The following is a 72,089-nucleotide window of genomic DNA, read 5'->3' on the forward strand; positions in this document are numbered from 1 at the left end:
TCCACTAATTCTATTGCATATCTCAAAGCTGTGACCAACTGTAGTGTACAAATATTCAGGCCGGCCCCATTATCGATCAAGACTCACTTGATCCTATGCTAGTTGATAAACCCTTCAGTGTGTAGGGAAGCGTTATGAGGTTGCTGGAAGGAAGAGTTGTCACTTTCGAAAAAAGTGAGACAAGGTGATGACTTTAGACTTCCAACTATGGCTTGAAATCAATTTATATTTAGGTTTGCAGGGACTCACGCCTCTTGGAGAGCTTGATCCAAGATTGTTTTATGAGATGGAGATAGGCGCAATAGCTCTAAGATAGATATCAGTGCAGGCGTTTTGTCTAACTGTTCCACAAGATTGTACTGCTTTGGGATAGATGGGGTGCCTTGTGGAGCTGCTTTCATGGTAATCTTGCTGCGGCGTGTAACAACATTGCAAGTGGAGCGGGGATTTTTTATGGTTATAGTTGCAATTTGTTCACTGGCATCGTACAGGTGATTTACAGTATAATTATACGTAGCTTGCGTATAATCAGTGGTATCAGTGCCTCTCCTGGAAGTGGAAGGACCCCTTTGATCTGGTGATGGAAGTGGATTTTTGAACATCAGATGATCATTTTTCGTTGTTTTTGGGTCATGTCCTTCAATTTCAATTTCACCTCGGTCAATAAGATCCTGAATAAGATCTTTTAATCTGTGACAATTGCTTGTCTTGTGTCCTCTCCCTTGATGGAAATCACAATGTTCAGTATCCCTCCACCATGCAGGTTTGACTTGAGATTCATAGTTTGATGTTTTAGGTAGGGTTACCAAATTTTGAGAAACCAGTTGTCGCAACACTATTTCGATGGGTTCCCCTAAGGGAGTGTATGTTCGCTTTTGTTTTTGTTGATGCGGTCTGGGTTCATTGTGAGATGTGATGCGGCCTTGATTTGGAGGAGCAACTGTGTTAGTCTGAGGTGCGGGATTCTGTCCTGCAAATCGAACTACAGGTTGTGCACATTTGATAGTTCTTGCATCCACAACCCCGTCATTGACAACATTTTTGTTTTTGTTCCAGAAGCTTGGTTTGTCACTATTGAAGCATGGGCGAGGACCATCCTTTGGTTCATTATAGATTTTGATAAGTCCTTTCTTGATGAGAGCCCGCTCACATTTTAAACCTTTGGTGATCATGTCATTGAAAGAGTCTGTGTCTTTGACATCCAAGTGAAATTCCATTTCTTCATTTAAGTTGGAAACAAATATTTCCACTAGTTCTTGTCAGGTAACTGAAGAGAACGTCTGCTAGACATTTGACGCCATCGTTGGAGGAATACTGAGAATAGTTCACCTGATTTTTGTTTAGTGTTACATAGATCGGCCATGGTGATATCACGTTCAATGTTATGAGAGTAATGTGCCAAGAACTTCTGGATGAGTTCCTCAAATGTCCTAATGCCACCTAGTAATTGGGAAAACCATGATGTGGTTGTTCCTCCCAAGCTTTGTGGAAAAAGGTGCATTAGGTATGTATCATCGTATGCCACTTCGAGGCAAGCTGAATGGAATTCTCTGACATGATCGCGAGGATCTCCTTTTCCTCGATATTTTTCGAATTTGGGTGTTTTGAATCCCCATGGAAAAGGTGGCATATAAAGATTCCTATAAAAGGGATAGGGACAAATGTCATTGAGTGAAAATTGATTAGTCTTCACACCACTATGAAGTTGTTGGGCGAGATTTTCAACTTGTTGCCGCAACATCTCTATTTCATTTGGAGGAGGAGGTGATGGGTTACCTTGAGGAATGTTATATCTGATGGGATCTCTACGTCTTTCTTCTTCATGGCGACTTTGTCATTCTGAGGCTTGTCTTAGTTGTGCAATATCAAAGTTAAAGGGGAGTTTGGCTCCTTCTTGAGCAAGCTTTAAAAAGTGAGCATCCGCATTGCTTCTGAGTATTTTGTCAAAAAGTCTATTAAAGAGAGGGTTGTGCTGAGCCCTTTCTATTGTTGTAGGAGTAGGAGTACTTGGGTTTTCGTCATTCGCATTTCCTCCAAGTGCTTCTTGAAATTCATTGATATTTTCCTCCTCTTCTTCTTCAATTTCTATTTCTCGTTGCCTTAACTGTGATCGGGTATGAGCCATTTTGTTTACAAGTTTTTGTTGAAGTTGGGTGAAAATGATGATGAGTTGTTGATGAAACGAAAGATTGATGGTTGGTGAATTGTGCTGCATGTGGATCTCTGGCACTTTAAAGGTAGATGTGACCGAAATTCTTTCTTTGAATTGCTTGTTGTTTTTTATAAGATTTGATGTGATAAGGTTTAGAGAAATCTGAGATGTGTTACAGACTTGACTACCTAGTATAGGAGTTGAGAAATACAACCCCACAGTAGCCTGAAGATCTTCTGCAAGCCGAATAACCTGTTACAAGGAGAAGCAATGAAGCAAAATCTGAAGAACAAGAAAAAACACAGGAAAAATATTCTCCAAAAGAGAGCTCCAATTCACCAGAAATGTATTGTGAAAAGATAATACAATGAAAAGAAAAAGTAACCTCTAATAAGTCAAGAAACCCTAAAAAGGGAAAACCCTAGGTTTGCACATAATAATTAATTAAAATAATTAATTATATGCACCTAATGTTAGCTTAAGTGTAAAAAGATAGTTGGGAACATAAAGAATTAAACAAATATTGTTTAATTAATCAAGTAAAGACCCAATTACTCTAACACCTTCCTTAAGCTAGACTTAGGGAGAAGCTAAAACCTAGAACAACTACTGAAAACATGAAAGATGGGTCTCGGCAACAAGGCCTGATCAGGTACCCAAATACAATGAAATCTCTATGAAACGGAGACAAAGGAGAAAACCTAGTGGGAAAAAAACTCCTCTCCAAAAAGAGATAAAAGAACATGCTGAAAGAAGAAGAAGGAAGTAAGGCCTCATAAAGACCCCCCAAGGACAACTTCTTTCACCCCAAGCATAGAGCGCAACTAAAGATAGCGCGGCGATGCAAAAGGTTTTGTGAAGATGTCTGCAACCTGCTCAGAAGTGGGAATGTACTCCAGAATGAGAACACCATCCTGAATCAACTGACGGATGAAATGCATGTGAAGCTCATTGTGCTTCATCCGCTGATGCTCTACCAGGTTGCGGGAAATATGAATAGCACTCTGATTGTCACACCAAAGAACAGTGCGACTATCAGGAGGAAAACCAAACTCAGTCATCAACTGTCGAAGCCATAAGATCTCCTGACTAGCGAGCACAGCAGAGCGGTACTCAACCTCTGTAGATGATAATGCATGAGCAGTCTACTTCTTGCAAGACCATGTGATAGGACCAGAGCCAAGATAGAAAACAAAGCCGGAAGTAGACTTCCGATCAGTGACATCACCAGCCCAATCTGAGTCAGTGTAGCCAACAATGTGAGGTTCCCCTGATACCTCAAAATACGTTTGATAGCTTGCCAATGACTCTCATGAGGATCATGGGAGAATCGAGAGACAAGACCAACCGCAAAGGAAATATCAAGACGGGTGTGAGTCAGATACAACAAACTGCCAACCAACTGCCTGTAAAGTGTAGAATCGACTGAAGGAGTGGGACAAGCTGTGGTCAAAACAACCCCTGACTGAAATGGTGTGGGAGAAGGCTTGCAATCAAGCATGCTGAAGCACTGAAGCATGTCAAGAGCATACTTCTGCTGGTAGAGAGATCCCATCAGAAGACTAAAGCACCTGAAGACCAAGGAAATAGTGCAACAGACCGAGATCTGTCATCTCAAACTGATCCATCAAGGCACGCTGAATATGTTGAATCATAGATGATGAGCTACCCGTGATGAGAAGATCATCAACATATAGCACAAGAATCAAGATGTCACCCTCAAGAAGCTGAATGTAGATGGTGTGATCAGAATGACTGCGGGAGAACCCAGTGGAGAGCAAGAAAGAGTCCATCTTCTCATACCAAGCCCGAGGGGCCTGTTTGAGATCATACAATGAATGCCGAAGTCTGCAAACCAAAGAACTATTCTGCACAAATCCCTGAGGTTGTTCCATGTAGATTTCCTCTTGTAGATCCCCGTGCAAGAAGGCACTCTTCACATCCATCTGAAAAATAGGCCAACACTAAGAAGCTGCAAGAGATAGTACAAAGCGAATGGAATTCATCTTGGCAACAGGGGCAAATGTCTCGGAGTAATCAATACCCTCAACCTGTGAAAAACCCTTCGCAACAAGACGTGCTTTGAACTTATCAATGGAACCATCAATAGCATATTTAGTGCGATACAACCAGCAAAACCTAACCATCTTTCTGCCCTTAGGAAGAGGACAGAGATCCCATGTACGATTCCTCATCAAAGAAGAATACTCCTCCTCCATAGCACAATCCCACTCAGGGTGACCTGTCACCTCTGAAAACTTTTGAGGATCATCTGAAATAGCATGACTCAAAAGACTAGAACCCACTGTATGAGAACGAGTGCGACGAGTATGTGAATGATCACCAGCCAGAGGACCTGCCGCTGCAACAGTAAGGTGAGCCCACTTGGGCATCTGAGGTGGAGCAGGTAGAGGTGGGGGGGGTGGGGGTGGGGATGGTGGATCATCAGCACCATCATCAGAATCATCCTCAAAAAGATCCTAAAGTTGTGCAGTGGCCGGAGTAGGCAAAGGAGTAGACACTGGAGTTGGGGTATCCATTGTGGGAAGACGCTCATCAAACTGAACATCCTGTCGAAACAGGACCTCTCTGGAATCAGGATCAAACAACCTGTACGCCTTAACATCCTCACAGTAGCCAACAAAAATGAGTGGTCGGCTCTTCCGCTCCATGGCTTTCCTCTGAGCATCAGGAATAAAGGCCCATGCCTCACTGCCAAATACTCGAAAAAAGGAAACATCAGGCTTGTCATGAGACCAAGCCTCCTCAGGAATCATATGTCGAATAGCCTTGTGAGGCATCCGATTTTGAATATAGTTGGCACAATTGATTGCCTCAACCCAAAAAGAGGAATCCATGGACCTAGACTGAATCATACAATTCGCCATCTCCCGTAAAGTTCTGTTCTTGCGTTCAGCGACACCATTCTGCTGAGGGGTGTAGGGAACAGTAAATTGATGCTACAAACCATGCTCAGTGCAAAAATCTCTGAAAGCCTTGTTCACATACTCCCCCCCATTATCTGTACATATTCGCCGAATAGAACAGCCATACTACTTCGCGACAAATGTCTTGAAGATTCAAAATGAATCAAAGATATCAGACTTGTACTTAAGAAAGTACACCCATATGCATCTGGAGAAGTTATCAATAAACGTGAGTACATACTTGGCCCCTGAAAAAGAAGGAGTGGGAAATGACATGAGGTCACTGTGAATCAACTCCAAGGGTGCCAAAGCACGAGAGGCTCTCCCCTTTGGAAAGGGATCTATGTGATGCTTGCCAAGAACATAACCATGACAAACACCATTAGTGCAGGAAATCTGTGGGAGCCCAAGAACAAGTGCCTGTGTACTCATCTGCTGAAGATATCTATAATTGACATGGCCCAATCGCTCATGCCAAAGCTTACTCACTGAATCTGCATGTGCTATGAGAGATGAACCTGTACCTGAAGAGGGCTCAAATTTGTCAAATCTGTAGAGACGAGATGCAGAATCCACACTACCAAAAGCCATAACCAAATCAGGGTCATGGAGGTCCCGAATAACCACATCATGTGGTGAGAACTCAACTGTCTTACCAGAGCCAGAGTGGCAAATCTGATAAATGGACAGGAGGTTCGTCAAGATGTCAGGGACAACCAGAACATCCCGTAGAGTACCCCCATCCAAAGAGACAAAACCTGAACCCAAGACGGAAAGCTGAACCGAGTCACCCACTGTAATCTGTGAAATACCACAAGAGGCAAGAGAAGTAACCAACTGCTGAGTGTGTGTCATATGGTGAGAAGCACCAGAATCCAGAATCCAAGTGGACCCAGAGGTTGAAGCTCTAGCAGTGAGAGCATGACCTTTCCCCGTGGAAGGAGAAGATGCTTGAGGTGAGGAAATGTGATGCTGCTGCATGGCTTCCTCTAAAGCCTCTAATCATTTCCAACACTTGGAAACTGGATGTCCATCCTTTCCACAAAAACTACAAGTGTCTGATGATTTCTTCTTAGTCTTGGAGGAAGACTCACCGGACTGTGAAGATTTCCCTTGTTTGGGAGGAACTGGTTTTGAATCAGACTTAGGAGCAGGCTTGGAGGAATTCTCACTACCTGCAGAAGGATTTTTCGGCTTTAGTTTCCGGTTCTGTTTGTCCTTCTCCTTAGAGGACTGAGCAACCAATGCTTTGTTCTTGGAGCCTAAGAGCGTATCCAACTGAGAAAGATGAGACTGCTCACGAGACAAACGCTCACAAAAAACATCAAAGCTAGGCATGGTGAAATTAGTACCCAAGCCATCCATGGTGGAGTAGAAAGCAGAGGCAAAAAACTGAAAGGGACCCCGAAGTTTCGAAAGAATCAAATGAATGCACTCTGTATCAGTCTTGTTCTTTCCACATCCCTGAAGAACAGATCTGGTAGTCTTGAATTTGTTCAAAAAATCCTCAATAGTGGGAAACGAATCAAGTAGCAAAGAAGTCAACTCTGCCTCAATCTGTAATGCCCGAATCTCATTGACCCTCCCGAAGAGAGAATCAAACTTCAACCACATATCTCCAGGAGTAAGCAACTCATCAAGGTGAAACAGAAGACTGTCGGAGACATGCAAAGCGATCAAACCCATGGCCTCATCTAGCTTGTTCCGGTACATAAGAACCTCATAAGGACGGTGAAGGTCTGGCTGAACCTCATCCAAAGTAGCCCACAACCCTCGTGACCTAAGAAGCCTTGTGATGCGGGGCTTCCAGGTGTGATATTTGTGTGAAGTCAACAACTCAACTGAAGGATCTGCCATGAGAACAAAGAAAAAAAACTCTACACCTGCACCTGCTTGTTGGTTGTTTTTATTATGTGATCTTTCAGAATAGACAAAAGATGCAGAAGGGTTTGTTTGTTTTGAGAGTTTAGGTGTTCCTGATTTATGATATAAATGATAGAAAGCGAGAAAAAAACACCCCCCCACAATGGAGAAACCCAAACCCTAGTACATAGTAATGAGAAGGAAGTAGTGCATAAGCAAAAAAAAATTCAAACTGATATCTCATGTACCTGATGAAAATTCTAAGAAAAAAGATCACAAATCTAAATAGAGCATGCTAAGAGCTTTCCAACGCCTATTCGTTTTCGAAAAACGGAGTCCGTTTGCCCATTCTATGGCCCTGGAAGTGCAAAAAAGAAGCCCGACTTTAACTGGTATAAAAAAATAGTCAAACAACAGATCCAGAAAAAAATCTAACACCACGAGGTCCGGCTCGGAATCACCTTTCCAACGTCTATTCGTTCGCCAAAATCCGACTCCGAATGCACGATCTAGGCCCAAAAAACCAACCCCCTCTCAAAAAGACTAGAGAGGAGGGGTTGGTGGTGCTCCGGGCGAAGGTGGGGCTTGGGCCAGGCACAGGTGGTGCTTGGGCTGGGCGCAGGTGGTGTTGGGGCGGAGTGGAGCTTAGCCCGGAGGTGGTGGCTCGCCGGCGGGGCCGGAGCGGCGGGAATGTCGCCGGCGGGAGATGGAGCAGCGGCCGGCGAGGGGAAGCGACGGGAGCGAATCTTGGCTGGTGGCGAAGACTTCACGGGCGGGTTGGAGCAAAAGCCGGCGGGAGCCGGAGCCGGAGGCCTACGACGTCGGGTGGGGCCGGCCTGACAGGTCCGTACGACGCCGGACTGTCAAGTCCGATACCCTAAAAATTTTGGTGAAAAAAAACTTTTTTTTTTTAATGCGTTCCTTTTGACTTTTTGATTTTTTTTTTGTAAATTTTTTTGAAAAAATCAAAAACAATTCGGCCTGCATGCCGTAAAAAGGCAAAAAAAAAAAAAAAAAAATTCAAAATTTTTTTTCTCGATTTGCATGTCAGGGTCGTACGGCTTGGCTTGGAGGAAAAAAACCACCCAGATGCTCAGGGGTCAAAAATGGACAAGTTTTATATGGCTATAAGGGTTTTTGGGTCTTCTGAGCACGACGGTGAGGTCCGTTTAGGCCCAAAGTGCTCAGAAAAAAAAAAAGCCTTAACCCAAAGCACACAAAAAATGCCTGAAACCTCAGATATGCTTCAAATGCAAAATTCTCAAAAAACAGGAACAGGTAGCTGCAGATCTGAGCTCTGATACCATATAGGAGTTGAGAAATACAACCCCATAGTAGCCTGAAGATCTTCTGCAAGCCGAATAACCTGTTACAAGGAGAAACAATGAAGCAAAATCTGATGAACAAGAAAAAACACAGGAAAAATATTCTCCAAAAGAGAGCTCCAATTCACCAGAAATGTATTGTGAAAAGATAATACAATGAAAAGAAAAAGTAACCTCTAATAGGTCAAGAAACCCTAAAAAGGGAAAACCTTAGGCTTGCACATAATAATTAATTAAAATAATTAATTATATGCACCTAATGTTAGCTTAAATGTAAAAAGATAATTGGGAACTTAAAGAATTAAACAAATATTGTTTAATTAATCAAGTAAAGACCCAATTACTCTAACACCTAGTAATGAGAGGATTCACTCATAGACTAGTTTTAACCTACGTAGATATGTCTCTTAGGATGAGCTTATCCTAGATGTAGAAACAATCTAAAAGTGATGTGATGTGTTTGATTCAAGCAATATCCAAAAGAGAACTTGGGACAAGAACCTCTTAATGTTTCGAGAGTTGAAGATGAAGTGATGATGTGTGAATGAGATAATGGATGAAATGTTTTGACTTCAATAAAAACTTTGTGTCACAAATGGAACAAATTCTACCTCTTCCCTTTCGGGCATTGGTGGCATTTCTCGAGCTACGTTGTATGTGATACAAATGTTTGGGAAAAAGTTGGGATTGATCTTGCCTCCTTGATTTTTGTGATAACTCAAAGCTCTATATTGCATAAAAGCTCTGCGGTTCAATGATTCTGGATCAAATTCGTTTGATTTGCCTTGAAGGTAGAGACGCATGTGACGCAAAAAAAGCTCTATGAGAGACAAAGATTTATCAATTTAGATAGAAGAATTTCTGCCTTTTGATCAAAGCCTTTGAGCTCAATGGTCTTCTTTTCAAGTTGATGTTTTGATGAAGATTCTTCTTTCTTAAGATGTGAAGAATGGTCATATAGTTTGAAACTTTGCTTTGTTTTTTATCTTTTGGTTGTTTTGAAAAATGTTTGGTTGGATGAATACTTGTTTTGATTTTTGGATTTTATGATGTTTCTTTGACAAGAAAACAAAGCAAGCACACAAACACAAGAATGTTGCTTTAAAGGCACAAATGAGTATGGGTCTAGATCAACCCAATCCTTGGACTTTTTATGACCCTTTCCTTGAAGTGTATTTTAGGTGTTTTTTCTTTCCAAAGCCCGAAGTCGGCTCAATTTGCACTTGGTTTTTGACTAAAATGAAAACACTTCAAACACTTTGTATCCCTAAGGTCAAATGACCAGTTGTGATAAATTCAGCCCACATCTTGATATTTCTTCGACTTTGGTACTACATACCTTATGAATCCCGCCATGGCAGGTAAGGATGTGATATACTAAGTCTTGCACGAGCATAACAAATAGATGATCCCTATGATGGGGGAGTCATCACTTTCACCAAGCCACAAGTGACTTTTCAAAAAACTATGTTTATACTCAAGGAAATATGTATGGTGAGTATCTTGGAAGCAAAACCATCTATGCTCTTGCACTGAATTATATCACAAATATCCGCAATCAATAGAACGGGTGGGCTACTACTTAAAGGCCTTTAGTCATTTTCGATGTCTTTGGACACAAGTTTATTCTGTAGTGACTCACTTAAGAGCCTTGTAACTTGTGGTGGGGCCCATTTGTCCTTTCGACAAGTTACACTGTAGGAACAGCTACACCCAAAGCTACAACTTTCGCTCTCACCTGATTTCTATAGCAGCTCGAAGGATTTACCGCGCGAGGTCGTTCCCAAGAGTGATGTGTCTCTTGGCAGGCCTCTCTTAAAAAGATAAAAATTTGAGTGTTGCTAACACTTTTCTCTTACACCTAGGACCACGAAAGCCAAGGGAGAGGATAGTGTGTGTTAGAAGTAGGATCACTCGACAAACTCTTTTGCACAAGTGTGTCAAACACGAAATGCACTAGTTCCTTTTAACTTGTCATCGCAATGTGTTTTAACTATTTGGAGATGTTGCTCCAACAATCATGGTGTTCTTTTTAACTTCAAATGCAAAAGTTTGAGTAAACTAGAACTTTGAAAATCCTGGTCAACTTAATTTGAAGCACGTATGCATGAAGGAAAATCGCTTTGCAAAAATTGAAACAAGTTGATTGCGAATTTTATTTGCACCAAAATGGAAGTGTGGATTGTGAATTCTTAGTTTGATGCAAGAAAGAAATTTGTCTTATCTTGTTTTAAGCACCAAATAAAGTGAACCTAACTTGCAAGAAAACAAATTTGTTTTGTTCAATTTTAAAGCACTAAAAACAAATGATCCTAACTTGTAAGGAAATGGAAGATTGTTTTTGTCCAATTTTAAAACACCAAAAACAAATTTATCCTAACTTGCAAGAAAAGGGAAAATTGTTTTTTTTGTTCAATTTTAAAGCACCAAAAACAATTTTTATTTTTATTTTTAAGGAAGTTAGCTTTAGACCTGCACAAAAAGTGAATAGTTAGTAAAAATCGAACCTATGGTGGGCTTCTACAAGCCTAAGAAATTTTACTTTTTTGGTTACAGGGTCTTTTTTACAACGTTCTGTTACAATAGCGCTACTCTGTATTTAAAGAGAAGCGCTATTTAACACAAACGCGCTAATATAAAGACAACAACACTAAAAGTAAAATTTGATAGCAAATACAAAAGCACCAGAACAATTTCAGAAACGCTAAAACAAGTTCAAAAGTGCTAAAACAATGTCAATAGCACCAAATTTGGTACAATAACGCTACTGTAAGAACAATAGCGCTAGAATAACAAGTTGCAATAGTGCTACAACGTGATCAAAAGCGCTAAAGCACGACTTGTGTGTCAATTTCAACATTCAAACATGTTAGTTGGTTTTATTAAAAAAAAAAATTGGGTACTTGGATTCACATCGGGTTCACCAAATGATGCTCTACAAAAAGACCCAAAGGTTAGACTGGAACCTGTGGTCGTATAACACACAAAAACACACAAGAAATAGTTAGTGTTATTCAACCAAGAACTAATCTAAGCAGGCATATCAAAAGAGATACTAAGATCATGCTAACATATTTAACAAATGACACAAATGTAAGAGGGCATCTCCAAATGCCTCTTAACATGTTCTTAGCTCCTTCTCCTTTGTTCCTCTCCTCTCCAAGTTCCAAAATAGTGTAGCTTTCGACAGCTTTTTGCACTATGGATGCTTATGGAGGTTCGAGATTGTAGATGATCTCAAGCTTATGCTATGCAAGTGTAAAACAAACTAATAAAACATATTATGAAAAAGGACTAAGATTTATTTTAGTCCAAGATGACAATATATGAGTTATTTATGCGAAAATGCTCTCTAAAATTCACTATAGATTAAATGCATACAAATTTTCAGGATCTAGATTATGAAGAAATGGGCTCTATTTATAGGAAAAATGGAGCAATGGATGGTTGAGATTGAGTAATCTCAACAAGGGTCAGGATTGAAAGATATTCAATCCATGTGAGGGCTTTCAACCCAATCCCAAGATGACAAGTGTCAATGTGAGATAGGTTGAGAGGAGAGGGAATAAGCATTAAATGCTTGACATGACTTGGGAGTTAAGGTTAAGGTTAGGTTAGAGTTATCCATTGGATAAAGCTTTTACCCAAGGGGTAAACTCTTGTGCAAGGGTTAAAGGGATAACCATGGTCAAAGCAATAAATGCTTGAGGAGACACATGGGTTATATGAGGGTTAAGTTAGGGGTCAAAGTCCTTAACCATGGGTGCAAGTGGAATTAACCATTAATGGTCATGTAAGAGCCATAAGTGGTTTGGAAGACTTTAGAGGTTAATTTGTTGAACACACAAAGCATTAATTGCTTTTCAAAGACTTTGGAGTCTTTGAGAAGTGACTCCAATTTGCTTAGGAATGTGACAATGTTTAGGGGATGGATTAGGTTAATTAGGAAGGGTTTAGAGGAATCTAGAAGGGGGTTAGGTTTGCAAGTGGATTTGGTGGGCGAGGGAAAATAGGATTTTAATTAAAATAAAATTAGTTTATTTCAACTTGTGGTTGCAACTTGCATTTGTAGGAAAATGCAAGTGGGGGGGATTTATGTTTTTAAATAAATGTTTTATTTGATTTATTTAAAAGAGGAAAGGGGATTAGATTGAATAAATATGATTTATTCATTTAATTGAGTGTGAATTTGGTTTAATGAATTAATTAAAATAAATTAAATAATTTATTTAATTAATAGGAGAATGTTTGAAGATAAATTAATTAAATGTTAATTTAATTAACTGATGGCTAGTGGATTTTTAATCAAATAAATAGCAAATATTCATTGAATTAAAATGGACAGATTTATGTGACTACATATAGTATTGATGTTGTTTAATAGTTATTACTACTCTGTGAATTATTAGCCAAGTGATTTTTTCCCCCTTTTTAAAATATAATTTTGATAAATGATTCCAAATTTTTAATTTGCATAGTATTTTACAAATGTTGTCATTATACCTCTAAAAAGTATGATATTGCCTTTATCTCATTTTAATTATCATTAATTCAAATTTAACCAAAATTAAATAAAAAACATCACCTATCACTGAATTTAATTGCAGCTCATACTTTATCATTGAATATATAAATATTCCATGGGGGATGTCCCCGCAGCGCAACAGAAGATGCGAAGCCTTGTTGATAGGGTAGTCACAGTTTCGAATCTCTTGCAAGTCCTTCACAGACGGTGTTTTTGGCTCGCATGTTGGTTTGACCGAGGTTTGTCTGAGGTGGTACACATAAATCTCGAGTGGCACAAAGTCTTATTCGGGGGGGGGGGGGTCATACCTCCTCCTGTTGTTGACGAGGTGGTGGTCGTGGATAGGTGCGTGTAGCTGGCGGTGTATGGTGTGACTTGGGCAATCCTCATTGATGGTGATGCCAGGAACAAAGGATGACGACACTAAAGGAAGCAAACAATGTACAGAGTGGAGGGTGGTGGAGAAAAGGAGCAGAGGATAGTGGATAGATAAGGAGGTGTAGTAGGTTGGAGGTAGCTAGTGGAATGATTCGAGAGGAATGGAGAGATAAAGAGCGTGGAGAGATAAGGTGAGAGTGGAGCGACAAGGAGAGAAGCATGGAGAGATAAGGCAAGAGGAGTGGAGAGATAAGGAGCATGGGGAGATAAGGTGAGAGTGGAGTGATAACGAGAGAAGCATGGAGAGATAAGACAAGAGCAGAGTGATAAGGAGAACAAAGTGTTAAGGATAGACAACTGCAAGTTTCAATTAGGAGGTGCTAACACCTCATCATAATGTACTTGGGGATGGGGTCCCCCTTTGTGGCCCCACTGGTTCAAGCTCCAGTCAAAAGCAGTCACCGATTAAAATATATATATATATATATATATATATATATATATATATATATATATATATATATATATATATATATATATATATATATATATATATATATATATATATATATATATATATATATATATATATATCCGTATTTTCAAACTTGATATCTCTCGGCATACTTTACTTAGATTTTTTTAAAATATAGGTATGCTAGTTATTATATACTAATGCAAATTTTATTTCAAATTATATTAGAGTTGTACAGATTTAATATAAATTTAATGTTTTCGTCGTAATATTTAATTATAATTTATATATTTTTATTTCTAGATGTATTATAGATAGAACTATTATTATATACTAATATAAATTTATTTTAAAATTATATGAGAGTTGTAGAGAATTTATGTAAATTTAGATATAGGTAGATAGAGCCATCTTAATAATAAAAATATGATTTCAAGTGTGTTATTACCACATTTAACTATTATTTTAATGTATGGAAGGATGGAGACTTTAATTGGGATTGCCCAAACATCGCCACAAATTTTGCATTTAGTTTATTCTATTTTAATTTTTAATTGAGGTTTAAATTTTATATTTCATCATAATTATTTTTCTTTTTATGAAATTGCTAACAATAATTAAAAAATAGAATTAATTTAATTTATAATTATTTGTCTTATAAATTTTAATTATTATAGAATAATTATATTGAATTCTTTTTTATTTTAATTTATATAATAAAATAAATTTCAAACTTAAAACTTGAATCAATATTTATAAAGCAGGTGAGAGAGAGAAAAAAAATATTAGTCATTTTTTGTCAACATCTCAAGGATAGCATGTGTCCTTGGGGAGTTACATGATCAAGTCGGAAGTGCATTTAGGTCCTTGGAGGAATTAACTCTCCATGCCTCTCTCTACAAAACAAAGGGGTATTCCTTAGGATAATGTGGGATATTTATGAAGGAATGAGACATGTGGCCTAGCTACATCATGTGTGTGACAATAACCAAATATTTTTTTACTATTTGACCCCCATTCTAGCTTACCAAACTTCTAGATCCAGAATCTCAAACCAATCAATGTAACACTCAAAGGATGAAAGGTTTATCTCTAATGATATTATCTTACATGGCTCACTAAGGATATATCATATGGAACACTTAGATTTGAAAAAAAAATTGAACCTAAACTTGAGATTTAAGTAGAAATTCAACCGAGACCTCGAGGAGAAAATATGGCTAAAGATGTTTTAATTGCACTAGTGACTTAATCAATTGGGGTGAGATAACAAAATTGTATATTTAAATATATTTTAACAATTTAAGGTTGCTAGAGAATTTGCATTTTAAACTCACGTTATTTTCTCTCCATGGCTTAACAAGTGAGTTGATACTACATACTACTTTCCTCATTGTAGGAAAAATCCATTGAAAATATTTGATTAAAAGAAAATATACGACATTGAAGTCGCTTAAAAAGTTGTATAATGTCAGATATTTCTCACTATCTATCTATCTATCTCTCCCTCCTTCCCTCCTCTACCTATCCTCTTCTACCCATCTCCCTCCCCTCTCTCTCTCCAAATATATCTCTATCTCTCCATTCCACTCTCTTCCTTTCTCTATCTCCCACTATCTCTCTTTCCCTATCTACATCTCTAATTTTCTCTCTATTTCTCTTTTCCTGTCTCTATCTCTAATTTTATCTCCATTAATCAAAGGACACAATGATCTCTGCACAAGGAGGTTGGCTTCATGCAAGAAAAAAATTCAAATTTCATGTAGATAGATCACACCAAGCCTAGCCAGACCCTCGACGAAGATGGAAAAGGTCTGTTGGGAGATAAAAATAGTTCCTGACTAGTCCAGGTCTAACAAATACATTTTCTTCTTGGCCGAACAATATTCCCTTGAGATCAACCTGGATGGATTGAAACAATGAGAGGATTGGAGGTTGGAAGGATTGCAAAGATTATGGATGCTTTTCAAATGGCGGGTCAAGAACTCAGTGTTATCAACCTAGCGCTTGGCATCCTCCGCGATGGACTTGGGAGGGTGATAATAAGGAAAAACCACATTGAAGACTCGATGATGTTGATTCATTTGAAGGTCACCACCTTGTACGACAGGTGGATAGGCGAGTGTCGAAGGATTTTGGTTACTCCAGATTGTAAGCTCCTCGCGAGGGGGACTGGAAGAAGTTGGAAAAAAAGACATGGGTTCCTAAAGAAAAGACAAATAAGGGAACCACGTCCAAGGCATGCTCTCAACCGTCCCTGAATATTCCTATTTCTATTGTCATTGACCATTTAGGGTGGAATGATGTTGTCAATTGGCTTTTTGTTTTTTCTTTAAATGGGTTGGGGAATGGCCAGCCTTGGGAAGGGTGAAGCAGTGGCGTGCTAAAAAATGGAATTGCAATGTAGAGATCAAAACTTTACCTAATGTTTTTTATCTGGTGATTTGTAAAACAGAGGTTGAGAAAGCACAAATTATGCAAAATGGTCCATACATGATTAGAGGGATGGGTTTTTTCCTCAAGGATTGGGAACCCAACTTCAACCCACTTCAAGTGATGGTTGAAGAAGTCCCTATGTGGATAAGATTATATAATCTTCCCTTTGAGTTATGGGATGTGGATACTCTGCAAGCCATTGGCAACAAGTTGGGTAAATTTATTCGATCGGGTGAAGGGGTTGAGAATAAGGATTTCAATATGTATTCAAGAATATGTGTGAGTAGGAACATAACAGATCCACTTCCCAAATAGATTGAGTTGTGTACTAATATTGGGGTATGGAAATTGAAGAAGTTGAAAAAATACAACTTCAGAGATCCCAAGAGCACCCACAAGCAAAATACCCGTCATAAGAGAAGATTGGAAACAAAAACACAATAATGGCTCTTAAAAAAAAGATTATCATTCAGAGAGGGAATCAATGAAAAAGTACAATACAATCCTTATAAGAGGATAATATGCAACCCTAAAGGGATAATGTGTATTTAATAATTAGAATAATTATTAAATACTTACAATATTATTAAATGCCTAAGTTTAGCTTATGCGTAAAGTATAATAGACTAATAATTAAATAAATAATTGTTAGCTAATACATGATAACTCTAACAACCCCCCCTTAAGATGAACTTAAGGAGTAGCTAAAAAACAAAATGCATGAAAGCAAAATGCAACTACATGAAGAAGGCAAATTTGGGTCTTGGCAACAAGGCCTGATGAGGTACCCAATCACAACCAAATCTTAATGAACCAGAGAAATAGATAAAACCATGTGGGAAAAACTTTACTCCAAAAAGAGATGGAAAAAGCAAGAGAAGGACTGAAGAAGCCTCCAAACAAGAATGTTCCAAAAGATAGGAACAAAAGAAGAGCAAAAGAATCACTGAAGCATGAAGAACCTACAAACACTATCAAAGAATAATTGTCGATCTGAAGAACCTCCACTAAAATAGAAGATGATCAAGTAGAGAAGACTGCAATATGCATGAGCTCCCTCAAATAACACTACTCAAATCAGATGGCAAACAAAGGCAAACAATTGAACTCGAAGATACATAGGGCATAAAACAACAAAGCCTAAAGAGTTGATCCAACGAACCAAGGAAGAATCAGAACAATAGGAGATACCCCCCCATAATGTGGACAAGGGTGAGGGACAAGTTCACTAAAAAGGACAACCAACAAGAACTGCATGATGAAGAACCAGGAACATCGAAGGTGCAGAGAAAGTACATAGTGTCATGGAAGGAACACTCACTTGACACACATCATGAGGCTAATGTCATGGAAGGAACACTCATGTGACAGAGGTAGATGGCAAACAAAGGCAAACATCAAGCCCCCCATTGCACTTTATAATGTAGTGCATGTACAATAAGGCACAAGATTTGCAAGATCCCAAGTATACAATGCATAGTGGCACTTTATCTCACTGTGTTTGCATAAAGAAAATGCTTATAAAAAAAAGTTACAGTGATCAAAAGAGACATAAGGCTGGAAATACAGAAAGAACAACCAAAGACAAGACATCTTACTAAAAGAAAGAGATCCTAGGACCTGAAACATCCAAGATATTCACTAGAGTGCTGAAAAGAAAAAAATTGAATAAAACATACCTGGAGCAGAATCTAGAAAGAAAACTCATATGACTGGAAAGAGCAGAGAACAAACTTTCCAACGATATAAAGTTTTTGAAAAACGGAGTTCGGATGCTCAAGTTATGTCTCCCGGAGTGCAAAAACGAACCTATGGCTTTGATAGCAATAAACACCATCAAAAAAGTGAAATAAAAAATTCAAACCTCCAGATCTAGATAGAGCTCGGAAAGAGATTTTTGACGATATAAGATTTTTCAAAAATCAACTCTGTTTGCCCAAGTTATGACCAAACAACCAATAACCTGTCAAAAAACCCTTTAAAGAAAAAAAGGCCCCCCTGCTGGTGGCAGGGAGGTGGAGTTTGGGCTGAGCGGCGGTGGCTGGCAATGGCCGGGTGGAGCAGCGGTGGTGGTCGGGCTGAGAAATAGCGGCGGCCAAGCAGAGAAGCGACGGTGGCCAAGCGGAGCAGTAGCTAGCGACGACCGGGTGGGGGATTGGCCTCGGGTGGCGGGCGGGGGGCGACGAGCGGCTTGCAGGGGCAGCGAAGTCGGTTGACCGCCACGATGACAGAGAGGCGAGGGCCGGTAGCAGTCTAAGGAGACCGCTTGGTGTCGACGGGTAACTCCCAGCCTGCGGTAACCGTCAGGTTGGCCCCAGTGGGTTATAGACTTCCGACGACTTGCCCGTGACCGGATCGACCCGTAAAACTGCCTAATAATTTTTTATTATTTTTCTCGAAAAAATGTGCCCTTGAAGGGCCAAAATAAAAAAAATTCCTAGAGCCAAAGTTGTCCAAATTGGACAAATTTTATAAGAAAATGGGGGTTTTTGGGTGTTTAGAGCTCAACGGTGAGGTCTGTTTGAGATTAAAATGCCCAGAAACAAAGATGCACCCCAGATCCAAAATAAAACTCTAAAAAATATTGAAACCCTTGCCTCCAAAAAAAAATCATCTGAAAAATCAAGAACAAGCAGTAGCAGATGTAGGCTCTGATACCATGAAGCAGTTGAGAAAATACAACTGTAGAGATCCCAAGAGAACCCGCAAGCAAAATACCTATCACAAGAGAAGATTGGAGACAAAAACACAATAATGGCTCTGAAGAAAAAGATTATCGTTCAGAGAGGGAATCAACGAAGAAGTACAATACAATCCTTATAAAAGGATAATATGCAACCCTAAAGGGATAATGTGTATTTAATAAATAGAATATTTATTAAATACCTACAATATTATTAAATGCTTAAGTTTAGCTTAAGTGTAGAGTATAGTAGACTAATAATGAAATAAATAATTATTAGCTAATACATGATAACTCTAACAACATGATAACAAACCCACTTCCCAAAGAGATTGAGTTGTGTACTAATATTAGGGCATGTAAACAAATGATTGAGGTTCAAGAAATGGTTGAAAGGTGCAGCATTTGTAAGTCCTTTGGGCATACTTATCTTGAGTGTTACAAAGAAGGGAAAGGTAAACTGGGAGTCTTTGAAGCCTATCTAAACAAGATCATCAAGATGACAACTACGCATGGAGAGGAAACAAATAAAGATAGGCAAGATTTAGAAGGGGTATTGTGGGGACTCAAGAGAAGTATAAGGGACAACATCTCATAAATCATGGTGAGCGTAACCCTACGGGGGTCATCCAACTAGGTGATGAGTTACAGGGTGACCCTTAATTTTAAAATTTGGTTTCTGAACAGTGAGTGCAAAGTATACCTGGTAATGTGTAGAAGATGGTACATACTTCTAGGGATCCAGTCATTGGGAGGAAGCCAATTTATGATCTAGAGGTGACCCCTATAGATGAAACTTTGCAGATGAACTCGAATGAAAAGATACAAGAATAGACAATAAACATGGATGTTTTACTTACCCCTACAAAAATGTCTCCTTTGCTAGAAATCACAACAAATATTCCTTGTCACGACTTCTCACCGCCACAGGCAAAAGGGAAACTCTCTAAGGGAATTAGGAATCAATTTACTTTGGATTCCCCATTTATGGTGGAAGAGGAGGATGTATGCAGAACCCTTTTTCAAAAGTCTAAATCTAAAGAGAGGAGTGTTCGGGTTGCTTCCACTTTTGGGGGATGTGAACGGTCGTTTGAAATAAGGACAATTCTGGAACAGGGCAAATCTGGGGGTGAGTCTCTTCTTGAATAACAAGGTTGTGATAAGAGTGATGCAGACATTTGGGAAGAAACTTAGAAGGACCTTTCTTTTTCAGATGGGGAGGTTAGTGGAGATTTTGATGAAGAGGATATTTTGGGAAAAAGAATTGTGAGCCAAACCTACTCCAAAATTCAAATTATGTTGATCGGTGAAAAGAGAATAAGGGGGCAGGTGTCAAATAGGATTAAACTTAAAATGGTTGGTAGCGCCAAGGGATAAAGGAAGCTACGATTTGGGAAGGGCATTACCCTTCCTGGGGGGCAATGGAGATCTTTTCTTGGAATGTTAGAGGTTGCGATGCCTCTGACAAACGATGTCTGGTCAAGTAGTGTCTTGATCATGAATGCTCATATCTAATAATATTATAAGAAACAAAAATGTAGAAATTGGAATTTGAGAATTTGATCATACAATGGTTACAATTTTTTCTTGAGGTATTAACACCTCATTGATTTGTCTCCTATAGCATCACACCTATCTCCGCCTTCGCCTCCTATCTCCGCCTTACTCATGACTCCACCTCCACCCTCTCACCACTTTCTTCCTTTGTCCGCCTCCACTTGCCACCTCCTCCTACCTCCATCAGCTGTCCTCCCACCTCTTTATTCCACCCTCTCACCATTTTCTTCCCCTTCGCTTAACTCCACTTGTCGCCTCCTCCTACCTTCATCTGTTGCCTTCCACCTATTCGCTCCACCCTCTCATTCTCCTCTCAACACCTGCCACCACCTATCTCCTCCATCCTTCGTACAGATCCTTCTACCTACCAACGAGCTCCAATGAGGCTTGCACAATCACAACCATCCTTTGTTACTTTTTGATCACCAATCTCCTTCAACTCTATGCCTATGCCACCAAACTCCTTCCACCTTTTGCCTTCTCTCCATGTTTGCAGTCTCATCCACATCGGGTGGGGTATTAACACCCCCTCATCATTGACAACTTGGGTACCACCTTTGTTAATTGGTCAATGGGAACACCACTTGCACACGCCTTAGAAACAATAAGAGCTAGTTCGACGATTCAAACCAATGACCTTTGTAATAACATGAAGTTGCAACATCCATTGCACCACAAAGTCATCCAAAACCTCTTTAAACCTTAATCCTATACCTAATTGAACCTTAACACCAACACTAAACCAAATGGAAACCTAAGCCTAGTTCTATTCGAAATCAAATTCAAAATAATCTATACCAAATCGAGCCAAACCTTAAATCAAATCAAACTCAAATCTTTAGGCCATAGAGAATCCTATTGAAGAAATAAAAATAATCACCTTGAAAACCAAATCAAACATTAAACCATATTGAACTCTAACCTTAACCCCAAATCAAATTATTTATCAAACCAAATTGAACCCTATAACACTCAACCAAATTGAACCTTAACCCTAAACCTTGAATAGAAGAGCCTTATGCTAACCCTATTTTAATAACTTTTTAATTAAATGACAACCTTAATTAGTGTCTTATCAAGTGGTCTCATTTCTAATTTATGTTTCCTCATTACATATTTTTAAACTAATGGAATATAATCCAATATAAATCTAAAACCAAATTGAACCTTGACCCTAATACCAAACAAAATTGAACCCTAATACTAAACCAAATTGAAACCTAACTCTAGACCCAAACCTAAATTGCACTCTTACACATATAAAACCTTAACACAAATTAAACTCTAAGCTCGAACCTAATTGAAAATTAAATTGAACTACAATGCCAAATCTCAAAGCCATCATCATCAAGCTTATCTACTCTAAGATTTAGAGTATTTGGCTTTCCTAAATCTACTCCCATGTTCGATGAATGTTTAGAGTCATTGTCGAATTTAATTAAGTAATATTAAATAAAAAATATAATCATGTTAAAAATGAAATGATAGAATATATAGTTTTATATTTCATATGATTAAACGATGGATTAAGATTGATATCATAATCAAATATATAATACAATTAGAATACTGATTAATGAATTAAACTAAACCAAGATTATCATGTAATTATAATAAAATTATTTCAATTTTAATTAGATAATAATTTTTTAAATTAATATCAATTTAATATTAATTACAGTATCATAATATAATAATTTGTAAATGAAATAATTAACAAATATATTTTACCTATATACCTCTAAAAATATGTATCCTAATAAAATAAAATAAAATATTTATACCTCATTTTTAAAACGCAATTTAACAAACCCTAAACCCCAAAACTAAATACAACTACGGTACCTAGTCTATAAAAAGATTATCGTCTTCTTCTCTTCTATTATCGGTTAATGTTCATCCTGCCACGTGTCCGCATGTTAAATCTTGGCCGTAGATCTATGCGACGAAGCTGCAGAAACCCTAGGGTTTTACTATTAGAAACCCTAACATTCAAATTCTCATTTCTCTTTGATTCTTCAAGCGCAGCGATCGAACTCTAACGACAATATTTTATCGAGCGTCGCCTGCTCTCTCCAACCGACTTAATTTTCTGCAATTTCCGTCAGAAAAGCGCGAATTAATCTACTTCCCGCTGAATAGCAGGGGTTTTTTTAATCCACCTGAAATCTTTGCCGTAAGATTCGGCCGTCATTAACAAAATTTTGGCTCGGATTTGAAGAAAGTCAGCCGTTACAGGGCTGCTCTTTAATTACAACGTAACAAAACACTAGAATCTCTAGTATTAGCTTTTTTCACTTGAGTTTATTCTTTTATGGGTATGGAAGTCCAAGTCGCGGGAGCCGATAATCTCACGGAAAGGATGGGTTCGGCGCTGAATAAAGAGTTGCTTTCCGTAGCCAGGCTGTGGATTCGCCAGGCCCTCACATCTGTCCTACAGGTATTTATATGTGGTTCTATATTTTAATTGTGTTGAAACAAAGGAAAATTTTGAAGAAGATCCGAGTACAAAGTTCTCATGACGATGGATCTTAAAAACTTTGTACTTAGTCTTGTCAAATCCTCTCTTGTTTCAGTTATTGCGGAGTACTTCAGATTAAAAGCTTTAAGCTTGTGTTTGTTATTTTTGTAACGTGTACAATAAATCATGGAGTATCATAATTGGTTTTCTAGAATGATCCTAAAACTGAAGGTAAATGATAATAAAAAGGTTAAGTAAGACATCACTATCCTGCATCTCTTCATTCTCAACAATGGTGTCTGCTGCTTGTTAAGGCGATGGATGGAGTTGTGAATAAAACTAAGCTCGGAATACCATGTTTAGCTAGCAGAGTTCTGTCACCAATGGAAAATTTGAGACCATGAGATGCAGTTGAAAGAAAGGGCACCTGAATGACCTTCTTCGAGGATGGTGTTTACGAGCCTATTCCGGCAATGGTCTTCTGACAAAGCGTAGTGATAACTTATGAGCTTCATTCACCTGCATAGCTTTTGAAGCACAAACAGAAAAAAAATCTTAAACTCGCCACACGTGTGAAATGTTGATTTTTCTTTGATCGTTTCCGATGCGAGGTGGACTGTAAGGACATAGAACTGCTTGCTTTACAAGTCTGAAATCGAGAGTACCAGATCTGTCAGGCTCAGGATTATCTGTAAGGGCCACATTATGGTTCATTTGACCACATCAATTGCACGGTGTGAACCACCTGAAACCGACATTTTTAAATTCATTTTGTCTTGTTTTACCACCTTTCCCCAAGTAAATAGAGTCGAAAGGTGCAGATGAAGTATACATTATCCTATTGCTCCTATCTTATAGCATGATCATCATCATCTCCAAAGGCCGCATCATGTTTCCGTCTTGACTATATCAATTGTAGGGGGTTGACTACCTGAATCCAGCATGTTTAACTTCCTTTTGTTTTGTTTTACCACATTTCCCAAATAACGGAGAGTCTAAAGGTGCAGATGTACTACAAATTATCCTATTGGTCCTAGCTGATAGCCTACTTGAAAACCATTTCACGGAAAGTGTTTCATGGGTTTTTGTCTTGTTAATTTAATGCTTCAACCCAAAGTGGTGGAAATTAGCAAAAACATGCCGGTAAGTGAGGCTTGGATTAAATCTTGTGATGTTATGAATAATCAATCATGGAATTTGAATGATAAATTTGCTTATTTTTAAATTACTCTCTTGGTTTGTTAATAACTCATAATACTCTGGGTTTTTCATGTACACGCTGTTGTTTTAAAGTCAATTTCTCATTTATTCAGTATTTCGCTATTAATTTGTGGGTTTTAAATATTTTTCTAATACTTTGATGAATATTTTAATCATTTTAAGATTGCCATTTTTATTGCCGCATATTTACCTATTTCAAACCTGGCTAATTAAAACACATCTACACTTATCAAGCTGTGTCAAGGATGTGCTAATAGAATGCTACAATGTTTAAGTTATACACACCTTCCTGCATCTGCTAATACCACTTTGTCAGCTGTTCAAAATGCGAATTCCATTTTGTTAGTTGTTTGAAATGCCAATTCCATTAGTCAATTGATATGAAATTATTCCCGTTCAGTAAAAAATTAAAATTGATAATTTGATAGTCTGCATAACATTTGAACTTTGTGCTGCTTATGTTTACTTTTTGAGTGTTTGTGTTAAATACAGCTAGGAAACAATGTGTCAAGTTAGTTAAAGGTACAGTTGGTTAATTTCCAAAAAATTAGAAGCAGATCTATTAAGAAAATCCTAATTAGAAACTCTTAAAATTGATAGTTCAGTGTGTTAAAATTCCGTTAAATGGACAACACAAATCTGAATAAGGCTTATATTTTCATTTTATACTGACTCATAAATTTTTTTATAATTGTAGGGGGATGCCACAAGTTATGATCATCTCATACAAGAGCTTAGTAATATTGATGCTGGAGACCCTGTCCAAGAGGCAAATTTGGTGGTATGATGTTTTCCTTTACATTATGGGGGTTCTTTTGATGCTGCTTTGTCTTTGTGACAGTTGTAGTGTGCTGATGTTGTTACTAGGTTCAATTTATTGATAGGTTTGTCAGTCTATCAGTAGTAACATAGAACTTCATCCATTAAATGACTGTGTAGTATCACTACTGATGTTTCACTATTGGGTTTGGCAGATGACATTAAAGGCACTCTCCCAGGCAGTGTCATCTATTAATGAGCATCACCACGGTACTCTTCTTAGTTGTGTAAGTCTGTTTGCCTCTTATCGGTTGTATTATATTTGAGGTGTTTGTGGTACACTAGATGCTTAAGTAGAGGGTGTTAAGTATTATGCATACACATGTCAATGCATCTAGCTGTAATAAATATCATATTTATTGGAAAGTGCTCCTGACATATTTGGACATCTATTCAGGTCCTTGGTATGAGCTTTTGGAATTACAGTCTGGATGTAGCAGATGTGTTAATGGAATTTATCATCAATTTGGTATGTTGCAAGCTGTGAATTTTGTTCTAAGTGAATCCTTGATTAACTTAACAGTCTTATTTGAAGATAGGGTACTTGTATTAGGCAAGCCTGACCTATTTAGTAATGGCATACAGGCGACGTCAAATGGAGGGTTTGTTGACAAGTGTTTGGACATGCTTGTCAGAAATTTCCTTCCTCCTTCATGTGGATTGCCACTTCACATGGATTCCCTAACCAGGAGACAGATTTTAGGTGGGCTTACTGCAGAGCAACTTCTTTTGAAAAAAGAGGATCACCTTGCAAGGAAAAGTGAAATTCTGGAGCGTGTTCATTTGGCAATACAACAAATTGCAGAACTTGTGCCAACTGCTGCTTTAAGACTGCAACCAATAATCCTTCGAAGGATGCCTCACAGAATTATTCATAAAGATGTGAATTCCTGAACCAATTTTGTTTGAGATTGTTGCACTGCAATATTTATATACATTATGTATCTTTTGAAGGCTAATTATTTTTTGTGAAGAGGTTTCTGCTTTGGTTTCTTTCATTAAGTTAATGGTGTCAATTTTGCATTATTAGAAGATACGACTTGTCAAGATTATTCTGGTTATTCAATACCTTCTTTATAAAGGCATCTGTTGGTTATTGATCAATTGTGTCTGTTTGTTTGTTTAGTCACGACTGTTGCTTGGCTATATTTGAGGAAATGACATATCACATGGTTAGCAGGTCCGGACATTGTCTAAGATTCTGTTTTAACCCTGCTTATTTTCCACTGGGCTATCCTTATTATTGTACTGGGTCCTTTTTGTAGTGTGCAAGTCCAATTTAAGTTGTTTATTATCAGAGTTTTTATTCAAACATCGATGTAATGTTGGAGTATCAGGGTTCTTACTCAAATATCAATGTAACATTGGAAATTATTTTAATAAACATTGACACATGAAATTTTCTTGATTTGATTCCACCTGTTTAAATGCTTTTAACTGTTATATTGTATAGGTGCTTAGAGGTTTTCAGTAGATTTTTCTTGCCAGAAAAGACAAATTGTTTCCTTCCTTTTTCATTTCAATTTGCTGCTTGTTGTATTTTTCCGATTATTTTCTTTTTGTTATTATGTGCTAGTTGTTTATTGTTTGCTTTAAGTAATTAAAGAGATCATTTGAATCTATAATTAAATAAATGCACAGTATCTGGATGACAATGCTTCCTATTTTTCCCAATTACATTTACTGTATTTTGGTTGTTTTTGATGCTGACACACTTGCGTTAGAACTACATCTGCTTTACCTAGGGTTTGACATAGTTTTTGTTTAAACTATTATTTGAATTGATGAATTTAGATCCTTTATATTGTTAGGTTTGTATAATTTCAATCTTTCTAAATTTTATACAGTCATATGGATTTCAAGTATGACAGATTTTCCAGATTTTCTTGCCAATAAATAGAAGCCTAATGGTTTTTTTATACATTGTCCATTTTTTAATAGAAAGGTTTTTGGATAAACTGCCTGCAATTATTTATTTATTTGATGTCTGGGATCACGCTCTTATCCATCATTTTTGCTTTCTTCTTGAGCTCTACATTTGATGGATCACATATGTGATCTGAAATGTTGAAGCAATAAATAATTGCACAGAGTTTATCCAGAAGCCTTTCTAAAGCTATGCACTGCAGACGTTTAATGTTTCTTGCATTGTCCATTATCAAACACTTTTGAAGCTGCCATAACATGAAGAAAATGTATCAGATGTTACCTTGAAAGAGATTTGTAAACTTTGCATTTTTATTGACAAAAATTTAATTAAATAATTAAAATTGGTGTCTAAATCTATTAGATGTTGACTGCTTGAAAGGAATGTTTAGACCTAGCTTTGTATTGACCAAATTTGAAACAAATAATTAGCATTGAGACTTTGTTCAACATCTATTCAAGATTTTGAGCTACCGTAAATCTATTGGAATGGAGCTCAAGGAACTCCTTGGAATTGCTTTTCTGCATTGTTATACATGAATCCAGAGTGGCTTTTATTTGCTTTATGTTTTGGTGCAGCTGCGAACTCAAGTTAATGCTTTTGTTAGCATACTGTGTGTAATTGCATTGGCTTGGCTCAATTTTTGTGTTCTACTCTGCGCTGCAAATATATCATCTTGAATGGCAGTTGGCAGAGGTTGCTACACAGCAGCCATCTCCTTGCTTTCCTGCTTAATGTATGTCATGCTGGCTTTTTGCAGAGCTACACCTACCATCTTCAGCCAATAATGTTGCATCTCAACCACAAGATAAGAGGTACAGCCATGTACAGTAGGGCCACCATCAGTTTTTCATTTATTGACTTCATTGGCTTGGTGTTTTTGGTTTCTCAACGTCTTTTCTGTGGGATCACTCAATTGATTTTTCTTTGTGCAATTGAATGCATTTTCTTATATATCCTCTGCATTAATGCAGTTTTTGGTGAGCTACAGTAGTATGTTTGTAATTATTTTTGGTCTAGGTATAAAATCCAGCATAGCCTTTTACAGTTTTAGAAAGAATAGTTAGGTGTAAATAGAGAAAAAAAACCATTCTTCCAGGTTTAGTCAGCCAACAAAGGTAACAAAATAACCTCCTTAGATTTTAAGGTGATTGCTTGATTCTTTGTATGTTTATAACCCGAGCTTCAAATCTATTGTGATGGACACATTATGTTTTTAGGACTATTGACACATTATGTTTTTAGGAATTTGCAAATATACAATATCTCCATGGATTGCATCTTGAGCTATTCTTGAAATGAATGTACCAAAACATGCAATTTATGACATTATCTCTTTTATGCTCATGTGTTGCCTTATATATCATACTAAATTGGTTTTGCAACAGTTGGATATCTCTTTGAATGGTTTATTTTGTGAGTGGAATATATTTACTCAAATGGCTTGTTCTTGATGTCATAGACCAATGTAAAGCAAAAAATAATAGTGAACATGAGGTGCATGCAATCACTTTTAGTGATCTGCATATCAGAAGAGAAGAATGGTACATTTAAATTCCAATCAATGTTTTCTGATGAGGGAGTCCAGCCAAGAACTGAAAATCTTAGCGGTTCATAAATTTTATAGACACACATAGATCTTAAAGAAGAAATCCTAGCATCAGAATAACTAAGGAGCTTTGGAATCATTAACATGGCATGTTCTACCTCTGTCTTCCCAATTTCACTGGGATAAAATCTGGAGATTGCTGAACCCTATGAGTGGTTGGCTTTTGACACTTTGCCTTAGACATCCTGTAGCTCAAGTAGCCGGCCCTTTTAACAAGTTGCTTGATTCCATCTATTTTTAAAACAGAAAATGCCATTCTATGGTTATGAATGAGGGAATCCTACAGAGTTTATATAAGCTATAGCAGTAATGCATCTCAGCATTTAAGAACAGCATATAGATCTAAGAGAAACCAGACAAACGCTTATGGGAACCAAAAACAGTTAGCTGGTAAGCTTTTGAGGTAATCATTCTTCATATTGTTTATGTGGGTTCTGCTCCCATCTGAAACATGAAGTTTTCTTGGATGCATAGTTTTTATCTCTGTCGTTCATTTGCATGCCAGAAATGTGCCAAATCCTATTCCAACAGAGCAGTTGCAACTTGCAATGATATGGGGTGGAGGAAGGGACTATCTCAAAATAGCGTTCTGTATTACGTCTCAGTTTATAATTCTTCTTAGTTTTCTTTTACGAAGTTTCAGTTGATGGTTCTTCTAATAGTTAAATTTTATTTGCTGTATTTTAATGAATCAATATCATGTCACATCTGCTTCAATTTTCCCATGTTCTTTTGGCAAAACGCTATGTATGTTTGGATGTTGATTCTTGTCTGTTGGCCACTTCTTACGGTCAATGGCTTTTGTTGCCTGCAGCAAAGGCAAGCCTTTTGCCAATTATATGGTTACAATTTACAGCTTATATTTTAAATGCCGACTTTGAGCACTGTTGCAGAAAAATTGATGCAATACCTCCAAAATTAATATAGGCAGGTGGCCATGTTTTTGAATTGTGGGTCTTTCTTCATCTCAGTTGTAAGGATGCCACACCTGTCCCTGTGCAAAAAAAGTCCCTTAAAACAAAATGTGAAAAATTGTTGAAATTTATACACAGGTGCAGGTAAGCTGCATTTTTGGAGACCATCAAGTTACAATTTGGCATGGATGCACTTGTGTGCACATCAGCACCACCCACACATATATAATTGTTTGGGTACATCTGTAGTATGAATATGTGTATAGAGGACAGTCCAAGTTATAGAGCAAGTTATAGAGGACAGTCCAAGTGTATGAATATGTGAGTAGATAACAAATTTCAGAGGTGATCAACACTCTATTCTCACTATAGTGTAGGGGAGAAATATGCTAATGTATTTAGTTTTTGTGTCGAGCTTGGAGTATATCAGTTGTCAGTTAAGCTAGGTTAAATTAGTAGAGCAACATTTGGTTGTTGCTTTTAGATTTGTTAATGGTTTTTGTCATTTTGCATCTTGTCTGTAGCTTGATATGTCACTGTCTTTAATTGGATGTTCTTGATGCATTGTACATTGTGATGTATGGTCCTATTTGCATCTTGAAGCTTGAGAGAGTCTACTTACCTTCCATTTATATACATATTAGAGGTAGTTTAAAGACTTCAGATTAATATTTTCTTTTTTGATTTTGGGCCGACCTCTTACTATTTGTCTGTTAACTTTTGATCTCAGTTACTTCATAGACTTAGTTAATATTTGATCTGACTTAGACAACTATTTCGTGTATTTGGTGACTGCCCTTTTAAAAAGTTAACTGATTATTTGCCTATGTAATCAGTAATATGAATATTCACAACAAAAAATTATTTTCTACAACTCACAGGTTAAAACTCTATTTTATTTGCTCTTTATATCTCTATGCTATGGAAATGCCCTGAAGTTATTTAAAAAAATAGTTTTTGTCTATTTTTCTACAATTTTTTTTTTTAAATCCGATTTTTTCTCTTAACAATTTTTGCTACTATGGTTTAAACACAATTTATATGGTTTCTAACAAAGCTGTCTCACTTTGTAGATTGAGTGAAAGAAGCTTTCTCAAAGTAATTTTCTTTTTTGAGGTTACAGTTTATGATTCTTCTCATTTGAAGTTCTCAAATAAGTTTCCTCTTTCTAACAACTAGGATCTTATTGAAGTGTATAACAGCTATGTGATAGTTTTATTGTTGAATTGTTTGAAATAGAATACAGTAACATTGATAAATAAGAATTGGTGTTTAGAAAAGAAAGAAACCCACATTAGCCTCTGTATCAGCACCATATGCACAAAAATGGAATACAATCTGGGTAGTTGAGGACAGTTTATTGAAATTGATCTGAAGTAGCATCTTTTACATATGATATGTTAATGTAGGCAGCCAAAATAGTCTTGGTTCTGGAAAATAATTGTTGGAATTTATTAACTTTTTCTGGTGACAGAGTAATCTGCATTCAGAACTTTGATAGAGAAATCTGCCTTACTCTTGTACAAACTCCATTATGTAATAAGGTTAGTGTAACAGGATTTAAAACATATTTCTTTCTGTGGCAGAGTCTTGAGAAAAAGAGTTGTGTCAGTGTGGATGACAAGTAATGCTCCCTTTTGTGTAATTGACATGCCTTTGGAGCCAAATCCATTTATGTTGAAGTTTGAAATTATAATTTACTGCTATTAGGCCTATACAAATAATTTATGATAGAGTGTATATTGGAAGATGTTAAGTTCTTATTTAATTGTGTTCTATTATGCCTTTTTTTGTTTAACATGTTCTCTGTTGTGCGTGTTTGTTGAAACTGATATTTAATACTCCCATCCTGTACTGTTAAGCTCTCTGTAATGACTGTTATAATCATGGCTTGGAAATGTTTGCGGTGGTTATGAAGTTGCTGGAAATGATAAGTATCTTTAGTTTTTTCCGAAAAGGGAAACAGTTTAATGTATTGTGTTTTTGTTGTATTTACAGTGGAATGCTTTATATGTGGAAAACATGCTTAGGGTGGAAAGTAGTGCAGTTGGAGAAATCATTGGTAGCAGGATACTTATGGCAGTGGTGGACAGGCTTATTGAGATTGATGTATGTGGACACTTATTTGTGATTGATATCCAAAACATTTTGTGCTCATATTTTATTGAGTAAAAATAATAATATTTTCCATATTTGTCATAGAAAATATATTGTTTAATGCCATATTTATCATGTATGCACTCTAGGTTGAAATAAGATGGGAACACATTTTACATGAAGACTCAAGCAAGGTCTATGTATTTGAGATGGAGATGGAAGAAGATGAAGAAAATGAAGAGGATCCAGGAAAACCTGGAAGTGAGGTATAAGCTGTATTATTTTTCGACATTTCAAGTGTATTTATCACATTTTTAATAAGAAATGTTGACAGCTAGCTTACCTTTGTGGTTGTACTGTTTACTTCTCTATGAGAACCAAGCCATTCAAATGTTATCTTTCTATTTCTTCTGCTTCCTCCTGTGATATGTTCTTGTTTATCTTGAATTGAGTTTTTATGTGAAGTTGTCAGGAATGCAATTGTTCTGCATGCTTTTGAAAGATACAATTGCCATTTGTTTACACTTTTCTCTAAATCATTTTTGGTGGTTATGTATTACAGGCAAATATTCAATTTGCAAAATCATCTGATGGTAAGCAGAGTTTGGATGAAGTTGCAGATAAGATGGATGTGTTAATGGAGTTGGCATTAAATCATCTAAACATATGTGCCCACGAGGGTCGTCTGCCACAGGTAAAATGATTATTTGCATCCAGATAACAGACATGCTTGGTTTCAACAATTGTCTGATATCACTCTTTCATTTATGTTCCACTATGTTTTATGGATAGGTCTACAATACACTCATGCATTCATTTCAATCCACAATTTTGAATACTCACAAGTCAAAGTTTACTCAGGTAATTTACAAATGATTTGTTTAGAAGAGTAAAGGACTTTTTTTTCGTGATTTGTATGCAAGGGTACATGGTCTATTTATTTTCAATTGTCTTGTATGCATTCTATTTAAGGTGCTTAGCTCCTTTTCTTGGGCTGTGATAATTGCTTATAATTTTGGACAATAAATGTTTACTTCAAATTATTTATGCTTCAAGTTCTTATTATTATTACAAGTTGTCTAACTGCGCCGATTCTTGTAATTGTATGCAGTTCCTCATTTTTTATCTCTGCTCTCTTGCTCCAGCAACGTGTGGTGCAAATTTTGCATCTTTGCTGTGTGACATATTTGTGTCTAAATCTCGATCACCGAATACAAGGTACATTAGATGTGTTCTTTTTGCATGAATGCCAATAATTGTTCTTGCTGATTGGGGTGGCATTTAACCAGCAACCATAGTTGAAGAACTTGAACTTGGAAAACCTAAATCCTAAAATTTGAATCAGACTTGAGATTTCAGAAAAAAATTGGCAATGCTAAACGATGACACAGATATAAGACTATTAAAACTTGGCATATTAGTAAATACATAAACATATAAAATAATATTAAATGATGTATAGAGGCATACCAAATGAATTTAGAGTCCATAAATCTATTTTGATCATAGTAGCATTTTACTCAAAATCAGGATTGCCATGGCAAACCAAAAGTATAATCGGGATTCAATACTCAGGATTTAATCAGGAAAAAATCAAGAAACTAAAAAACTCTGAATTATTCATAAGAACTGGGAAAACATGTTGTTTTCGTTATTTCTAGCCAAATCGAGAGAAATTTTTTGCTTTCCATCTGCTACAGCCCAAAACAAATTTTCTTTTTCTACCTTATAAGATTGGAGTGTAGTCCCGAAGTGCCCATGTTGTGTTCCAAACCAAATTATGACCTTCAAGGCTGCAGTGACCTTTGTGGTTCATGCCATTTTTCATAATTTTATCTTTTAACACACCATTGATATAATTTGAGGCAATGTTGTCAAAGAGTTGAAAGAATGAGTAGGGTAAATGGGAAAATGACAAAGGGAGGGGCATACTCTGTTCTCTGTACAGGCTCTTGTTTTTTCAACTGGTGGAAAGTGAGTTTTCAGTATTGCCAGTTTCAGGTGACCTCACTGACTTGCGAGTACCTGCAGTTTGGTGGGTAATTCACTGAGTATATCTGACTATTCTAGTAAGTACAACTTTGGAACACCTGATACAACATTGACTCCTGTAATATCAACAACAAAGAATGATTACCAATGATTACCATGACTGAAACCTATTTCTTTTAGACATGGGCAAAAAAATTGAATACCCAAAGTTGGTCCAGCCTAGGCATTGCAGAGAAAGATTGATGGTTTCCTTGTTTGTACCATAGAAAGGGACTGACTTCTTGGTTTACGTTCGAATTGACATCACATTGCATGGATGTACCTCCATTGTCTTAATGGGTTCAGTTTCTGACAATTGAAAAATTGTCAGCTAGTAGTATTTTTTGAATACATTGTCCTTATTAAATTGTTTGGAATACTTGCAAGAGCTGTTTGATTTTGGGGTCAAGTTTTTTTGACAAGCAATTGGTTTTCTACCATTACTTATTATTTATATCCTAAGTCACAAGGTTCAAATTCGAATTCGAATTCGACTGCCATGAAATTCGGATGAAATTTGACAAGGGAAAAATTCGAAAAAAAATTCGGATAAATTCGCCTTCTATAATTTTGTTTATTTTTAAATATATGTACACTTCTAATAAGTTATCAGAATAGCGACCCTTGTTGGAGAAAATCCGAGGGCGACCCAGCAGTTGCAGACACCCATGACCCAATAGATACAAAGCATATACAAAGAATACCCACCAACTGAGTTGTGTTTAGAGGCGAATAGCAGTGCTTTTTCGATTAAATTCGATTAAATTCGATTAAATTCGAACCTCATCCATGAAAATCGCCGTATCCTGTGACTTAGTTTATATCTAATGTGTTTTCCTTCTTGAAACTTTTAAGATCTTTCTTTAAAGAGTTTTGACTCTGATTGTTTGACTTATCCCCATAGAGAATGCATCAAGAATTTCTATTATTAAACATATTTAGACATCCCATTTTTGATCTCTTACTCCAAGTTGGAGGCGTAGGTATCAAACACCATATTTTCTAGTAGTTTTGGCCTTTAGACAACAGTACCGGGAACAACCCTGTATACTCTACAAACGCATAGCTTGAGTTCGGTACAATACAACGTGTCTCAAATTGGATATGCAATAAATCAAAGGCTTAACAAACCTGGTAATCTTGTTTCTAATTGAGCTTCATATCCTCTGGTAGGTTGGCCTTAACTACAGAAGTTGAAATTTCATTGTGCACCTCACAAACACCCTGCATGAGCTGGGTACAATACAGCTTGTCCTGATTTGATATACTCTAAAATAGCCTTTAGCAAACTAGGTAAGTTCCTCTACGGTTTTGCCATATCCATTTGCTCCCTTGTGTATGAGCTGACCCGTTCAGATTCTGCAAATCAATATTTAGCTTCTTCAGGTCATAAACTAGTTGCACCTTGACCTTACATGCACCTTTGCTTTCTTCGAAAAAAATATTATATATTCATTTGCAAGTTAATTTTCATAGGTTTCTCTCTGCAGCCTGATATGACTCCCATTTGAGAGATAGGTTTAACGTAAGTATACATTTTCTTCTTCAAACTTTGGATCCACTGGCCTTTTCCCAAAAGAGATCAGTTTGTTCTTGACATTTATTGCTAATTTTGTGAAAAACTTGTTAGCTCTTCTTTTGTTACAAACTTTGAAGAAATCTTTGAGAAACACCCTTGGCATTTTTGTGGTGGTAGCATGTCCTGGTTGAAGCTTTAATGCATTTGCTTCATTTTTCAAAGAAAAAAAAATGTTAATAACTTCAACAGAAATACATATGGAGAGAAATGGGTGCACTTGTTTACTTGAGCTAGATTACAGTAACAAATCTGACTCTAAACACAGTATTACACACACAATGGCTGTCTCTGTATTGCATCAATCATACAAGATTAAAAAAGACAGTTTATGAAGGGTATTCACTTACAAGTTACTGTTTATCCATTGGGAAAAGACAGCTTACTTAACCTCTTAACCTTGGACTTATCTGTCCATTAATTCTATGGAGGTGAAACGTGACTAAAATAATGACACTAAGAATAAGGAACAAAACTAAGACATAAATCAGTATGTCATGCCTGGATAGCCAACCAAGTGATATCCATTTACATATTAATGGAATGTTACACAAAGGTATTAAATGTTTTTTTATGCTTTTTTTCTTAAACTAGGTTTTATTGAATATGAATGTTTTGCATTTGGATCACTATCTAAAAAGGGCTGGATTACATAATAAACACCATCAGATTGTCTAAATAATGAATGAAATGTAAGCAATCAAGACTGTCTAAAAAGGGTTGGTTTACATAATAAACTCCATCAGATATTTCTAAACAATGGATGAAATGCAAGTAATCAAGTACATGTACTGTTTAGCATCTACCTGCATTTTATTTATCGAGGTTTAGACTATCCAAAAAGGGTTGGATTACATAAGAAACTCCATCAGATGTTTCTAAATAATGGATGAAATGTAGGTAATTAAGACTCGTACATGTACTGTTCTGTATCTAGCAACTTTTTATTTATTGAGGTTTTGGTGCCCTTCTAAAATGATGTTTCGTTTATGACTAGAATGGAAATTATGTAAGGCAACACTCAAAACGTTATTTTTTTCATACGTAGAAGACAAAGTAACCTTTATTATAACTCTATATAGACCTTTGGATTTTAAGGTTGTTTAACTTGGTGTGCAATTTAGGTCTGTATTTGACATATTCCTCAGATTCCTGTGACAGGAATATTATTCTTGATCGATTGTATTCAGATGTAAAATGGTACAGAACTTTTTAAAACTGGTTCCAACTTTACCTCATTTTTGCTAAAGATCCAACCAGGCAGTGAAGTTGTCAGAAACTCTTTTATAACTCAAACTTTCAATTCTTTTACCATGTAACTCTTGGACAAGTTCTGAACATCCAGGCAGTGAAGCTGTAGGAAACTCTTTAAACTTTTAGCAATCAATTCTTTTACCGTATAACTCTTGGACATGTTCTCAATTCTTTGTTGGCCATTGTCTTGAAACTAAGTAGAAAAGGCTGATTACACCTGCCCATCACCATGGTACGAATGTGGTTACAAATGTACGATACGAGGGAAAAAGAAGTAAATAACACAGATTATTTGCACTCAAATCCTATGAACAATTACAATCAGGAAAAATAACAGAGATTTCCTTCAGATATACCAGCGGATAAGAACTCAAGATTCTCGAATAAACATATACCCACAACCAGATGCAACGAAAGAAAGATCAAATACAATTGCGAATTCACAAAGGAAAGCTTACAACTGTGTAAAGAACGACTTAAACACAAAGATTTAAAGTGTTCCCTTATTCATAATTCAAAACTGGAATGCAAAGATTCCAGTCACTCCATTACAAAAGACTGTGTTCAGAAAATCAATTCCCTGTTCATTCCCTGTTACAAAGGTAAAATCAGAAAAATTCCCCTCTGTAGAACTTTTCCCCCCCTTTCCAATTCTAATCTATCTTCTACTTATTCAAGCTAAAGGCCCTTTCCGTTTTGAAGAAACGGTTCTTTAAATTAGCGGTCTTGAAAATGGCCGCTTTAAACATGATTTTAAAGAAAACAAAATTATCGGATAAACCCTATTAACATTAAACTCTTGAATTATTAATTTCATGCTCCTTCATCGAGCACTGGGTTCTGACAATCTGGTTGTCGATCCTTTCAGCTATCGTCTCCTCTTCAATCAGCACGCAGAGGACCGCTGTAAATTCATCTTCATCCCTTATGAGTGTCTGGGCAAGGTCACTCAGGTCCAGGAGATTATCATCTTGCAGGTGTTGAACATCGGGCTGGATCATAGGACCTTTACCTCTGAGTACCATCCTGTGTGCTGTTTGAAAACTAATTGTCAAGAACCCTCTCTGCAGCAAGTTCTTCTTGTAGATGCTGTTCGTGGTTCTCAGCCTGCTTTCATGATCTTTCTCAACAGAACGATAGTTTTTCTATATTCGTCGAAGTCGGTATGCTGTTAAAGACCGCAATTCTCGGAGATATTTCCTCGTTCACTTTCTGGCCAATTTAAGTTTGGATTATCAAATGGCAGCTCACCAATGTTGCTACCTGCTGTATTAACCTCTTAGGACATGCCTTTGAGAAATGCGTAAGCTTTTAAGTCAGGTATGTGGCTTCCCCTTGAAGGCTTCATGAATCACCAAACTCGATGACAACACAAAGCATGTCAGGGAATCGGGTTGATTCACAACTTTCAAACTGGTTTAGAAATCAACTAGAAACCCGACTTCCTATGAGTCCTCGTGGAGAGTTATCGGCCTTTGAGTTAGGGACTTACGAAAATTGAAAACTCCGTGACAAGGTTAGAGGATGCGTGGGGCGAGTGACTATGTTCGAAGATGAATATGGGCCGCGACTTAGGATCTGGTTTGTTAAAGCAATCAATGGGAACCATAAAGCAAGAGCATACAAAAGCTCGAAAATTAAAAGGATGTGGGTTTTTAGCATAATTTAGTTTTCCTGGATAACACACTTCCACTATGAGTTTGCTCGCTATCCGAATTATCAAATGCAACAAGCTGAGAAGTGGAAGCATACAAATCAGTATGTTTTGGCTCTACGTCCCACATCTTCGTCTCCCCTTGTTTGTAGTCGCATTGCTTGTGTGAAAGAAGACTCGGGTTGGAATGCACATATACTAAATTCTCTGCTTTTTTTGATTGCAATCCATTGCACTTTACTGAGTGGATGAAAGATTATGTACTCCAACTTCTTTCTGATGCAGATGAACTAGCAATCTATGAAGACAAAGTAAACAATTTGAAGTTATAAATTTATAAAATAAAAAATTACTAGCAACTTATGAAGACAAAGGAAACTATAAAACTTGTGATAAATTTTAATTGATTAAACTTATTTGTGATAAAACTTTGACTGGGAGGGTTTGTAGGTTTTGGAAGCATGTGCCACTCCAACTATGAGCATCCTTCTTGAATCTATGATGAAGAGCATCAACACTCAGACCATTTTTGTTTGCAAATTCTATGAACTCATTTGTAATCACATCGTGTACATCATCTTCAGGGTAGAGTCTAAGGAATGCTGCCTTGTACCCATCAGACACTTGTAAATCTCTCCATGGTTCAAGCCTTCTTGGTTGATCAATAAATTGACTGCTATAATACTTTGGTGTCAAGGCATAGGCAAGAAGATGCAAAGGAGTGGTCATCTTATTCCACCTTTCTTCAACAATTGCTTCCACTTGTTTGAAGAATTTCTCTTCGAGGTCTTGCTCTTTTGCATTTATAATGCACTTCATTTTTTCAAGCATTGAGTCAATGCCATCTTAATTTTCTCCAATGTAGTGTAGCGGATCATGCTCATAATGGGCTCAGTGAAACTAAGGAGATATGTCACAAGATCCCACCATGACTCATCTGATATCTTGACCCTAATTCTTGCTGCCCTCTCAGTGGCACTTTAACTTAGTTGTCTCAAGACATCTGGATGCCCTTAGCCTCTGTCTACACTTGTTTGATCCAATCAATTTTATTCCCAATATTTTGTAGCATAAGATTTATGATTATGTTATATTCTTGTTACTATATTTTTAATATCCCATTAAAATCTAAAAGGAAAAAACTTTAGTACAAATTTTTTATTATTACATTATTATATTTTTATTAAACTCTTGACAAAAGGAAAAAATCTATTAAGGCTACATTATTATTATATTATTATATGGGTGGATGAAAAAATTAAAAGCAAAAAACTATTGAAGTGGAAGGATGACATCCAACAAGGATGTCAAATTGAATGGTTCTAGTTTTTGTTTCCGGAGGTTTTTGAATGAAATTTATGTTTTAAATGTGTCACTTTTAGGGTTTTAATTTTCTTTTCCAACTGGCAGATTAAAAAAAAACTGTTCAATTTTGCAAAAAAATTTCCCTTTTTAGGCTGCTGGACATCCGGGTTCGCTCTGGGTTTGCCCAGGCCGAACTAGTCTGCTCAGCAGCGAACCCTGGCCGGACCCACATGCAGACCGGACCAGGATCCGAACCGGACTGGTACCTGCAACTTAGTCTGGAAATGAACATCTCATATTCTTCATACCTTTGATATACTTTAGCATTAGTACTTCAATTTTTTTGTTGGTCTTATCAACTAATTGCGATGAGTTTACTTCTTTGATTGATATAAACTCTTTCAGAAAATTCTTATTCTGAACTAACATAAACTCTTTCAGAAAATTCTTATTCTGAACTAACATTTTGGTTGTGCTTGGCAGAATGACTGCAGCTGCTTATCTAGCAAGCTATTTAGCTCGTGCTAAATATCTGCCTTTATTTGTAATTTCTGCTTCGTTAAAGAGGTTTGTAGCCTCGTGTGTCTAACTGTAACTTAATTGTCCTTTTTATGGTGTTTGCTGTCTTATCTAGAGAGTTCTGAGTTTCTGTGACTTGTTGATTCTCTCAGGTTAGTAGATTGGTGCTTGCAATACACACCTCAACAGAATAATGAGAAGAAGACCATAAATCCAGGATTGCATGGTGTCTTCTATTCTGCATGTCAGGTAAATTCCATTTTATTTTTGTTACATAGCCATAGGTAATGTATAGCAGAAAGGAGATATTCCCAACAGGCAATGTCGAATATGCAAATGGAATTGAAATTTGGGATTTTAAGATCCCCAAAGGTTTTTAGAATCAGAAAGGGAGTGGAATTATAACTGTATGATAAATGGTGGGGGGAAGCCACCTAAATTCATATACATCATGTATGAGGTGAGATAACATACATTCCATAAATAAAGACATATAAAGGGCTCGTTAAGAAGGTTTCACACTCATTTTAACATTTCCCATTAGAATCTTACATCTATGACGACATTGAGAAAGATGGCATCCACATTTGTAGAATGTTCTCCCTTAAAAAGAGGCGTCAAAATGAAATTCGCCTAATAGAAAGGTGGCATTAAATCAACCAACATGCAAATGTATTACCAAAAACTGAAGTCAAGAATGATCTGACCTGCTCTCAATCATTATTGTTAACAGAAAGGGCTCATTCACAACATGCGATATAGGATATGAATGTAGAAGAATTGATTGAGGACTTCAAGCATTCTAAAATCACAATATATTTTTTATTTAAGAAAACGACATAATAACATATGATGAGAAATAGGTGAAAATAATTGTTTATAAATATATCCACATATAAAGATCTGTTCAGTGAGATGTATGTGTTGACATACATTGATGCATACCAAAAATTAAGAAATCCTGATAAGAGGGTTTTATAGCCAAACAAATATATAAATCAGCATGTTGGAATGTCTCATTTTCTTTAGCATTTGATAAGAGTGATGTACATCCGTTCTAACACATATTTATCAGTACTAAGGAATATCTTGTAAGCACAAACAAATTCTACTATGGGCTACTTTATAAAGGAAGACTTTATATTCTACTTTCTGCATCTTTTGGGAGGAGTTTGACACAGATCAGGGGTGGTGCTCAAATGATTTCATATGAACTTTTTATTCGGTAAATGATGAATTCGTTTTGTTTCGGCTTTTATAAACACTGTTGTGACAATTTGAGCTTTGCGATAATTTGGCAGGCAATTATGTATGTGCTATGTTTCCGGTTAAAATTGCTTATGGATGATCCTAAACAGAGATTGTTAATAGAAGAATTGCCACTGAAAAATATTCTAGAGCACAAGCTAAGCCCATTGAAGGTATGTAGCAAAATTAAATTAGTGAATAAAGACGATTGTGCAGAATCCTTTTGTTCTCATTTGACGAAAAAACACTTTCTGGATGCTAGGTTTGTTTGCCATCAGTTGTGGAAGAGTATCTGCGGCAGGTAAAAGCTGTTCATCTCTTTGACGTTTCACAGTATACAAGTGCAAACAACATGCTGGAGACAGAAGAATCTAAGGCATTTGGAGGAGTTGAGAGACTTGACATGTTCTTTCCATTTGATCCCTATTTGCTGAAACAGTCGGACAGGTATTTAAAATTTTTGGCACATATGGCTTTTTAACTATTAATTTATGGCATATATGGCTTTTTAACTATTAAAGTTTGGGTTCCTGCATGGATGCGTTCATGTTTTTCACCTGCTTTGTTCTTATGCTTCAGGTTTGTAAGGCCAAATTTTACATTCTGGTCTATGGTCCCAACTCCGCATGATGAGGATGATTTGGACGATCAGGAAGACCATATGATTTCTGATCCATGGGATGAAGATTTAGAGAATGTAGAAAGACATACACTAAGAGAAGGTTATGAAAGTCAAAGTGATAATGAAGATTTTGAGGAATTTGAGTGTGCAATGAACAAAATGTCTATTACCCCAAAACATACAGCATTTAGAGTACCTGCAAAGTTGCTTGCATCTGCAGAACTGAGGCCAGATATGCCTGCAAGGTTATATCCCACAGCAATTTAAACTGGTGATTCCTTTGGGTGGCAGGACTGTTGGGTTGGTTCTCCATTGTTTTTTACCAAATTGTAATTTACCAATTTTTTTTAGAAGTATAGTTTTGCGATCTTAGGATTTGTATTGTTGAAGAAGATTATTATTTGACACCAACCTGGGTTCGAAGTATGAAAGTGGTTGTTGGGCCTTGTAAGGTCCACCGGGAGAAATGTATTTTAAGGTAGGCTGAAGGAAGGCCTTTAGAGCTCTGCGGGGAGTTGATATATTGATGCTTGCATGTGTATGTAACAAAGGGCAACAAAGTTTTGACCGGGTGGATTATTTATAACTATTTTTCAGCTGTATGGAAACATTGGAGCTCTCTTTTTCTTGAATTATAATATTCAATGAGCATAATTTGGTGTAAAAATTGAATGGAAAACCTAAATTGAGGGTGTGATAATTTTAATTTCTTTTGCCATCAATATTTTATTATGATTTCGCCCACTAACTGCTTGGTGAATTAAAACTTTCTCTTCCTTCTCAACTTCAGGAAGACTTGAGAGGTAGGAAATTGTGGGCAACCTGGAGTTCTTTTTTTTCATTTATCATAAAAATGTTTTGATCATACAGAGTTTTGTAAGGGAAATTGTTAAAAGATTATTAGGGAGCAAATCCAAAGGACATGCTGAAATTTGCTAATTTATTTAAGTAGTAAGCTATTTGTATTGTACCTAGTAGCATCAGGCATAAGAGTGCACATGACAGCCTCTATCCCAGCAATTTCCCTCAGTTTTGCAGCACTCGAATTAAAACCCTTTTTCACTTTCTAGAGCCAAGTTATAGACGGTTTTGGACTAAATAGAGTTAGGAGCAGGAAAAAGGACACTCGTGGACTCAAAAACAGGGTCCACGTCCAAGTGAACGCAATTGATTCTTGTCTTGGCCAGAGAGCATTTGTTTTATCTGAGAGAAAGTAAAGTAAAATTTATGTGATCTTTAGATTTGCCTTGTCGGATCGTTATTACAACAAAAGGTGTTTTACAATGGGAGCCTGGGATGTGAAGCTTCAAATAGATACAGTCGTAATTTTTTTTTTGTTCAACTTGATGCATTCTTTTTTTGGTTTAAGGTGACTAAGTTACAATATATAATGTTCACATTATTATTTTTAATATAATTTTTATAGTAGTGAATTCTTAATTCAATGAGCTAGGTGTTTACAACAGGGAAATATAGAGAGCAGTACGAACAAAATATTTTGAAACCATTTTGCAAGCGTATCCGAGTGGTGTTGCAATTTTTAATAGACAACTTGTCTTTGCACACGTGCGTGGGTGTAATTTTAGACGAAGTTAAAGACCATATGAAGTAATTTCATTTTGATTAGGTGCTATTTTGAGTTATAAATTCAACTCATTGTTTCGATGTATTTTGATATTGTTTCGATGCCTTCTTAAGCCCCGCGTTTATTCCGACGCTTTATCACTATATATAACGGTTAAATAGTGTTTGTTGGCATGTTGGATAATGATTTTAGGAATTTATAATTGCTTTTATTTTGTGCAATTTTTTAGATAGAACTGTTTGAAGTTATTTATATTTTATCTAATTGTTTGAATAACTGAAATAGATTCATATTTGAAAGAAATGATATGTAGTGGATAAGATCTGAAAAAGTGTAAATAATAAATGTATGAAGTACTTAGAGATGATATGAGAAGACAACTCTCTTAGAATGGAAATTGTAATTCTTAAGAAATGAAGGACAATCATAATTAATTTGAAGTAGATAAGCCATGTAGGTAAATTTTAATCATGGTGTAATAAAAATATTATTAATCAAACTCCTTTTTCGAAGGTGGTGTGTATAGAAAGATCATGACAAGGCAATGCCATGTTATTAGGACGATGATTCTACCTTGAAAGAATAGCCCTCTCAAATCCCCTAACAAAGCTAAGAAGAAGAAAATACTTTCTCGTGAAGGGCTGGATGAAAATGTCTGTGACCTAAGATTGATGACTTGCTTTTGAATTCGATAATTTGTTTGGTCCTCTTATGGCGGGTGAAGTTGCTCAAGATCTAGATGACATTTTGATTATCATGATGGATGATTGAAGGTTGACGGAAAGGAAGACCTTTCTATATGGGTTTATTTAGATGGCTTATGGTATGATATTAACACTGCAATCTTTGTGGACGTTAGAACACTAGCATGTTGCTTCTTGCTTGATTAACGCATGGGACAAGAACCGAGATAAAAGATATAATCTCATGTGGATTTATATTGTTAAAATCACTAGATTAGTTTCAATGTGTATCCCATTAAATCTTTAGCTCTAGAATTGGCATGGTGGTTAACATATCTACATGTGCCCTTGAGTGAAGCTCATGTGGTTCTTGCAAAGTGTAATAAAACTATGGGAACAACATAGAAAATTTAGGATGAGTGTGACTGAAGTGGACGAAGCTCCTAACAAGGTGACTATAAAAGTGACATCATTAAGACATCAATTAATGATGTGGCTCTTATGGTATGATACTAACATTCCAATCTTGGTGGACATTAGAACACTACCATGTTGCTTCTTGCTTGATTAACATATGAGGCAATAACCAATATAAAAGACATAATCTTATGTGGATTTATATTGCTAAAATTACTAGATTAGTTTGAATGTGTATCTCATTAAATCTTCAGCTCTAATGTGGGGTAGTGGTTAACATATCTACATGTGCCCTTGAGTGAAGCTCATGTGGTTCTTGCAAAGTGTAATAAAATCATGGGAACAACATAAGAAAAATTAGGATGAGTGTGACTGAAGTGGATGAGGCTCCTAACAAGGTGACTATAAAAGTGACATCAATTAATGATATAGGACATGATCTCAAGACCAAATCCAACAAGAAAAGGAGTTAGTATAGACTTACAATTAGTCATGTGAAATTGTGTAAAAAGATGAAGAGCACACTTTGGGTGTGCTAGACTAATTGTAAAATAAGATTTAGCAACCTCAATGTTGAGATAGTAATGTAGATTATCCAAGTAAATCATGTCAATTTTATCTTGTATACCAAATTCTTTCTACAAATAATAAATGAAATCTTTCTTGTGATGATAAGATCATCAACATATATAATTAAGATCATATGTGAACTATCCCCATGAGTTAGAATATAGACATTCAGATCTAGGTGACACACAAAGAACCTTGTTGAAAGAAGGAAGCCATTGGCATATCAAATTTAAGGGAATTATTTGAGGTTATAGAGATTTGAGGTTATAATCTTGAATGTTCTCTTAGTTGCTCCATGTATATTTCTTTATGAAGGTTATCATGTAAAACCTAGCGATTAGTAGTGGTAAATAAAAGTCAATCAAATGTTCATTTTGACAACATCATCAAAGTTGTTAGTGTTACAATTTTGAACTTCTTAATGTTACCATCTACATCGTATAAGGTCTAATAAATCCATTTGCAATAAACCATTTTCCTTTCCTTAGGAAGTGATACTAAATCCCAAATGTGATTTCCTCTATAACGAAGTGTATTCTCATCATTATTGAATGCCATTAACTAACGCTAATTGCTTCATATAAGAATTACGGATTGAAAGTGATGAATATGCAGACCTAAGGATTATCTTGATGTTGTGATAGTGTAGTACCCATGCCCTAATCAGAGTTTTTAAAAACTCGGTTTGACCTTGGTTGACTTTTTAAGTGGCCTTCTTGGATGGTTGATTTACCATGTAGTAATGTTATAGTAAGATATTATGATTATTGTGCGTACCTGTAAATGTTGTTTTCGCATCAATTCTTATGTAAGTTTATTTGTTCTTCTGATTCGTGTTATTAATCTCGGGCTAACACTTTCATTAAATATATGTATGTATATGTGGTTCATGGTTGCAGGAGGTTGCAGGAGATTGCAGGTACAGTATCGCATAGGTACGAGGTTCGTCTCCACCTGGATTCACAGGTTTGAGTGTTCCTTATCGACCCTAAGGAATTGGTCTAGGTAGTCGTAAGACCCTCGTTTTACCCTAGTCGTTCTTAAGTCAGCGTCATCAGTCATCAGTCAGTTTCCCCTTTGGTTGGGTATGCGGGTCGTGTATCTATTTGGCTTCTTGGGTTGCGTGTGGTGTAATTGAGTATTTAATCATAAGTATTTAATTTGATTAAATGTGTTCTTTTACACATTAGTAAATTAAGGGACTAAATTAAATAGGACCCTTTTTGTGTGATTAATCATTAATTAGAATTGCTCAATTCATGTTTGTAGTAAGTTCGATTAAATGGTTATTTTTTTTAAATGATGAATTAATTAAGTATATGCATTTTGAAAGGAAAGGTTAAATAGTATTCGAAAATAGAAATATTTTACTCTCTTTGGCATTTTGAAATAGAAATGTTAGTTTTAATTAAATTAAGAAAATCAATTTTAGAAGAAAAAACAAGTTTTGCATATTTGAATTGTTTGGGAAAAATGTTTTTCATTTTTATTTGGAGGAAATTATTTTAAATCCAAAAATGATTTTTAGTCAAACAATTTCCCTTTTAACCTAGGTTTTGAAAATATTTTTGGAGAGCTATTTTTGGAATGGAAAATTTTGGGCATTTTTGTGGGAGAAGGAATTTCTTGAGCTTGCAGGTCGGGCTCTTCAGCAAATCACTTCTAGGATTGCATTTGGAGGTAGGATTTTTATTAATCTCCTTTGTTGTCAAGAAATTTACTAATTGGTTTTGAAAGAAATGTGTTTGTTTGTTGAAAAATATTTCAAATTGGTGAATAAAGAAGAATAGCAATGATATTTTGAATTTATCCCTCCTTAAATTCATTCCTTTGTTTTCAAATCAGTTTCTGGTTTGCTTAGATTGATTTCAAGATTGAACTTGGGTATGGGTTTTAAATCTATGCAAATTGTTTTGTGTTTGGCAAATTAGTTGGATGAATGTGTGTAAATTAATTTCATTTGCTCAAATATGGTATTTGGTTGGAGAAATTTTCCCAGTTTTATCTATTCTGAGACTGGTTATTCAACAAATTTTAATATATAAAAACCCTTGTTATTCTGAAAATATATTTCGGTTGTTGTCTCATTCTAAGACCTTGCATTTAATTTGGGGGTTTTCTTTTAAAAAAAATAAATAAAAAATATTAAAATAAAACAAACATAAAATAAAATATATGGGTTTGCGTGTGTGGGCGTGGGGATCCATGGCTCTACCCATAGCCCACCGTGGAATTCCAGAGTCTGTGGCTCCACAATTGTGGAAACCACAGCCTATGGCTCCACGACTGTGGAAACCACAAACCATGGTTCTCCACGGTTGTGGAGACCATAGTCTGTGGAAACCACGACTGTGGTAACCACGACTGTGGTAACCACAATCCGTGGTAATCACGGGTGTGGGGGCCACAATGTGGCACAATAAAACAATAAAGAAAGTAATGCACTTCAAAATGGGGGAAAGATTAGACTAGAACCTGTGGTTGTATAACACACAAAAACACAACAAACTGTTAGTGTTAATCAACCAAAAACTAATCTAAGTAGACATATCAAAAGAGACACCAAAAAACAGGAAAAAATATTTAACTAAGAAAGTAAATATAATGAGACATCTCCAAATGCCTCCTAACATGCTCTTAGCTTCTTCTCCTTTGTTCCTCTCCTCTCCAAGTTCCAAACTAGTGTAGCTCTCAACAGCTTTTTGCACTATGGATGCTTATGGAGGTTCAAGATTGAAATGTTTCTCTAAAATGCTATGCAAATGTGAATAAAAGCTAATATTGGATGCTATGATGCTAAAATGATTTATTTTAGGCCAAAATAACAAGATATTAGTGATTTATGCTAAATGCTCTCTAAAATTCTCTATAACTTAGATGCATACAAGTTTTCAGGATTATGACTATGAATGCTAAATGCTTGAGGATTTGAAAATGAGGAATGCGAGCTCTATTTATAGGTAAAATGGAGCAATGGATGGTTGAGATTGAGTAATCTCAACAAGGGTCAGGATTGAATGATATTCAATCCATGTGAAAGCTTTCAACCCAATCCCAGGATGCGAAGTGTCAATATGAGATAGGTTGAGAGGAGAGGGACTAAGCATTAAATGCTTGACATGACCTGAGAGTTAACTTGGGAGTTAAGGTCAAGGTTGGGTTGAGTGAATAAATTCTTTATTCAAAGAATAAAACTTTTATCCAATGAATAAACTCTTGTGCAAAGGCAAAAGGGATAACCATGGTCAAAACAATAAATGCTTGATGAGACACATGAGTGCAAGTTGAATTAACCATAAATGGTTATGTAAGAGCCATTAATGGTCATGTAAGAGCCATTAGTGGTTTTTGGAAGACTTTAGAGGTTAGATTATTGAACACACAAAGCATTAAATGCTTTTCAAAGACTTTGAAGTCTTTGAGAAGTGACTCCAAGTTGCTTAGGAATGTGATAATAATTAGGGGATGGATTAGGTTAATTAGGAAGGGGTTAGAAGAATCTAGAAGGGGGTTTTAGGAATGCAAGTGGATTTGGTGGGCGAGGGAAAATAGGATTTTTAATTAAAATAAAATTAATTTATTTCAATAAATGTGTGCAAGTTGTATTTGTAGGAAAATGCAAGTGGGGGGTATAAATGATTTAAATAAATGTTTTATTTAATTTATTTAAAAGAGGAAAAGGGGATTAAATGAAATAAATATGATTTATTCATTTAATTGATTGTGAATTTGGTTTGAATGAATGAATTAAAATAAATTGAATAATTTATTTAATTAATAGGAGAATGTTTGAAGATGAATTAATTAAATATTAATTTAATTAACTGATGGCTAGTGGATTTTTAATCAAATAAAAACGAAATATTCATTTAATTAAAATTGACAGATTTATGTGACTACATTTGCCCCTCTTTGACATGGTGCGGTTTATCGTGTCGTTTCAAAGAAAAAAAAATAGGTGTGAAGAAATGCCCCATAAAATGTTAATTTAATGGGTGGTATGCCCCCTTGAGAGATGGGTCGAAGAATTTCGAAAAATCGGGTGATCTCTCGAAAAAGAATGAAAATTGGCAGGGTGATAGAAGAGAAGAAGTTAGTCATGCGAGTGAAAAATATAAGAAATCAGAGATAAAATGGAGAAATGGGAGGCTTGGGAAGTTCATGGGGACCACGATGGTGAGCGGCGGAAAATAAGAGGTATAGCGAAGGGTTTATATGGGGAGAAAGGGGTGAAAATAGGCTCATTTGCATCCGCGACCATAGTAAAAGTATAGCTTTGATAGTGACTTTTTGGAAGAGCAAGGAGCAGTTAGGATGCCGGTACCCGTAGCAGAGCATCGATTAGAGCGAGTCCAACGATTCCAGTGGCTGGATGACTACGGACCAGCGGTATGTGAATTTGAGTTTTTGAATTTTACGCATTTTTGATGTGTTTTTAGCTAGGTCCAAGTTGAGTCAAGACAATAGCGCTGAACCTATGTTTTGGCGCTTTTGTCTATTTAATTAACGCTTTTGTGCCGCAATGGCGCTATTGTGCAGTCGTTTGAGCGCTTTTGCAAATAGTAGCGCTATTTTATAGCTGTTTGAACGCTATTGTTGGTTTAGCGCTATTGAGGAGTTAATTGAGCGCTATTGCTCTGAAGCAGTGCTATTGCATAGTTACTGTAGCGCTGTTGTAGTTTGAGCGCTTTTGAAGAGTTGATTAAGCACTTTTGTTAGGGTAGTGGTGCTATTGTTAGGAGATAGCGCTTTTGTGTGTAAAATAGTGCTTTTGTGCAAAAAAATAGATGCCCCAGTGTTTGAACAAATAATCTTCGGATGCTAATGATGAATGGATGGAGATGTGAAGTGAGAATTCTTTTGAACCATAGCAGCCCTGATGAGACTTAGGTCATTAGGATAAATGTCTGTTGAAGTCTAGGTGTGCCATGATTGCTTACCTGTTGAGACCCGAAGATACTTGAACAAAGTATCTGTTGATAGTCTAGGTTTAAACTTAAGAAATTTTGAAACAAAACAACTGATAATGATGGTTGATGCACTTATGTAAGAGGATCTGCGCGTCTTACAGTTGCGTGAGAGACATCCCGCCACATAGGGGCTGTGTGATCGGCTGACAGAGGCCGAGGTGGATTGCATTGCAGCGACTGGGCTGTACGATGTGATGCATATGCCTGTGATTCAGATGAATCACGGTTTGATTACAACATTGGCAGAGTGCTGGCATAGTGAGACCTGCATGTTTCACATGGCGTAGGGGGAGATGATTGTGACACTGGAGGATGTATGGTGCATCCTGCATATTCCCATTTGAGGTGAGCTGGTGACATATGATAGAGCATGGGGGACCCTATCGGTGCAGAGATTCTTTGATGAGGACGTTTATATTGATGATGGTTCGATAGCTTGGGAGGATATCGCTACATTGTATGAGCCATTACCATCAGTTTTGTCAGGGATAGTGGGAGGACTACTGTGCCCAGATCAGTGATCACATGGACTTGCAGTGGGTTGGGGGCAGGTGATCGAGCAGATGATGATAGAGGGGACCTGATTTGCCTGGGGACTGTGCGTATTAGCGCACTTATATCAAGAGCTGCATGAGGTAGTATACCGAGGGAGGGGCTCATTGGCAGTGGGAGTTACGCTGCTGCATATTTGGGCGTGGGAGCACCTACCAGTTACCTGACCAGTGAGTCTGAGATTTCGGGTAGTCGACCAGCCATATATGTATATGTATAGCGGTATGATGAGTCAGCCCCACCTGGGGAAGTTAGAGTGGTGGCGGTGGGCACTGGATGATTTGGATGCAGTGATCTGGAGACCCTATATTGAGTGTGAGCCCTGAGAAGATGATGTGGAGGCGTTGCCGTATGTATTTATGACCCGATTCCTCATTGGGAGGATAGCCTACCATGTGGAGAGATAGTTGCCTGGCAGAGTTTTGAGATAGTTTGGATGGCGACAAGGGTTGCCTAGGGGATCGGGGGAGTATGCCAGGGTGGTCCGGGAGAGGTACGCATGGGGGCCAGTACTTCCTTATGATCAAGCTTTAGTAGAGTTTCAGATGCTACAGGCGAGACCATGGGATATATGACTGAGGATGGTAGATGCAGGGGTGGCGGATGAGTATACGCAATATATGGCGGCTCATCCGATTCCTCGGATATTAGATCCGACAGAGCCGATTCCAGATTTGAGGAGGAGAGGGGACAGAGACGGAGGAGGAGAGGAGGTCGAGGACCTATAATAGATGGAGGAGGGAGAGGGGATGGTGGAGGTGGAGGAGGTGGTGATGGAGGAGGAGGGGGGGATGGTGGAGGTGGTGGATTCAGAGGAGGAGGAGGCGGTGCTAGTCGGGTTCAGCAGAGAGGGAGAGGTGGTTTGCCATTGCGGATATCACAGGGACCTCTGATGCAGGGAGGAGTTAGATTGGGTGGGAGAGGTATGGGAGAGAGGGAGGTACCGATGGATAGAGGGGAGGGAGCCATTGGAGAGGGAGCTACAGGTGAGGCACCTATGGATACAGGGGAGGGAGCCACTAGAGATCCTTAGGACCATATGATATTACAATTGCAGACTCGACTTACAACAGTCGAGACACAGGTGGAGGATCTGGAGGTGAAGGTTGCAGCTAGAGATGTGTAGCTATTTGTATGAGAGTCAGAGCTGACTGTAGTGCTGCGGGAGAGGGATGGTGCGGTGGAGAGAGTGATTCAGTTGCAGGAGAGAGTGCGGGCCTTGGAGGGAGTATCGGGACAGGGGTCGGCTGTGGAGGCTTTGGTGAGGGAGGTCTGGCGAGCACAGGCTGAGATAGAGTATTGGCGGGGTTTATATGAGCAGGTGGTGCCAGCTAGTCAGCGAGCACTGAGCTATTCATAGATGCGACAGGCCAGATCAGAGCGGTCTCAGAGGATGCATAGCAGTGGGGGTGTGATGGGTCCTCTACGGAGAGATAGGTCAGGTGGTGCAGGAGCTAGTGGGGGTTTGATGGGGCCTCCACGGAGAGATAGATCAGATGGTGCAGGGACTAGTGGGGGAGCAGGTGGTGATGGTGGTGCAGCATCTGGTCAGAGTGGCATCAGAGAGAGCATTTTGCATGCATGTATTTATATTGTCATTTTGGACTATGTCTTAGATGGCTCTTGGTAGCCGATTTTGTAGACTTCATTGTACTCTAATACATGAGATGATATATATGAGGAGATCCCATATTTTTGTGATGATATGCATTTTGATATGTATGGAGTTTATGCTTGATGGTGATTTCATGATTTATGCTTAGATGGATACTTGTTCTTTGTTATATGTATGTGTTTATGAGATGATTCCTATATGCATGTTTTATGATGATTTATTCTTACATGATGTCTATATGCATTTTGTATGATGCTGGATGCTAACATGTAGATGCAGGTTGATATATGTGTGCTTTTGATGTTTTGGGATAGAATGCCGAATGTATGTAATGCCATTTTATGTATGCATAAGAAAATGATGATTTGTGATGGTATAGATAGTAGTTTGTTCTTTATATCAATATAATGATGAGATAATGAATTGCAATGATGTTAATGTAATGCTTTTTGAATGAATGATTTATTCATGAATATGCATCTAGATGGTTTAAAAATGAATGTATAGGTGGATAAACAAAATGTAAAGTACAAATGTTTAAATGATGATTTCTAAATGTCAAAATATGAGGAATTAAAATGATAATGTGATTATAATGCAACTCATGTTTAATGAATAACTGCCCCTTACTGCAATTAAGAGGGATAATGAATGTAATCTAATGAATCCTAAGTGAGATAAAATGAGTATAAGAATATACTAAAATGGATGAATGAATGCACTTTAACTAATGAACAGATAAATGGATGTATGCAGTTAGGGAAACCTAAACAAATGTATGATACATAAGTGTGGAAATGATGATAAATGATGATCACTAACTGATGCTTTTAAATGAATGTATAGTAATGAGTAATCATGGTAGGAAATGCAAATAAGGACAATTATCTATGTAAGTGAATCTAAATGTCATGAGGGTAATAATGAAAGGATACAATGATACTAATGCAAGTAAAATGAGAATGAACTATATGGGGTAAGTGCAACTAAATGATATTAAATGTACGCTAATGAATGGCTAAAGAATAATACAAATGCAACTAAAATATAATGAAATGATGATGGGATGATGATAGATGAATGCAAGGTTGTTTTAGACTTTGCATGATGCACTTGATGATGTATCAGAGTACTCTGTCGTGATTGTATCCAAAACCAGCTCAATTTTAGCATAACTACTCATATTTAACTTTGCTCACACTTGCATGCAAAATTATGTAAATAAATGAGTAAATGGATGGACGGTATGCAATATAATTAGATGAGATGAAAGGACGATCCATAGTGCTTTATTTTTCATCATCGAGCTTTAAAATGTTGTAAGAAAATACAAGCATCTTGACATAATGATTCAAGATGACCCGAGTATTCCTTACATGGGTTTTGATATAGCAAGTTAATACAAACAACTTGATATAATGGGTCAAGTTGACATGAGTATTGCTTGCGGAATAGATAAGGATCCTCTCCTTTCCTGCATGACTTGGATCCTCCTCCTTGATCTTGGGCTGATCATATCTTGAGACAAGTTCATACCGTAATAAGAGATAAAAACCTTTATCCAATTTGGATGAGGTAGGAGAAACCAAAGAAAGAGCATTGTACCAGTAAGTAAACAACATACATAAAGAATAAAGAATATGGATCCTTGGTAATGGTTCATGCTCATATGGTCGAGGTATACGCTGTAGTCAGCAAGCCGTAGTGATCTATGACTTTATTTTGCCTATGATCACGTAGCTTAGTGAACTTCCCACGTAGACACCATTAGGACATACTCCAGTACTTCATCGGAATAATGCACCGAAGATACACAAACAATGCTGTAGGAACCTGATATATATAAACGAATGAATAACCGACAAATCAACCAAGTATTTGATAGCTTAAAACAAAATTTTCTTGTCAAAGAAAATGTCATCTTGTCTTTGTTTTGGTAAGGAAGGATGCATCCTTGTTGAAGACATTTTGAGTGTTGATGTTGATTGTTTGGTTGATTTGAGAAGTGATCATCATGAGAGTATTTTTCAATACTTGTTTGGTATCTGCTCAGATGAGTATGTAAAATGTGTTGCCATGTTTTTGTTTGATTTTCGATGTTTTCTGATGTTTTTGGATTTTGTGTTTTTTTTTGAATGTTTTTGGTATTTTGTGAGATATTTTTGAATGTTTTTGGTATTTTGTGAGATAGTTTTTCCAATGTTTTGGATTTTGATGATTGTTTCGAATGTTTTTGGATTTTGTGAGATAGTTTTGAATGAAGAATCAATAAATCACAAGTAATGCAAAATCCACTTCCATCAACTAGTTTTTAAGGGCATTGCCCCCAGTTTAGGCATGACTATGAAAAAGCGTGATGCAAGACGCATGAAGTACTTTTCTTGATTGCAGATCAATAACAAGCCATGGTTTGGACTGATGGATATGTGTTTGAAATAAATGTGATCACAACAAGCCCGAAAGACAATGAAGCCATAGCATTTACGAGTGGCGCATGTTTGCCAAGTTTTCACCATCGTACTTACCCAAGGTGCCACCAGAGTGGTTCACCGTTTGGATGCATGATTTTTCTTTACTATTATGATGTTTTTGTATTTTCTTCAGGTCATTTATCTGAATGTTTTGGTGTTTTTGCCGGTATGTATGGGAGCTTGATTCTCGATGCAGCTTATGTATAAAACCGTTTGAGGTGCATGCTGTTGATCGGATTTGCTAGCGGTTCTCCTTCTGAAGTAGCCAACTGATATGCCCCAGACCCAAATACAACAGTGATAACATATGGACCCAGCCAATTTGATTCAAACTTTCCCTGATGTTCACGGTTTGGTTGGTTACAAGGATTCTCTCGAAGAACAAGATCACCTACCTCGAATGTACGAGGTCTAACCCGATGATTGTAGCTTCTGCTCATGCGCTTCTGATAGGCCTTGAGGTGATTGTATGCATCTTGTCGTTTCTCATCAAGTAGCTCTAAGTCTTGGAGATGGGATACTCTGTATGCTTCATCATCGATGAGATTGTGCAACGAAACTCGTAGAGATGGTATCTCAACCTCGATAGGTGAGATAACTTCTGTGCCATAGACTAGTGAGTAGGGAGTTGCGCTTGTAGGGGTTCGAATGCTAGTTCGATATGCCCATAGTGCTGGATTCAATTGAACGTGCCAATCATGACCGAAATCATTGACTGTCTTCTTGAGGATTCTTAATATGTTTTTATTTGATGCTTCGGCCTGACCATTGCCTTGTGGGTAATAAGGCGTGGAAAAGCGGTGTTGGATGTGAAACTTCTCACAGAGTTCATGAACATCTTGATTGTTGAAAGGAAGACCATTATTTGTGATGATGGACATGGGTACACCATACCGACAGATGATGTAATTGAGGATGAATGAGGCAATCTGCTTGCCGGTGACTTGGGTAAGTGGAACAACTTCAATCCACTTTGTGAAATATTCGGTGGCGGTAATAATGAATTTGTGGCCATTGGATGAAGATGGATGGATTTTACCCACAAGGTCAAGTCTCCATTGACAAAAGGGCCATGGTGTTGTGATTGGTTGCAGTTCTTGTGCTGGTGCATGTATCAGGTCTCCATGAACTTGGCATTTCTTGCACTGTTTGACAAAGTAGTAGGAGTCTTTTTCCATGGATGGCCAATAGTATCCAGTGCGCAGGAGTTTCTTGGCTAGTGACAGACCGCTTGCATGAGTTCCACAAATTCCTTCATGTATTTCTTCCAAGGCCTTTGTTATCTCATCCTGTTCCAGACATCGAAGGAGAGTACCATCAAGGCTGCGTCGGTATAAGGTTTAAGCAATAATGGTATATTGAGAGGTTTGGTGAATGAAGGTTTTACGTTGGTTATTCGATTGGTTAGGAGGAAGGGTGTGATCGCGAAGGTAGGTGTAGAACTCACCGTACCATGGGGATTCAGAACCGACAAGGCGACATATCATCTCGGATTCGGAGATATCATAAGCGGGAATCCAAAGTTGTTCTACCAAGAATTCATAGCGTGTTGAATTCTGTTGAAGATCTAGGAGAGATGCAATGGTAGCCATAGCGTCAACAGCTCGATTATGATCTCTGGGTATCTGCTCAAAGGTAATAGTAGTAAATGATGCTTTTAATTTGTCCACCATTTGTTTGTATGGCATGAGTTTGTCATCTTTAGTCTGATATTCATCAGTTTCTTGTCGAATGACCAGTTGGGAGTCGCATATACTTGTAGTTCTTGTAACTTCCATTGTATGACTATCCCGAGTCCTGTGATCAAGGCTTCATATTCAGCTATGTTGTTTGTACACGAAAATGTGAGCCTGTAAGACTTTGGGATGCTGTCACCTTGAGGTGTGATAAACAGAATGCCTACCCCCGAGCCATGCCTAGTGTATGAACCATCAAAGTATAGTTTCCATGGTTGTGCTGTTGTGATCATGAATATCTCTTCATCTTGAAAATTGGAAATGAGAGGATGATTGCCTATGAGAGGAGTATCGACCAACTGATCTGAAATAACTTGTCCTTTGATAGCCTTACGGTCCACATACTCGATGTCAAATTCACTTAGAATCATCACCCATTTGGCCAAGCGACCTGTCAATGCTGCTTTGCTGAGTAAGTATTTGAGTGGATCAATCTTTGCGATGAGTTGTACTTTATGTGTTAACATATAGTGCCTCAGTTTAGTGGCCGCCAAGAATACTGCTAAGCAAGCTCGCTCAATAGGTGTGTAATTGAGTTCATAGCCAACCAGTGTGCGAGAGATGTAGTAAACAAGACATTCTTTCCCTTTTGCATTGTGTTGTGCCAATAGTATACCCAATGTTGTATTTGTTGCTGATATATAGAGTAGTAAAGGTCTACTCGGATCTGGTGGAATCAACAATGGTGTATTCATGAGATAGTCTTTAAGCATCTGGAATGCTTGCTGGCATCTGGTATCCCATTGAAATCGGATATTCTTATGTAATAGGTGTGTAAAAGGGTGACACTTATCTGCCAGTTGTGCAATGAATCTTCGGATTGATTGAAGCCGCCCTTGTAGTGTCCTTAGCCGGCTGATGTTCTTTGGAGGTGGCATGTCCATGATTGCTTTGACCTTTGCTGGATCGACCTCAATACCTTTGCTTGAGACGATGTATCCTAGAAGCTTCCCTGAGGTTACTCCAAAGACACACTTCTTTGGGTTGAGCCGAACATGATATTGTTCCAGTCTGTCAAAGATTTTTGCTAATATGTGTAGATGACCTTCTTGTGTGAGTGATTTTGCCAGTAAGTCATCAACATAATCTTCCATTATGGTATGCATCATGTCATGGAAGATGGTAGTCATTTCTCTTTGATAGGTCGCTCCTGCATTCTTGAGACCGAAAGGCATTACATTCCAGTAGTATATGCCCCATGGACATGTGAAGGCTGTCTTATGTTGATCTTCTGGTGCGATCTTTATCTGATTGTATCCTGAAAAGACATCCATGAGTGAAAGCATGACATGTCCTGCTGTTAGGTCTACTATTATGTTGATGTTTGGTAGGGGGAAGTCATCCTTAGGACATGCTTTGTTTAAATCTTTGAAGTCAGTACAAATACGGATGCCCCCATTTGGTTTGCCGACAAGCACAATATTGGATATCCAATCTACATAATCAATTGGTCTAATAAACCCAACATCCAAGAGTTTCTTAAGTTCTGCTTTGACTAGTACTGCAATCTGAGGATGTATCTTGCAAAGCTTCTGCTTGATAGGTTTGGCTCCTTCTGCTACGGTGAGGTGATGCATGACTAAATCAGGATCAAGCCCAGGCATGTCTGCATATGACCATGCGAAGTTGATCTGACGCTTCTGGAAGAACTCTACAAACTTAGGTTGTTCCTCTAGCGTTAAAAGAAATGCCAGATGTATGTGGTGAGGTGTTTCAAGAGTCCCCACATTGTATTCTTTTGTTTCTTCGATGAGAATTGCTGATCGTTCCTATTGTGTACTAGCAGGGAGAATGTCAAACCTTTCATCCTTCGGTGCCTCATAGAGGTTTTCACCGTTGGATACGCTTTGTCTTTTATTTTGTTGGATCAAACAATACCACAGTGTGGTTTTCACTGGAAGATCCATGTTTTATTGTTATATTTTTGCAGCTGAAAGGTTTGGCATCTGCCTCGAAGTATGCTGCGCTATTAAGTTCAATGGCGAATCCAATTTTGTGATCTCCGCTTGGTATGTTATCCCGTAGTTCCAAAAATTCAATGATCGCCTCATCATTTTGGAAACGGTCAAGACATGGGGGATTAGGTTGGTTCCATTCGATGAGTTCTGGATGGATAATGGGCATGACCTCATCGATAAGGTTAAGTTCGTTAGACGTGTCAGTGAGGTTTAAGACGTGGTGAAGGTCGTTGATGGTACTCTCCCTGTCAAAATCAGGCATAGGATGGGATGTAGGGTCTGTGGAAGATGTTTCCAGCTCAGGAACCCAAGAGGTCTTTATCTGTGCTTCTCTGTAAACAGGGATGTCTTTGTAGGGTGGAGGTAGTGATGTGTCTTCCTCATTCAAAGTATTAAGCTGGATGGAATCAAATTCCCATTCATGTGAGTCAGTCTCTGAGTCACTTTCCAGTATCTGATTACTATACTATACTGGGATGTCCTTTGAGTTAAACACTGCAGGTGTGACTGGTTTTGTAGATGAAATGATTGGTGCTGCAGGAAGGATTATGGGGATCAATGAATCCGATACGGGGAGTATCGGTTGTGTTGACTCTGCTGCTTCTGCTGGAACTACTGGTGTCGTAGATATTGTTGTGGGTTCTGATACAGTTGCTGCTGCTAATGGTGTTATTGATGTTATTGCTGCTGCCGATGGGATCGCTGGTTTGATTGGTGGGATGATGGGTATTGTAGATGGTTGTGTTGGGATTTTTAGCCTTGATGGGGTAGTTGCCATGGCATTTGATGCTATTTTTATAATCAAAGGTGACCTCTTTGTAATAGGCTGATATAGTGGTTGGCTGGGTTTTCCTTTGAATCTAAGCTTAGGAAGGATCTCCTTTTGAAAGCCTAGTCCTGTGTTATCCTTGGGCTTTAATTCCGGCTGCAGCAGTTCATGTCTTCCTTGCTTGCAAGGTCCCAAAGCACTCTGACCATCATAACCCAATCTTTGCATAATGAGAAGGCCTTTGCCATACTGATATGTGGGAAGCTTAGCTTGCAGAGTATTGGTGGTGATGGGAACTTTATAGATCCATTTTACTAAGTCCTCATCTCTGGTTTCTTCTTCTTGACTCTTTCTAAGGATGAAAGGCATCAAAGTACATGTTGGCTTGATCAGTGGTTGTTGAAGTAATTGTTGAGGTTTACCATGTGTCCTAGGAGAAGTAGGCATTTGTCCCACACAAAAGAGTTGGCTGAGATTGTATTCCCCAGGACCTTCCTCTACTATTTTAATTTTGAGCTTCTCTTGCTTGGGTATAGTGGTGTTTGAACTGGAAAGAGAGGCTAGAATTATGTATGATGTGGAGGAGATGGCTTCTCTATTGTTGGGAATGGTAATCTCTGGTTCATGACTTTTGTTATGACAATATGCAAAGGGGTTTGCATCTCCCAGGATTGTGATCTCTATAAAATTATGCGGGAACTTGATACACTGATGGTAGGTGGATGGAACGGCTTGCATGGCGTGTATCCAAGGTCTTCCTAACAATAAATTGTATGGCAGAGGAAGGTCCAGAACTTGACAGATGATGTGTTTCACCACAGGGCCCACTCGGATTGGTAGAACCACAGCTCCTTTGGATGAATGCTCGACATCATCATAGGCTTTGATTGTGATCTTCTTGTGGGGATCCATCGATTCTATTGCATATCTCAAAGCTGTGACTAATTGTAGAGTACAGATATTCAGGCCTGCTCCATTGTCGATCAAGACTCGCTTGATCCTATGCTGGTTGATAAACCCTTCAATATGGAGTGAGGCGTTATGAGGTTGCTGGAAGGAGGAGTTATCACTTTCCGAGAAAGTGAGACAAGGTGAGGATCTTAGATTTCCGACCATGGCTTGGAATTGACCTGTATTTAGGTTTGCAGGGACTGATGCCTCTTGGAGAGCTTGATCCAAGATTGTTTTATGGGATGGAGATAGGCGCAATAGCTCTAAGATAGATATCAGTGCGGGCATTTTGTCTAACTGTTCCACAAGGTTATACTTCTTGGGGATAGATGGGGTGCCTTGTGGAGCTGCTTTTATGGTAATCTTGCTGCGACATGTAACAACATTGCAAGTGGAGCTGGGATTTTTGATAGTTATAGTTGCTAATTGTTCACTGGCATTGTATAGGTGATTCACAGTATAACTATACGCGGCTTGCGTATAATTGGTGGTATCTATGTTTCTCTGTGAAGTGGAAGGACCCCTTTGATCTTGTGATGGAAGTGGATTTTTAAACATGAGATGATCATTGTTTGTTGTCTTTGGGTCTTGTCCTTCGATCTCGATTTCACCTCGGTCAATAAGATCCTGAATAAGATCTTTCAATTTGTGACAATTGCTTGTCTTATGTCCTTTCCCTTGATGGAAATCACAATGTTCAGTATCCCTCCACCATGAAGGTTTGACTTGAGGTTCATAATTTGATGTTTTGGGTAAGGTTAACAGATTTTGAGAAACCAGCTGACGTAATACTGTTTCGATGGGTTCCCCTAAGGGAGTGTATGTTCGCTTTGGTTTTTGTTGACGTGGTCTGTGTTCATCTTGAGATGTGATGCGGCCTTGATTTGGAGGAGCAACTGTGGTAGTCTGAGGTGGGGGATTCGGTCCTGCAAATCAAACTACAGGTTGTGCACTTTTGATAGTTCTTGCATCCACAACCCCGTCGTTGACGATATTTTTATTTTTGTTCTAGAAGCTTGGTTTGTCACTATTGAAGTGTGGGCGAGGGCCGTCCTTTGACTCATTATATATCTTGATAATCCCTTTTTTGATGAGATCCCGCTCACATTTTGAGCCTTTGGTGATCATGTCATCGAAAGAGTCTGTGTCTTTTACATCTAGGTGAAATTCCATTTCGTCATTTAAGTTGGAAATAAATATTTCCACTAGTTCTTGTTCAAGTAACTGAAGAGAACGTCTGTTAGACATTTGACGCCATCGTTGCAGAAGACTGAAAATAGCTCACCCGATTTTTGTTTAGTGTTACATAGATCAACCATGGTGATATCACGTTCAATGTTGTGTGAGTAATGTGCCAAGAATTTCTGGACTAACTCTTCAAATGTCCTAATGCCACCTGGTAATCGGGAAAACCATGATGTGGTTGTTCCTCCCAAGATTTGGGGAAAAAGTCACATTAGGTATGTATCCTCGTATGCCACTTCGAGGCAAGCTGAATGAAATTCTCTAACATGATCACGAGGATCTCCTTTTCCTCTATACTTTTCAAACTTGGGTGTTTTGAACCTGCGTGGAAAAGGTGGCATATGAAGATTCCTATCAAAGGGATAGGGAAAAATGTCATTGAGTGAAAATTGATTTGTCTTTACACTACTATGAAGTTGTTGGGCGATATTTTTGACTTGTTGCCGCAACATGTCTATTTCATTTGGAGGAGGAGGAGGTGGGGGATTACCTTGATGAAAGTTGTATCTAATGTGTTCTCGACCTCTTTCATCCTCATTATGACTTTGTCATTCTAATGCTTGTCTTAGTTGTGCAAGATCAAAGTCAGAGGGGAGTTTGGCTCCTTCTTGAGCAAGTTTTAAAAAGTGAGCATCAGCATTACTCTTCAGTATCTCATCAATAAGCCTATTGAAGAGAGGGTTGTGTTGCACCCTTTTGATTGCTGCAGAAATAGGAGTGCCTAGATTTTCGTCATTTACATTTCCTCCAAGGGCTTCTTGGAACTCATTGATATTTTCTTCCTCTTCCTCTTCAATTTCTTGTTGTCTAGATCGGGACCTGGTATGAGCCATTTTGTTTATAAGTTTTTGTTGAAGTTGGGTGAAAATGATGATGAGTTGTTGATGAAATGAGAGATTTATGGTTGGTGTGGTGTGTTGCATATGGATCTCTAGCACTTTAGAGGTAGATGTGACCAAAGTTTTCTTCTTGAATTGCTTGTTTGTTTTTGATAAGGTCTGATGTGATAAGGTTTAGAGAAATCTGAGATGTGTTACAGACTCAACTACCTAGTAATGAGAGGATGCACTCATAGACTAGTTTTAACTTGCGTAGAAATGTCTCTTAGGATAAGTTTATCTTAGATGTAGAGACACTCTAAAAAGTGACGTGTTGTGTTTGATTCAAGCAATATTAGAATAGAACTTAGGACAAAAACCTTTGGGTGTGTTGAGAGTTGGAATGGAGTTGATGAGATATGGATATGATAATGGATGAAATGTTTAACTTCAATAAAAGCTTTGTGTCACATATGGGACAAATTCTTCCTCTTCTCTTTTGGGAGTTGGTGGTTCTTCCCAAGCTACGTTATATGTGATGCAAATGTCTGGAAAGAAGTCAGGATTGATCTTGCCTCCTTTGTATTTGTGATAACTCAAAGCTCGATATTGTGTGAATGCTATGCGGTTTAATGACTCTTGATCAAATTCGTTAAATTTCCCTTGAAGATAAAGATGCATGTGAGGTAAGAAGGCTCTATGAGAGACAAAGATTTGTCTATTAAGATAGAAGAATTTCCTTCTTTTGATAAGAGTCTTTGAGCTCAATGGTATTTTCTTCAAGTTGATGTTTTGATGAAGATTCTTCTTTCTCAAGATGTGAAGAATGGTCATATAGTTTGATACTCTTGCTCTTTGTTTTTGATCTTTTGTTGGTGTTTGGAAATGTTTATGTTGGATGAATACTTGTTCTTGGAATTTGAATTTTGATTTTTCCTTGACAAGAAAACAAAGCAAGCACACAAACACAAGAATGTTGCCTCAAAAGACACAAATAAGTATGGGTCTAGATCAACCCAATCCTTGGACTTTTTATGACCCTTTCCTTTAAGTTTATTTTTAGGTGTTTTCCAAAGCCTGAAGTCGGCTCAATTTGCACTGGGTCTTTGACTAAAATTAAAACACTTCAAACACTCTTTATCCCTAAGGTCAAATGGCCAGTTGCGATAAATTCAGCCCACATCTTGATATTTCTTCAACTTTGGTACTACATACCTTATGAATCCCGCCGTGGCAGGTAAGGATGTGATATAATAAGTCTTGCATGAGCATAACAAATAGATGATCCCTATGATGGGGGAATCATCACTTTCATCAAGCCACAAGTGACTTTTCAAAAAGCTATGTTTCTACTCAAAGAAATATGTATGGTGAGTATCTTGGGAGCAAAACCATCTATGCTCTTGCACTGAATTGTAACACAAATATCCTCAATCAATAGAACGGGTGGGCTACTACTTAAAGGTGTTTAGTGTTGTTCGATGTTTTTGGACATAAGTTCATTCTGCAGTGACTCACTTAAAAGCCTTGGAACTTGTGGTGGGGCCCATTTGTCCTTTCGGCAAGTTACACTGTAGGAACAACTATACCCAAGGCTACAACTTTCACTCACAACTAATTTCTATAGTGGCTTGAAGGATTTACCGCGCGAGGTCGTTCCCCCAAGAGTGATGTGTCTCTTGGCAGGCCTCTCTTAAAAATATAAAATATGAGTGTTACTAACACTTTTCTCTTGCACCTAGGACCACAAAAGCCAAGGGAGAGGATAGTGTGTGTTAGAAGTAGGACCACTCGACAAACTTTGCACAAGTGTGCCAATCATGAAAAACACTTGCTCTTTTTAACTGATTTTCATTGCAATGTGATCTAACTATTTGGAGATGTTGCTCCAACAACCATGATGTTCTTTTTAACTTCAAAATCAATGTGTTTGAGTAAACTAGAATTTGAAATCTTGGTCAACTGAAATTAAAACACGTATGCATGAAGTAAATCATTTTTGCAAAATAAGACAGGTTGATTTGTTTTTTTTACTTGCACTAAAATTTTGAAGTGTTGATTGTGAGTTTTGCTTAAGTTTGATGCAATAAAATGAAATCTATTTTGTCTTGTTTTAAGCACCAAAAAGAGAGTGTATCCTAACTTGCAATGAAAGAAAATTTGTGTTGTTCAATTTTAGAGCACCAAATCAAAATTCATCCTAACTTGCAATGAAAGAAAATTTTGTGTTGTTCAATTTTAGAGCCCCAAATGACAAATTTTAACTTTTTAAACAACAAAAATGAGTTAGTTTAAACCTGCACAAGAAACAAATAGTTAGGAAAATCTGAACCTATGGTGAGCTTCTACAAGCCTAAGAAAACTTATTTTCTCAGTTACATGGCCTTTTTTACAATGTTATGTTACAATAGCGCTACTCTGTGTGCAAACAGAAGCGCTATTTAATACAAAAGCGCTAAAAAGAAGACAAAAGCGCTAAAAGCAAAATTTTAATAGAAAAAACAAAAGCGCTAAACCATGTTCAAATGCGCTACTTAAGCCTCAAAAGTGCTAAAATATGGGCAATAGCGCTAAATTTGAGACAATAGCTTGTGAATACAATAGCGCTAGAATATCAAATTGCAATAGCGCTAAAACATGATCAAAAGCGCCAGAGCGCGACCTGTGTGTCAAGCTAAACATTCAAACAAGTCAGTTTTTTTAAAAAAAAGATTGTTTTTGGGTGTTTAGATTCCCATTGGGTTCACCAAATGATGCTATGCGAAATTGGGGGAAGATTAGACTAGAACCTGTGGTCGTATAACACACAAAAACACAACAAACTGTTAGTGCTAATCAACCAAAAACTAATCTAAGTAGGCATATCAAAAGAGACACCAAAAACATGAAATAATATTTAACTAAGAAAGTAAATATAACGAGACATCTCCAAATGCCTCCTAACATGCTCTTAGCTCCTTCTCCTTTGTTCCTCTCCTCTCCAAGTTCCAAACTAGTGTCGTCAACAGCTTTTTGCACTATGGATGCTTATGGAAGTTCAAGATTGAAATGATTTACTCTAAAATGCTATGCAAATGTGAATAAAAGCTAATATTGGATGCTATGATGCTAAAATGATTTATTTTAGGCCAAAATAACAAGATATTAGTGATTTATGCTAAATGCTCTCTAAAATTCTCTATAACTTAGATGCATACAAGTTTTCAGGATTATGACTATGAATGCTAAATGCTTGAGGATTTGAAAATGAGGAATGTGAGCTCTATTTATAGGTAAAATGGAGCAATGGATGGTTGAGATTGAGTAATCTCAACAAGGGTCAGGATTGAATGATATTCAATCCATGTGATGGCTTTCAACCCAATCCCAGGATGAGAAGTGTCAATATGAGATAGGTTGAGAGGAGAGGGACTAAGCATTAAATGCTTGACATGACCTAAGAGTTAACTTGGGAGTTAAGGTCAAGGTTGGGTTGAGTGAATAAATTCTTTATTCAAAGAATAAAGCTTTTATGCAATGAATAAACTCTTTGTATATTTGTTTAAATATACGAAAGGATTACCTATTTTTTTTAGCTCCTTTCTAAATGTATATTTCCATTTTTGGAAAGATATGTTTGTTTTGCAAAGATGAGAGTGGTTTATTTATTTCGAGCAAGAATGGAAATGATGTTTTATTTTGAAAAATAAATATCAAATTTGGTTAATTAATATATATTTAATTATATCTTTGTATGTTCTGCATATAATTATAATTATATTAATGTGATTTTGGTTTGAAAACTCATGATGAAGTATTTATATTATTTTATGATGCAAAATGAATTATAGTGAGTTAGTAAACCATGGGTGACATGTACCTAGACACGGTAGACAAATCACAATCAAATTAGATCTTTTAGAAAACTGGATCGATGGTAATGTTGTAACGATATGGAAGAAGATTGTCATTTCCGATTTATGTCTATGCATGTTTAATTTTCTGTATTCGCATTTGATTAAGAAATGGCAAATCCTTGATTGTGATTGGTGGATATTGTCATATGTTTATTTTGGAACTTGCTTATGTCATTGATCTCGAGTTTTGAATTGTTTTCTTATGATTGTTTGTATTTGGTCATGTCCTTTATGCGAGTGTTGGGTGTTGTTATGTGGTTGACTGTAGCTGGTCATGCCTCTAGTTAGAGAATCGCTAGTCAGTGCACCTCGTATGAAGACTTGTTTGGCCAAGTGGGTATTCCTACCGTATTGAACTCCGTATACTTGTCATGGTGTATTCCTTGGTTTAGGAGTGCGTTTGATTATGGTCTAGTGTCATATGGGAGAGTGGCTTTCGAGTGGGGGCCGCGCTCAAAGTGGTTGTAGGGTAACCCATCGAAAGTGTGTCTAAATAAGTGACAACCTAATAGCATATTAGAAATTTTAGTTATTGAAAACACTAAGTAAGATACTTGTGTCTCATGCATGGGATGAGGGCTAGTACAGACTCAACATGTAGTGAGAAGGCCTAAAATGGCAAACCAACAACCTTGTCTTCACAAAAGGATGTGTTGGGTCCACATGAGACTTGGATGGGCTAGAGGTTCGAGAAAGGTTTCCAAGGTAACCCAGTAGATGGGGCCGAGACCTATGGAGGCCTACCAGGGTAACCATACCAAGTTATGTGATGACACTTGTCCCTTATGTTTGCTAGTGTGTAGTTTGTGTTGTCTTTGCTAGGAGCACTGTTGTGGAGTCATATCTGGTTGTTTATGCCTTAAGAGTACCTTTTATTCATGTTAGACCATGGGTTGCTTATGATGGGTTGCGAGGATTTAGTTTCGCGGGTGCTCCAGTTGTTCTTTTGAGATTGCTTCTTATCATGTTCAGATGGATCCTTTTCCTTTTCTAGGATAATTCATGTATCTATTGGACCGATTTGGTCGTATGTATTATTTGTTTATGTATGCTTGTTCGACAGGTTGTAATGGATGTGAACCTTATGTATTCTTCACCCTATTATTTATTAGAGGGGTCTTGCAGCTGAGAAGACCCGAAGATGTGGCCCACTAGGGGTGAACTCCGATACCATTTTGGTGTTATGTGGTGTTTGTGTTCTTCCGTTTCCTCTTTATTTAGCATGTATGGATGACATTATGGTTAAAATGTATAATGTGGATTAGATGATGTTAATCTTAAGTGCATGTATGTAGTTATCTTATTAAATGCAGTAATATGGATCATGAAGAATGTAGGTTGGTATGATGGAAAGTATTCATTAGTTTTTAATGCAATTAAAGTATGTAAGGAAATGAGATGCATTACATATGTTTTATTGTAAGTTTGAACAAAATGTATGGTTAAATTTTAATGGATGAACTTCTCAAGTTATCTATAATTTTAACTTACCAAACAAATTTATCCTTGTTTAAAGTATTATCATGTCATTAAGTTAATTAGCTTAATTGGATTAATTAGCGTGAGTTGAGTTAATTGTTGAATCAAGTAATCACACTGGGAAACTCTTTAGGTGTTAGTTAAGTCTTCCGTTGTGTAATATGAACTTAATGATAACTCAATGTATCTTTAAATTTGTTTTAACTTAAGAAAAATAAATTTGCACTCTATTTTTGTGTTTTACCTTTATCCCTTCGGGGTTTCCTGGCGGGGCATTACATTTGGTATTAGAGCCAATGTTGCAAACACTGGGATCTCTGGTGTCGCTTGTGCCCTTAGTTGGTGTGAGGTGTATAGACCTTATGTTGTATGCTTGTCCTCCTATTGTATGCGTGTGATTGAGGCATAGGATCTTGAAGATCTTAAGGACTCGTGCTTTGTTTGTTTTGCGTATTCTTTCATGCAAACCTTAATTGTGTGTAACATGTGTGTTCACACCTTGCTTTCACCTTCTTGATGTTGGTGCTTTTGAGTGAGTATATGTGCTTTCTTTTCTTATTAGATATCTTGGTCTATGATTACTCTTATTCAGTGAGAGATTCGTATGCACCTCCCTTATTGATTTTTGTACTCTTTTGACTAACCCATTGGGTTGTTCAGTGCTTGTCTTGAATCTGGAAGTATGAATTGTGCTTGTATTAAGATTATGATCTAGCTTAGTGTTGCGAACTTGGAGGACTTGTATGGTAGATGTTGAGTGCTTATGATATAGCGAATTGAATGTTTATCATCCTTCCTCCTCTTTCTCTCTAGAAATTAAAATGTTTGTTATATGTGTATTTATCACTTATGCAATTTTTCTAATTGCTAGAGAAGGGTTGTGTCTTGAACCCTTGTGTGAGCCTAATGATTCTTCCGTGTATTTAGATAATAAGAGGGCTATGGGTTTAAAAGATCATGATGGTTATTGGGAGAAAATTGTATGTTTTCAAAAGATTTCACCATGTGCGTGGTAGGAGTAACATAATGGAAGTTCTATCTTAGGTAATGTGCAATAATGTGCGAATAGCTGATATGTGAAACTGTCTTGTTTGTAATAAGGTGTGTAAAAAGGGAACATGTTATAATGGTTAGGAGTGTAATCATGTGTTTTCATGAAAGATTTCTTTATGTGTTTCATAATACCGACTCAATTGAAGACCTATTTTAACAATGCTATATTGAACTTGCTTTTGGATATATATAATTGACTTAGTATGAATAGAAAGTGCAAAAGAAAAGCTTGTTTGATGTGCATGCATAGATATGTATTATTTAGTTGACAACTCCTCTTCCACCTTCTTATCGTACTTTGATTTTTTCGATGAAAAGTTGCAGATTATGATATATGTCGTATTAATTAAGAGTAGTGAGCATTCACAAGAGGTCTTGAATGAACGAAAGATTGTCTGGCTTGATTTCTTTTTTTTTGGAATATTAGGACATTCGGCAACCATAATATTGGGAAATGTCATGTTGGGCCATTTGGCATTCTTCTAAATGGTAGTGATGTGAAAACCGTTCAATTAAGATGATAGGCATTTATAGAGAAAATTTAAGCATGTTGCGTGATCTTGTCGATTTTGTGCATGTGTATGAAATGGGTTGACTATCAAACTATCTTCCCCTTCTCTTTACCTAGATTATAAGATTTTTAGAAATGCTACTAAAGAATGCATTGATTTAAATAGAATGTATATAAAGCATATGAAATTATATTTTTACATTTTGGCTTCATATTAAAAGATGAAAGTCTTAAGCTTTGGAAAGAAAAATTGCATGGTTAGTGATGTGAATATGAATGCTTAGTGGAATTAGTGAAAGATATAGGAATGACGTTACTTCCTTATGTAATTTTGAATTGTAAAGAATTTCAGTACTTGTATCTAGAATAAATTCTAGTCAGTTATTCATGTGGGAAGCATAATTAAAACCTTCCTTGAGTAGATGATAGTGTAGTGAAAAGTACTCCCCATAAATGTGAATAAACCAGTACTGGTGCTTTCGTTGTGTATTGTAAGAAACCAATGCTTGCTATATGTGCCCATGGGATGGTGAAGTAATCAACCACGGAGGATATGCTTACTTATGAGTATGGGAAACCATATTGTTTATGTGATGCCGCTTATTTGTTATCCTACTAAGTGCCAACTCGCGGGTTGTTGGTAATTCAGTATGTAAAGGGGTAGTATTAGGAGTCACCATTCCTTGAATAGTTTTTTTTCAGCGTACGAGTAATGGCGACGTGAAGCGACTTTAACTTCTCTATTTCGAGAAAAACTATAGTTATATAATGAAACTGTATTAAAGGTGTACTCAATACTTTCCCTTTGGATGAACCAATTTATAAGGTTTATGTGTGCCAGCCTATTCCTCTCTTTTATTTGAACATTTTGATGGTAGTTCTTGAGCATAGTGAAGGTGTATCTTGGAGGATCTTTTGCCTTGTCTTCATGAAAGGTATGTTATTTCCACATGACCTGCCAGTTAGCAGGCATTGATAGACATGTGGGTGGACCTTATCCATGTGTACCGCTGGCTTACAATGAGTATCCTGAGAGGTATGTTGCTATGCGGGATGCAACTTGTGTGTGCCTTTTTCCGTGAGGTACACTACCATGCAGGATATGTCCATTGCGTGTCTTCTCCGCTTGGAGTATTGCCATGCTGCATGATGACGTGATGTGGGGTGATGTCGAGGTGCACACTGCCATGCCATGTGGATGTGTGACTAGGTTGCACCACATGATGAGCTACTGCGATAGCTAGACGATTGTTCTCTCCTTCGTCGTTGGTGGCTAGATGCTAGTCACATAGTGATGTTATGTGCAATTATGGTATTCTTATTTATTTCTTTGTGGACCAACAATTTATTCTATTTTGACTTTGAAGGTTTAGCCACGATCTTGCGATCTTTTGCTTGCTTGATTTGGTGTTGCAAGTCCGGATTTTTCTTGCCTTACTGTTGGAATTGATGATTTATTATGTTGGAATTGATGATTTATTATGTTTAATCATCTGTATTTTGGTGGCTAAACTGGTTATCCTTATTATTTTCGTATACTGGTCTTGTGTTGAAATGTGAATTCCTCTCCAAGGACGTATGAGACGGTCTTGGTTGAGTGTATACGAGGAGGTAGACGTAGGGAACCTTGAGGATGGGGGTATGTGAGGCTGTGATACAACTAGGATCCACTAAGTACCTATGTGTGGTGACTATCTCTTGGAGGCTAACCACCTTACTCAACAAGGGATGGTCACGAGGGCCTTGTATGGAAGGTAGCCCCACTATGGTGTGCCCTAGCACCATCAATCCCTCGAGTGAGATGTTGGATATTTATGATCATGATTGTTATTGTGTTATGAGATCAGGCATAAAGATTCTGATCATGCATATTATCTATGATCGAGCATTAGACATGCTCACATGTGGCCTTTTGAGTTGGACATTCCAGTTATGTGGATGGTTACTATGTGTAATCATGGAGTAAATTGTGTTATCTTGTCACTATGTTATGGGACATAGTCATTGGAAAGGTTTTTATATGCCTGACAAGTGTAAACAATTGTGTTCTATATGTTGCTCTTATTTCATGAAAGCTAACTTGGTGGTATAATTTGAAATTTGAAGCTAGTTCTATGCGATAAAATTTTATGAAGAGGATGGATTGGTAAAAGAAATTGATCATGATGGCATGTTTCTTGCCGTATTTGGTAGATGAGTATGGTAATTGCTGTTTACCTCTATTAATGCATTAATTTGGTGTGATTAAAGGAAGGAAATTCTTGTTCATTGCTATGATTGTAGATAGTTCCTAGAATGTTATTAGAAATGTAGGAGTTTGGATGTATCTTACCAATGGATAATGACATTCGTAGAGGACTTAGCAATAATGTTTCAGTTATTTGTGGAAAGATTCATATGTGCAATTTGATATTTGTTAAAAAAGTTTTAGGGCTAATGCGTGTTGCATGTTTTCCGTCTAGCCTTACGACTTCCAGGAGTAAGTCAGAACCTAGGGGGGAGGATGTAGTACCCCTGCCCTAATCAGAGTTTTTAAAAACCCGGTTTGACCTTGGTTGACTTTTTAAGTGGCCTTCTTGGATGGTTGATTTACCATGTAGTAATGTTATAGTGAGATATTATGATTATTGTGCATACCTATAAATGTTGTTTTCGCATCAATTCTTATGTAAGTTTATTTGTTCTTCTGATTCGTGTTATTAATCTCGAGCTAACACTTTCATTAAATATATATGTATGCATGTGTGGTTCATGGTTGCAGGGGATAGCAGGTACAATATCAAATAGGTACGAGGTTCGTCTCCACCTGGATTCACAGGTTTGAGTGTTCCTTATCGGCCCTAAGGAATTGGTTTACGTAGTCGTAAGACCCTCGTTTTACCCTAGTTGTGCTCAAGTGAGCGTCATCAGTCGTCCGTCAGTTTCCCCTTTAGTTGGGTATGCGGGTCGTGTATCTATTTGGCTTCTTGGGTTGCGTGTGGTGTAATTGAGTATTTAATCCTAAGTATTTAATTTGATTAAATGTGTTCTTTTACGCATTAGTAAATTAAGGGACTAAATTAAATAGGACCATTTTTGTGTGATTAATCATTAATTAGAATTGCTCAATTCATGTTTGTAGCAAGTTCGATTAAATGGTTATTTTTTTTAAATGATGAATTAATTAAGTATATGCATTTTGAAAGGAAAGGTTAAATAGTATTTGGAAATAGAAATATTTTACCCTCTTTGG

General features: G+C 37.2%; 1 protein-coding gene across 2 annotated transcripts; it reads left to right on the top strand.

Moving 5' to 3' along the window:
- Positions 1 to 22,282: 22,282 nt before the first annotated feature.
- On the top strand, positions 22,283 to 42,232 carry LOC131029707 (uncharacterized). Of its 2 annotated transcripts, XM_057960312.2 has the most exons (15): positions 22,285 to 22,761; positions 24,701 to 24,784; positions 24,978 to 25,049; positions 25,220 to 25,291; positions 25,408 to 25,704; positions 31,271 to 31,381; positions 31,519 to 31,635; positions 31,932 to 32,063; positions 32,162 to 32,230; positions 32,481 to 32,587; positions 39,673 to 39,756; positions 39,861 to 39,957; positions 41,010 to 41,129; positions 41,219 to 41,403; positions 41,536 to 42,232. In XM_057960312.2, the coding sequence occupies exons 1-15, from the start codon at positions 22,636 to 22,638 to the stop codon at positions 41,843 to 41,845; spliced, it is 1,983 nt and encodes a 660-aa protein (XP_057816295.1). In that variant the 5' UTR covers positions 22,285 to 22,635; the 3' UTR covers positions 41,846 to 42,232. The 2 variants fall into 2 exon arrangements, with proteins under 2 accessions (XP_057816296.1, XP_057816295.1); XM_057960313.2 differs by lacking the exon at positions 32,162 to 32,230 and having other exon boundaries at positions 22,283 to 22,761.
- Positions 42,233 to 72,089: the final 29,857 nt, after the last annotated feature.

This window comes from Cryptomeria japonica, chromosome 9, assembly GCF_030272615.1.
Source record: "Cryptomeria japonica chromosome 9, Sugi_1.0, whole genome shotgun sequence".
Taxonomy (NCBI): Eukaryota; Viridiplantae; Streptophyta; class Pinopsida; order Cupressales; family Cupressaceae; genus Cryptomeria; species Cryptomeria japonica.

What these genes read in the sequence shown, in the direction of transcription:
- LOC131029707 (XM_057960312.2), top strand. Translation starts at nt 22,636, where the DNA reads ATGGGTATGGAAGTCCAAGTCGCGGGAGCCGATAATCTCACGGAAAGG. An exon ending in ACAAGTCAAAGTTTACTCAG is followed by an intron (nt 32,231 to 32,480) that starts GTAATTTACAAA and finishes AATTGTATGCAG; the next exon opens with TTCCTCATTTTTTATCTCTG. An exon ending in ACAAGCTAAGCCCATTGAAG is followed by an intron (nt 41,130 to 41,218) that starts GTATGTAGCAAA and finishes TCTGGATGCTAG; the next exon opens with GTTTGTTTGCCATCAGTTGT.